At 43.4% G+C, this 72,089-nt stretch overlaps 1 protein-coding gene across 1 annotated transcript; it reads left to right on the top strand.

The window, feature by feature from the left end:
- Positions 1–23,836: 23,836 nt before the first annotated feature.
- On the top strand, positions 23,837–71,645 carry PAH (phenylalanine hydroxylase). Its single transcript, XM_077832770.1, has 13 exons — positions 23,837–23,908; positions 24,981–25,088; positions 41,929–42,112; positions 51,790–51,878; positions 53,983–54,050; positions 57,057–57,253; positions 57,780–57,915; positions 60,458–60,527; positions 63,956–64,012; positions 65,558–65,653; positions 67,301–67,434; positions 70,810–70,925; positions 71,602–71,645. Exons 1-13 carry the CDS (start codon positions 23,837–23,839, stop codon positions 71,643–71,645), a joined length of 1,371 nt encoding a protein of 456 aa, XP_077688896.1.
- The last annotated feature ends 444 nt before the right edge of the window (positions 71,646–72,089 follow it).

The raw sequence follows: 72,089 nt of genomic DNA, 5'->3' as shown, positions 1-72,089 counted from the left end.
GTTATTCTAAGATACCCCTCTGAACCAGGGTGTTTGCCGGTGGGAACCAGCCAGGGAAGGAGCATTAGCTCTGTCCAGCAAGGAGAGCACCTGAAAAATTACTCCCCAATAGTTACCGTATTGAAACTCCCATTGAAGTCAATGGGAGTTTTGATACTGACTTCATTGATAGCCAGAACACTGTTAATCATAGAAATAAGACATGGAAAAAAGTCATTAAATAATCCAATCCATTTTCCCTTCCAGTGCAGGATTGTTCTCTACCATAGATTATCTATTGTTTTGTCCAGCCGAGTTTTAAAAGTGCCAGGCATTTGTGTTGATGGTGGGACATTTTCATATAAGATTTATTTTTAAAAATCAGTTTATGAATCAGACTAATCAATTTGTGAAAAATATATGCTAAAGAGCTTTCCTCATTCTGCTGGCAATGTTTGGCTAAATAATAAATATAAGTAGCAATACTATGCTTTTCACTCAGATAGCATCTTTCCTTTGCAGATCTCAAAGTGTTTTGCAAGCTTCATAATACTTCTGTGAAGTAGCTATAACGTTACCAGTTTGAGAAGTAGATAAGGAGACTTGTCCAGACAGAGTCAGTGGCCAGGAAGAAAATCCTAGGCCTGTCCTACACAGGGGAAATGTCCCCCAAGATTGTAATTGGTTTTTAAAATGGTTCAGCTAACCCTCTTCTGAAACCAGTTGGAGACATAGCCTAGACCTGCTTTTAGCAGCCTGAATTGGTTTTAGTTGATCCAATTTCAAAACCACATGGTTCAGATTACCTGGAGCCCGGTCTGCTCTGTGGCTCCAATTGGATTTTAAATTGCTTTAAGCTGATGGAGATAGTTCAACTGACATTTCTTCAGTGTAGGCCAGGTTCCTGTATCTTATCTCCTTGTTCCCTGCCCTCAACCACTAGAGCACACTCTGACTTGGATGGGTTGAAAGTATAGAAGAGCATAACCCCAGTCTAGTGGTTTTCTGGTAGGATACTGCTACTGCAGTGGAGACTGGTTTGCTTTTGGTTCAGGCTCAGACTCCAAATAAAAAGTGTTGCCTGCAGTTTGGACGTTTCACTGGAGGCATTCATATGTTTATGAAGACATGGCCTGCCACTGATTTAACTGAAAATACCCAGCTAAACAGAAATCACTATGGATATTATTGAAAAAGCTGGGTCTTTAATGGTCCTGAATTCTGATCCACCTATGACTCTTGCCACCTGTCCCAGACAGCATGAGGATAATGGCTTCATGGCTTTTCTTGGACAAATTAGTCAGTGCCTTTGTGCCTACTAGATGTTTCCATGAAGTTATTGGTTTAGTTTCCTCCAGGTTTTAGGTTTTTAATCTCTGCTCTCTCAAAATAATGGCCCCTCTATGTTATGTCTTCACCTCTCTTTGTAAAAAGAAAAGGAGTACTTGTGGGACCTTAGAGACTAACCAATTTATTTGAGCATAAATAAATTGGTTAGTCTCTGAGGTGCCACAAGTACTCCTTTTCGCGAATACAGACTAACACGGCTGTTACTCTGAAACCTCTCTTTGTAAATAGTCTACTTATTTTATGTGTGAAACTCTGATTGTACATCTGCTGCAAAAGCAAGCACTGGATATAGATGAAGGGATTTTTTTTCTCCAGTCCCTTACACCGGTTTACCTTAGCGTGACTCCACTAAAGTCAATGGGTGAAATTCTGTCTCCATTGAAGTCAGTGGCAAAACTCCCATTGACTTCAGTGAGGTCAGGATATCAGCCAATACCTTTACACCCACACTAAAGCCAGTTATCTGAATGGAGGAAATGGCTCAAAAAGTTGAACTGAAAATAAGTATAGCTCTATTGTTTGAAAGACTCTGATGCACTCTGACAGGCTTTTTATTAAAAACAAAACAAAACTAAAACTAAAAATTCAGCTCAGCTTCATGTACTTTTTATTTATACTTTCCCGTTGTTGCTGCTGAACAATTTATGGGTAAACATGGACATTTTCACACTGGATTAGACTAGTCCAGTATCCTGCCTCAAATAGAGATAAACATCACATGCTTCAGAGAAAGGTACAAAAAGCCCTATAATGGGACTATTATGTAAAAATCTGCCCATGGGGAAAGTTCTTCTGAAACCCTTGGTTAGCTTATGCCAAAAAGCAGGAGGGTTGATATCCTTTATTTTTTTTATCATTACGTGAGCGTTCATATTGTCTATATAAATCAGTGGTTTTTAAAATTTGTTAATTTGCGAACTCCTAAAAATTTTTGAATGGAGGTGAAGACCCCTTTGGAAATGACTCCATGGGATCAGTGTGTAAGCTCTTCATGTCTTCCCTAAATGGGGCTGTTAGGCATTACCATGGTTACATCAATAAATAATTATTAATAGTAATAAATAATGAATGCTATCTCGTGACAGTAAATTCCACATGTTAATTATGTATAGTGTAATAATCCTTTGATCAGTTCTGAATTTATTGCCTTAAATTTCATTGTATGTCCCTTTGCCCTTATGAGAAAGATAAAGAGGTCTGCCCAAAAGATCTCCTGTATGTCATATTAATTATTTTATGTATCTTGGTCATGTATACTCTTATTAATCTTTTCTCTGATTAGTCTTAATCTTTCATCCTCTCCACATATGGAAGATGAAATAGGGTAACCAGACCTGGACCCATTGTTCAAGCAGAGGATATACAAATGACCTATACAATGGCATTATATTCTTTTGGTTTTAATTTTCTGTGTAATTAGAAACTTTTCTCTTCAGTAATTAGCTTTCCAGTTGATTCATTCAATGATGTCATAATCCAATGTTCCTGATATCAGAATTCAGTACAAGGAAAGAAGTCCTGACATCAGGAGCCCTGTATTGTGCCATTACAGAAGGAAGAGAACTCTGGTTGTGAAAGAGAGAGCTTCCACTTACACACACACTTTTTGGAAAGTAGCAATAACAGGACAGGAAATAGAGGAAAAAACAAAATGACAGTTTAATAGAGGTTCAATGAAATATATATTCCTTAAATGTGTATTATCAACTTATTTAGAGGCTATAAACTATAACGAAAATAAAGGATAACCCTATTGTCTTCTCACTATAGCTTAATGATAAGAGCAGCCACATACCTACTTGTTAGCCCAAAAAGTGATTCTTTTGGAGTGGATCATTGTAAAAGGTAGCATGGAAGATGTTAACGACCAATAAACATCACAATGTATAATCGTGAACCTATTCAGAAATGGACGGGGCACGAATGCTTAGGTCCCATCTTACACGAGTCTCAGAGAGAGAGAGAGAAGGTCGTCAAATTAGCTGTATTAAAAAGATGCAGATCATAAATGCAACCCTTGTAGCTTTTGTCCCGCTTTAGACCAGTCCTGACTGGGAGGCGGAAGTGGAGGTAAATGCATATTGTCAGAGTATTTTATCTCGACACAGATGAAGGCAGCTAGAAATCCTAGTGGTTGAACTAGTGAGGCAATATAGACGGATAAACAGGTGTGCAGCAATAGACTCTGGGAGCTGGAGTTCTATTCCTGACATACTCTGTTAACATAAGGTAAACATGGGGGGGGGGGGTGTTGGTGTTACCGATATTGCTTTCCCAGGCTGCATGTTTACAGTGCCAGGTTAACATAACTACCTGTTTCCTAAATAAATAAATGATACAAAGTCGTCTTGAAGCAGCAGAAGGAAAAAAACCCCGTTACTCCAGTGTTTATGGTTTTGAAAGGTGACCCAGTGGGCCTTACTCAATTCTTTCTTCACTTTACGTTTTGCCTGGGATAGGACTGCAGGCGTCAGTGTTGCAGTGCAATGACATCTAGGAGCATGTTTCGCGGTATCATTTTCAGTTCACCTAGTTATATTAGACCCCGGGCCCTTTTCGTGTCTCCTTGCTATTCAGAGAGATGATGGAATGTGCTGATTGCCCTACCGTATCTCCAGGTAGTGGGGGGGGGGAGGGAAATAACCCTCAAAAAGCAGTCCCAAATTTGTGCCAGGGCTGTCCCAGCACCTCTAGATGTGGCAATTCCTAGCCCCACACCTCTGGGTTGGCTGCATCAGTTATGAATGTAAAGACATTTCCTGAGCCCTGGCACCTATTGCAATGGCTTGAGCCCTTACATCTCTTTCCGTACAAATGAAGCACTATCAAAAACCTTGTTGAAATATTGCAAGCTAGCTCCCGGGTATCCGACTAACTTGATGGTAAAAACGTAATACTAATAAGGCGCAGCCTCTTCTGTAAGCCTCAGAATTAGAGCCCCACCCGTCAGTTTTATAAGGATGGGAAAGTACCTGGAAAAGATGGGTAGTGCACGAGATACTGTTGAAGAGCTCCAGTGGAAAGCCCACTGTTTCCATCTTGACAAGGGTTGTGGTGTACGCAGTTAATAGCACACCTGACCCACAAAACAAACTTGCGCTTGCCACGAGAGAGTGGGAAAAGGTCTTGATCAGAACACATCTCGTGACTACACCAGTCCCGGGCTGTCTCTATGGAAAAAAACCAAAACAAAACCCGACTTTTAAAATACTATGTCCAACATTGGGCCGTATAATAGTCTATTGTCTACTTCCCAATCAAGTCACTTACCAGCGTAAGGTATCTATTGATGCTGGATGTATAGATAATGAATATTTGTTGCAAGGTGTCCCCCGCCCCGTTATGCAGTCGCCCCGCACCTGCAGTTAAGAGTTCTTAGAGTTCTTATTTCTCACATAATGATAAATATCCCTTTCACTGGTTTTTTTAAAAAATCTTGAACTGTCATTATTTTATTGTTGCGTGCTTTTTTCTTTTTCTTTTTCTTTCTTTCTTTTTTTTTTTTTTGTAAATTACAGCTACACTCAGGAGTTCTTTTGAAGCCCCCCTCCCTCTTTACTTTTCTAAGCTTTTTTTAAAAAGGCCCATTTACGTTATGATTAAATACAGTCTTGGATAAGCATAACGAAAGTCGTTAATCTATATAGATCTTCAAAGAATCAATATATTCCGAACTTTTGTAGGATTTGTTACACTCCATTTTGTTACAGTAGGCTAGCTCGTCTGGGTCTGGGCACATGTGTTCCTCCCCCTCCCCCAAAGAGTGAAAATAAAGTAAAAGGTCTTTCATGGTAAACAAAACCAGCTTATTCTCCACATAGAACACATGAATAGCTGGAAAAAAACTTACAATAAATGGTGCATTTTTTTCTCTGCTGGGTATAGCATTCAAGATCAGTCCAGTATTCAAGAAGCAGTCCATTTTTTGCTCAGCAAGAGAGTTTAGAAAAGAAGCGTGGGGTCTATTCAAGGATCTTTTCCCCCTTCACAATTGCTGGGCTTTATGAAACCTATCTTCCATGCCTTGTCAGAGTATTTCTGGGGACCAATTAGTGCTTTGTTGCAAGGCTTCTTTGCTGAATCTTTGAGCAGCAAGAAAAAGCTCTCTTGAGTCTCCCCTTATTTTGACTATTTCAGTCATTACTCAGTGTAATAATTAATATGACAACTGGACGCTGAAGTTTGTATAGAAACACCTCGGCTGCAGGAGAGAGCGTGCAGTGGGTGGTAACAAGCTACAGATCAGACCGAGAAGCCACACACACAAAAAGAGAAAAGAAAGAAAGAAAGAAAGAAAGAAAGAAAGAAAGAAAGAAAGAAAGAAAGAAAGAAAGAAAGAAAGAAAGAAAGAAAGAAAGAAAGAAAGAAAGAAAGAAAGAAAAATAAATAGTTGGCACAACCCGAAGAAACATAAAACAGACTGGAAAGAAAAAACACAATTAGGAGGAGGGGGGACACAGAGAGGTTAACTTATTTTGAAACAGTTTTCTGGATCAGACACTATGTGCATCTAATTTCCAAATATTGTTAGTCTCATCACACAGAAAAGAGAGATTTCTTATGATCGGTCATGTTTAAGGCTATTTCTATACACCTTGGAGGTGTCCTTTAGTAACAGTTTAACCCTATGGAAGGAGGTTTGCTGGCTTTGAGTGTTGAAGAACTGGCCATTCCAAACCACGTTAGAGACTAATACCCCATACTGCAAGTCTGAAGAGTCCTCTCCTGTAAAATCTGCCAGAAAAGGAATAAAGTGTGTGCACTCTGCTCGCTGAAAGTAAAGACCAACAAGGATGTTTGCGTCTAGGGACGTTACTGGGATCTTCCAGGAATATTTACTGGAATGGCCCCCTTCTCGACTTTACAGACATTTCTTGGGCTGCCAATTAAAAAAAGTCTCCGTGTTTCTCGAACCATTAGGGCATAATAAATAATTAGAGGTTTTAAGCATATTAGATACAGCTCATGCTAATGAACTACGTCGGATCTCATACTAACCTGAAGTGACAGTTTGCATATAAGGCGGGGGGGGGGGGGACACTACCAAGTTTTTCGAGTCTTCCCTCCTGTGAAAGCACAAGCGCTATGGATGTCTACACTGCAGTTTTGCAACCCCCCTCCCTTTTAATTTCCGCACACTTTGGGGTGGTTTTAGTTCATAAACCCCTGTTATTATATCACAAACATCCAGCTTTCCCCTCCCCCCCATCACCGTTTGTGGTCTGTAAGGAGATGAAGGGCAAGGCCGCTCACTGAAGGCACCGAGGTGAGGATGAGACATATTAGATATTATTGCCCGTGCGTTTTCCTTTCTCCTGGCTTGAAAATATTGCAACGTCTTCTTGATCCGTCAGTTCCCAGGCTGCGGTGCAGAGTCACGCTTGAAGTCACTGGCACAAAACAGCTGGGGGTGGGGGGGTGTCTATATTCAGCCCCTGATTTGGTTGCCCCCACCGCACACACTCACACACACACACACTCGATCCACATTTCCGAGGACATGGAAAAGGATAGGGGCAGTTTGCCGAATTAGCTGAGGTCAGTCGTGTGTCTCCATTGTGTGGCCACGTGTCCCGTGTCCATCAGGAGCTCCCGAAGCCCAGCGCAGCCCGACTCCCGGCAGCACGGAACGGGAGCATCAATCAATCCCCCAGGTTCTCCCTGTTATTCCCCAGATGTCAGCGACTGATGCGGAAATATTGACTCTCCCTGCAGGTTGGAAGCAACTGTGTACAAACTAACACTTAACCTCTGTACCTTGGGCTGAGTTCAGTCCAGCTGAGAGCTCGTTAACCCTTCAGTATGTGAAGGTCACGCTATACTCTCTTTCAGCAGGATGTAGGTGAATAGTGGGTGGAAAGGGTTTATTCCAAGATACAGGATTCGATTTGGTCTCAACCTGTACTCAGGTAAAACTGCCCTTGAAGTCAGGGGTAGGAGTTTTGCCCGGCCCCACTGTATGTATGTGTGCAAAATGGTTTGTGATGATGGCCTATTATACATTCATATGGAATAGGAGTTATATTGCCACCCTTAACCTTAGATATAACGGGCCAACTCCATGCCCATCTATGGCACCGTCCCAGCAATCAGTAATGATGTTAATTATGAGGAATAAATAATACATTTGCCCCTTGAGTGGGTCCGTTGAAGCCAGTGGACTTGCACCAATCACTTTGGCTCACTGGTTCTAATTCACTTTTAAAAGGCTGATTCTTTAGTTAAAACGAAGCCCTATGCAAGCTAGAAGGAGGAAGGCAGACAGGTTCCTTTAGCTCCCAGGGTACTGTGGTTGTCCAGGAGAGGGCATCGTCTCCGCATTTCAGATGTGCCGAGAGAACTTGTGTTTTATAACTTCCTCAATAGCTAATGATCTTTGCCTCCTCTGAGCATTGCATTGATTCTCCTTCTCAGTCAGGTTGTTAAAAACGATTACATCTCTTTAAAAGAGAGTCATCAGTAAGTGGCAAAGACAGAATAATTTGTGTATTGACTAAATACCTGGAGAGAGACAGCGCTAAGACGTTGCTATGCTCCAATCTCTCCTTTTATTGACTCAATTAACTAGAGTGGAGAGAGAGGCAGGTGCTGATCCAGGTGCAGAGGAACTGAAATTCCCTGTAGTAACTGCTAACCTTCCATTGATTAATTGTGTTGCTGGAGTTTGAGCCCCCACCTTCTCTCCAGTTGTAATGATTTCTAAATCTTGCATAAAAAATACAAATATGCAAAGTCAGTGATCTTATGAGGCCAGAGCGCCACCTATCGACCAGCTGTAGCATTGTGAGAGGTAAAAAGGTACGTTGACACAGAGATATATTCAGGCACTGCTTTTGCAGAGGGCTTATCTTGGGACTGAAATTTGATTCAGATACATTATATGTATTTCTTTAGTGTTTACTTAGTTTAACTCTAGCACCTTTAAATACTTGGTTTGGCTTGTTCCATCACATAGTGACGGTAGCAGAGGATGGGACAGTCAAATGCATGATGAAACAGTCTTTAGCTACACTAAATCGGCAAGGAGTTTTCAAGTAAAGACAGACAGATGATTTGCCTTGGGGAATTAGGGGAGTCCGAACATTTTGGAGGGGAGTCAGCTAAGGAAAGGGGTGGAGTAGTTCTGTGAAGGATGGCAGGAATTCAGCTGAGCCTTCTCAGAGAACAGCAGGAAGATAGTTCTGTTACATCTCCAAGAAAGGGAATTAGTTTTCTTGGAAGATATTTTAATTTATCTTAATGGAACTTTTCAGAATTTTTTTGCCACTAGGGGAATCTCCCTCTCCTTCCCACTGATTCTTCAAACTGTCTGGGATGTGCTGAATAGGCAAGAAAAGGGGTAGACTCTTGGAGAATATTATGGAACAGTACAGATTTTGATAGATATATCCCAGGTCCTACAAGTTGATGTGATTCCTAGGTAAATTCATGCCTCCGCAAAGGCACTAGGAGGGATCTTTATCCCAAGATAAGGGGGGAGTCTGAAATCCACTACTGGCAAGGGGACCCCCCCCCCCCCACACACACACTTGATACCTATTACCTGTTTTCTCCTAGAAATTGTTTTTTGCAACCATATCACCTTTAGAGGTCCTGGCTGACTTAGCAGACAGATAGATCCAGAGGGCTTGTGGCAACAGGCTGATGATACTAATATTATGATTTATATTATGGTAGCTACTAAAGACCCCAAAAGACACAGAGGCCATTTTATTCTAGGTAATAATAATAAATAATAATTAATATCTAGTTTTTATACAGTGCTTTTCATCAGTTGATCTCAAAGTGTTTTACAAGGGAGGTCAGTATCATTTTCACCACATGGTATATATACATATGCAGCATCTCTGTTTCAAAGAGCTTAGGGTATTCATATACAAAATAGACAAAGAGTGGGAGGGGTTACAAAAGTAATTACAAAGATTCTGCATGAATGATTTTTAGCCTTGCCACTGCTGTATGGGTAGCATAAGAGGAAGGCCTCAGAAAGAAGAAAAGATAGGAGAAGAGAATAGAAGTAGGACAAGACTGAAGGCATATGGGAACACAAAAGAGAAGGAAAGGGACAGGACAAAAGAAGGGGAAGAATCATAGGTGGCTGGTGAAAATATTCTATTTTGGGGCTGAGCCTGCCCCTCACTCACCCTACACTGGTGGCTTGTGCCCCATGGGCCAGGACTGACTCCTTGCTTGGGCCTGTTGGCTCTCACGGCCTCAGAAGATGCGCGCATCCATGCACAATCAGATACTTACATCCTTGACACTCCCCCTTCCTCCCTCTGGCACCACTGGAGGTGGTTCCTCAGGATACACCTTTCTCTGGGACCCCTTCTTCTCCAAAACCCCTCAGGATCTCCCTCTTCCCCAGGATTCCCCTTCTTCCCCCCACTATCTCCCCAAGATCTTTCCCCTTCCATGGGACTCCCCTTCTCCCCAATCCGCTCAGGATACCCCCTCCCCGGGACTCTCCGTCCTCTAAATCACCTCAGGATCCTCCTCCCCCCTCCCAGGATACCCCTTTTCTTCCCTGACAATCCCTTAAGCATTCCCCCTTCAATGGGATTCCCCTTCTCCCCCCCACCCCCAATCCCCTCAGGATCTTCCTCTTTCCGTGGGAATCCCCTTCCCCCACAATTTCCTGAGGATCCATCCTCCTCTGGGACTCCCTTTCTCTCCCCCACAATCCCCTTAGGATACCCGCTCTGCCAGGACTCTTCCTTTCCCTCCACAATCACCTCAGGATCCCTCCTCCCCAGGGCTTCCTCTTCTCCCCTGACAATCCCCTCAGGATCCTCCGGGATATGTCTTTACCCCCACCATCTCAGGATTTCCCCTGTGCCTGTGCTGACCACAGCTGTGGTGGTATCACATGGTGAGAGGGGCACTCTATTTAACCCCGATCCTGCAGGTTGCAGCACATTGGTGGAGTCTCACTGCCTTCATTGAGGCTCTTTTTGGGTGCATGGGCATGTAACAAATTGCAGAATCAGGACCTCAGATCATTTAGGTATATAGGTCAAAATCAACATCATCAAAATGCACCTGAATATTGCTCCTGTTTTCTTGTGTAGGGCCCTGGCTCTGCAGCATTCCCTCATCCCCCATTCTCGTCCTTTCCCAGATTGGTCTTGTGCTGTTCTATGCAGATCCCATTACCAGTCTCAGCCCTCCTCCATGATTCTCTTGTCATATTGACCCATCTCACATAGCCCCTTCTCAGTACTGCAACACCCTAGCACTCTGATACTCCTGTGCTCCTCACGTCAGCTTTCGCAGTTCCCTTCCTACATCCTCTCCTTGTGGCTTTTCTCTATGTTCAAGTATCTCCCTAGACACACTTGCTTACTAAAGTAGATCCAACTGTAAACAGAAAATGCTGTAAATCCCGTATAATGTCAAATAGTGTCTAATGCTCACACAAGCCATGGAACATCAATGTACCGATCAGAAACTGCTTAACAAAAGATGAAGCCCTTTGCACAACTAAAATGAAAATAGCATACAATATTAACCAAAAGGAAAGGATCTTAAACCATGCCATCTGTCCATGTCGGTCACAGATAGATACCATATGCTGGAGTGACTATATGCTAAAGGACACTCCTGTAGAGGCTTGAATTCTGCTGCTCTCACTGCACACATGTGAATTGTTTGAGACTCTGGTGCCAGAATTTGACAGGGGGTGGAGAGGGGCGTGTAGGGAAGACGCCCCCTCTAACCACACACAGCTGGAGAAGGAGAGGGAGGAGGACAGCGTGAGGAAGGGTTGGACCTGCCTTTCATGCTGAACTTTAAATACCTTTGCACAGCACAGATCTGTCAAACCTAGTAAGGTCAGAAGGCTTTCTCTACAGAGAGAAGAGTGCATTGCAGCCTGAGTATTACTAGCTTTAAAGCCTGGACACAGAGGTTTGCAAAATGAATGTAGACCCTTTTCAGGTAAGTAGTATGGCATATGCAGGTGTATGTGGTATGGCAGGCGAAATGATACTGCTCTTTGGGGAGGACGGATGGCTTTTGCTCCTCTGATCTTGTACTGTGTTTGTGAGACACAGCACATTATTATCCACTTCTGGTATGTGAGGAAACCAGCAGTTGTGGTGCTTAGTCGGCTCCCTCCTTGACAGTGAATGCACTTTTCTGTTGTAAATTATATTTATATGTGTGCAGTAGTAACAAAAATTAAACAGTAAACCAGAGATGGAGACACGTTATAGCAACATCATAAGACCACTGCTAATGTATTTTTGTGTATATATGGCAGATAGAATAAAAAAAGAAGTGACCAGAAAGATATTGGAGATTTCAAAATATGTGTTAGAAGAAGACAGTGCCTATTATGATAGCCAGTTTCTTTACTGGTTTTGAGGGATTATTTTGTTAAATGCTGGGTTTTTATTGTCTCTTGTTACTTTTTTTTTTTAAAGTTCTGATTGCTCTGGCTATTTTGAATCCATAGCTTCTGAAAGTAGATGACAATCTGCTGAAGTACACGCCATTAAGCTGTGGGCAATATTTTTACTGTAGGAACAAATGAGAAAAGTAGTCCACGATCAGTGGTATAGGTAAATTATTAGGGCCAAATTCTGTACTCATTTGCCCTAGTGCAACTGTATCAAGGTCCGAGTGGAACTGCAAAGAAAATGAGAAGGTATAGCAATTTAAGAATGGAAATTCACAGAAGATCAAGGGTAAAATTTTCGATAGTACCAAAGTGACCTAGAAGTCTAACTCCCATTTTTCAAAAGTGATTGAGGAGCATAAGTGTGTATCTACACTGCAATTAAACACTTCTGGCCAGCCTGTGTCAACTGACTTGGGCTGGCAGGGCTGTAAAATTGCAGTGTAGACATTTGGGCTCGGGCTGGAGCCTAAGCTCTGGGAACCTCTCTGTTTGTGGGGGTCTCAGAACTCAGGCTGCAGCCTGAACTCAAATGTCTACATTGCAAATGTACAGCCCCACAAGCCCAAGTAATCTGAATCGGGCCAGACGCGGGTGTTTAGTTGCAGTGTTGACAACCCTAAGTCTCCTTGAAAGTCAATGGGATTTAGGCTCATAAGTGCCTGGATCACTTTTGAAAAAGAAACTTAGACTCCTAAGTCACTTAGGTGTGTTTGAAAAATTGATCTTGTGTCAGGTTTTGAAGTAGGAGTATATTTCCATTTATAAATATTCCAACTCTGGAGTTTAGTAACATTGGGTGAAATCAATTGTGTTCAGTAGGGCTGGGATTTTACTCTTCATTCTTAATTTAATGAACTCCAAAATATATGATAATGAATGGCAGATTTTGAAATGAGTCATATTTTCCCTCTTAGGTGTGCACTGTGGATCTCCAAATTTTGGAACATCATGTGTGCCTGAAAGGCCAACAGCAGTCTCTATGCAAAACATTCAACCTACTGGTATTACAGTTTCTTGCAAAATACTTGGGTCTAAACAACCCCATTCTGTCTGCATTAGGTGTTTTGGTCCAAAATGGTATTTAAGCCAACCATCTTGTTTTTATTTTAGTGTCTTAAAAGGACAGAATGGGGAGAAAATTGCTGAACTCAATTTATTCCTGAGCTCTTTTGGATTTTCCTTAGTCTCCCCAGATGCAAATTAATTAGGACTGGTTACCTGTGTTTGTTTTGTTTTGTTCTGATATATTTATATAGAGCAATCATATCTCCCCCCCAGCCTGATTTTGGATAGGCTAAACAAGCCAAGTTCTTTGAGTCTCCTTTCATAAGACAGGTTTTCCATTCCCCAGATCATCCTAGTAGCCCGTCTCTGTACCTGTTCCAGTTTGAATTCATCCTTCCTAAACATGGGAGACCAGAACTGCACACAGTATTCCAGGTGAGGTCTCACCAGTGCCTTGTATAACGGTACTAACACCTCCTTATCTCTACAGGAAATACCTCGCCTAATGCATCCCAAGACCGCATTAGCTTTTTTCACAGCCATATCACATTGGCGGCTCACAGTCATCCTGTGATCAACCAATACTCTGAGGTCGTCCTCCTCCTCTGTTACTTCCAAGTGATGCGTCCCCAGTTTATAACAAAAATCCCTAAATGCGTGACCTTGCACTTTTCGCTATTAAATTTCCTCCTATTACTCCGGTTTACAAAGTCATCCAGATCTTCCTGTATGATATCCCATTCCCTTTCTGTATTGGCAATACCTCCTAGCTTCGTGTCATCTGCAAATTTTATTAGCACATTCCCACTTTTTGTGCTGAGGTCAGTAATAAAAAGATTAAATAAGATTGGTCCCAAAACTGATCCCTGAGGAATTCCACTAGTAACCTCCTTCCAGTCTGACAGTTCACCTTTCAGTATGACTGGTTGTAGTCTCCCCTTTAACCAGTTCCTTATCCACCTTTCAATTTTCATATTGATCCCCATCTTTTCCAATTTAGCTGAAAACTCCCCATGTGGAACCGTATCAAATGCCTTACTGAAATTCAGGTAAATTAGATCCACTGCGTTTCCTTTGTCTAAAAAATCTGTTACCTTCTCAAAAGGAGGAGATCAGGTTGGTTTGACACAATCTACCTTTTGTAAAACCATGTTGTATTTTGTCCCAATTACCATTGACCTCAATGTCCTTAACTACTTTCTCCTTCAAAACTTTTTCCAAGACCATGCATACTACAGATGTCAAACTAACTGGCCTGAAGTTTCCTGGATCATGTTTTCCCTCTTTCTTAAAAATAGGAACTATGTTCGCAATTCTCCAGTCATACAATACAGCCCCTGAGTTTACAGATTCATTAAAAATTCTTGCTAATGGGCTTGCAATTTCATGTGCCAGTTCCTTTAATATTCTTGGATGAAGATTATCTGGGCCCCCCGATTTAGTCTCATTAAGCTGTTCGAGTTTGGCTTCTACCTCACATGTGGTAATATCTACCTCCATATCCTCATTCCCATTTGTCATCCTACCATTATCCCTAAGCTCCTCGTTAGCCTCATTAAAGACTGAGGCAAAATATTTGTTTAGATATTGGGTCATGCCTAAATTATCCTTAACCTCCACTCCATCCTCAGTGTTTAGGGGTCCCACTTCTTCTTTCTTTGTTTTCTTCTTATTTATATGGCTATAGAACTTTTTACTATTGGTTTTAATTCCCTTTGCAAGGTCCAACTCTACATGGCTTTTCGCCTTCTCACTTTATCCCTACATGTTCTGACCTCAATAAGGTAGCTTTCCTTGCTGATCTCTGCCATCTTCCACTCCTTGTAGGCTTTCTGCTTTTTCTTAATCACCTCTCTGAGATGCTTACTCATCCAGCTTGGTCTACAACTCCTGCCTATGATTTTTTCCCCTTTCTTGGGATGCAGGCTTCTGATAGCTTCTGCAACCTTGACTTGAAGTAATTCCAGGCCTCCTCCGCCTTTAGCTCTTCAGTCCAATCCACTTCCCTAACTAATTTCCTTCATTTTTTAAAGTTAACTCTTTTGAAATCAAAAACCCTAGCCACAGATCTATTTTTGTTTATCCTTCCATTTAGTTTGAACTGAATGAGCTCATGATCGCTGGAACCAAGATTGTCCCCTACAACCATGTCTTCTATGAAGTCCTCACTACTCATCAAAACCAAATCTAAAATGGCATCCCCTCTTGTTGGTTCAGCAACTACTTGATGAAGGAATCCATCAGCTATCGCATCCAGGAAAATCTGAGCCCTATTGTTATTACTAGCACTTGTCCTCCAGTCTATATCTGTGAAGTTAAAGTCTCCCATGATCACACAATTCCCACTAGTATTTACTTCATTAAAAACATTAAAGTCATAGTTTGGGGCTAACTGCACTTCTGACCCCTCCTCAATCTCCTTAAAGGCACCTCTCTGTGGGTGGAGACTTCTTCCCCCTTCCTCTTGGCTGGATGTGTAGGTTTGCAGACCTCTGCAGTTCATTGTGATTATCCCAGCAGGTCAGATAACAGGCCAACATCTGCACTTTGCCCTTCTCTGCACCTGTTCTAGCCTGAATTCATCTCACGTGAACTTGGTTGACCAGAATTATATATAATATTCCAGATGAGGTCTCACCAGTGCCTTCTACAACAGCATTTTTTGAGTCTTCTCATATATGAACACTTAAAAATACAAATTATACTCTATTTATAGAAGTTGTATTTAAGTGTGCAATTTCTTCAAAACGCAACTCCTCCTGTCTTAAATCTTGGCTCACCCATCCTGTTCCCAGTGTTGCCTCTCTGCTCCTCTTCCTCCCCTCTCTCCATCCCCTTTACTCTCCTCTGTTTGTTTGGCTGCTGCACAAATTCTGCCCCTCCGTCCTCTCCAATTTGCCTCCTTCCCCTCCCCTACCCCGGTACCCTCGTTTTCAACAAGTAGCAAATTCTGAAGACCGTTAAGGGCAAAATGAGCACAAGAGATTCAGAAGATGTCACTGAGATGCTCAAACTGCTTGAGAAGTGACATGCTCAGAAACAGCAAGGTAGGTAATTCTGCTGGGTTAGCCAATGTAGTTAATTTTGACACAACAGCTCCCTTGTAATTCTCTTCTTCAGGCTGTCTCCCCTCTCTCTCTTGGAGTCACTTAACAATGGAGTTTGATTAAGTTAAGAAGGTAGCTACTTGATGACTGAGACTCCTCTGGCTAATCTGCTGCTCCCTTGAATACCTGTTTCCTTAAAAGAGCCATGTCCTAGACAGCAGCTGACTGGTCCAGCCTTCACTACCCCTAAAAGGGCACAGACGGCCCTGTTCACAGTATACTCCTTCCTACAAGCTCATGTACCACCAGTGTTACATAAACCACAGTTTGGGAACCACTGGTCTATTGCAACATGTCTGAGGCATAAAGAACTGCACATCGCAAAACAATGTTACCAATTTCCAAGAGTAGAAAAGCCTCTGTTCCTGTTTTGTTTTAAAAATGACTCGATTCAACACATTAAAGTTAAGGGCCAAACGGAATTTATTAGGGTTTGAGTACATGGTTAAAGTCACGTGATCTAAAAAGATCAGTTTTTATAGTTACTGTGCAGGTTTTGCACCTCTGATTATATACCATGCCAACTCACAGCTTCCTCCTTTGTCAGACATATTAATCTGAGCTATTATGGAGCTCTGTACAGGGTTCTAAATATTATTTTAATTGCACTGTTGCCTGGATTTGAATATGTTTTAGAACACAGCTTTTTAAAGTTAAATGCCCTCTCCACTTGCCTGACGTCTGTGTAATAGATTTGTTTTTTCCCCCAAAAAAATGACTTGCATACAGAACATCAAACTCATCTGGTGCTAATATTTTAGAATTGTTTCTCATTGGTTAAAATTTTTCCTCATTAAATCGTGCAGACTATTGACCTTTTTCTTACACAAGTGCTTCTTGTGTGAATGGCTTTCATTAGTCTGCTGCCATACTGTCTACTACTGCTGTTTCCCTCAGGCTTCACAAGCTAAGTAGAGTTGGAATGGGGAGGTATTCATATGAGAAGCCTCCAGAAAACAAACATGTTGTGGGAAGTGGTGTTGATGATTCAATAGATGGCAATCTTTCCTCTACGCTGCAGTCTTTTAGCCTTTGTCTCTACACAAGGGTTTTACCCACCCCTTCCCAAACCATGTAGACCCCTCAATCACGTGCTTATTTGTGCTTTGATCCCATGCTTCTTTGCGCAACTGGGGAGATGAGTTAAAGTTGGAACAGTTTGCACTGGTACTGCTATTTTTCACATCCCATCCTAAACTATTACTTAATGTTGTTTGTATGCTATGAAACAGCTGCTGGTTTACCCTGTCAAAGTCAGATTCAGGACTCACATAATTTGTCAGACCACTCTGTTTATTAGCAAAGCACTTTGCTAATGACCCAGATGTGAGTCCCTCTCTGAGGCTCAAGATAGCTTATTTATACAGCTAAGCCAAAGCCAATTTAACATAAGAGACAAAAGAAAGCAGAAACTGACAAATATACATACATATCTTATTTGCATACTAACGTTTACCAATCTCCTAGCTCAGTAGGAGCTCTAAGTTAATTAGTTTGAGGACCCATTGTCTCGCACTCCTTAATGTTTCTCTTCCTGACAACTATATTTCAACAAACCCTTCAAGTAGCATTTCTTTAATGAATTATAATTTCAATATAATTCATTCTACTTTCACAATCCCTCCTTTTGGTCAAGCTACGCAATGACCAACAATGACGGGGTTCCACATATCGATCGTTCTTTATCTCTTTGTTCATCAGTGATATTTGAAATCGTCAAATTAGCACTCTGGTTTGGGGCAGCTATCTGTGTAGCATGCCTGACACAATTTTGGATACAACAGGAAAGTAACTGAAAACATACAAAAATTATTAGGATTCCAAACAGGAGAGTTAGGGCTCCCTAAAACAACCAGTTTCCTATGCCAGAGAAATTGAAAAGGTTACTTAGCCACTTCCATAAAGAACTTGGCTCTTCGTGGGGAAGATATGCGATTTGTTCTAAGTGGCTAGCACGAGCTATTACCTCATTGGTGTTGTCTGGTGTATACACACAGCAGTCTTTTCCAATGAGAGCACAAGTCCCTCCTTTTGCCACCAGCACTTTGTCCAATGCCTGACAGTTTTGGAGGGCCATCTGTCAGATTGCCCCTGATTCTTTGGCTAGGGCTCTTAAACTTTCTCCGGTTTCATTTGCCATTATTTCAACTACTGCTTGTAACCTTAGGACCCTTTTTGCATGATGTATTACTCCCCCTAATGATATTAAGGAACTGCCAATGGCCTCTTTCCAGGTTAAGGGGCTTATGTTATTTACATACCATTGGGCATCTGTTAAGTCCCTTCTTTTACGCCTGAAATTGCGGAGGCGTTCTCGAGGGAAGGTTCCTAGCACTCGGAATTGTGGGAAGAGTCGGGCGGGATAACAGATTCCTGGCCAATTAGCTGGTAGTGCAGTATAAGCTCTGGTCCCACACACCCAGTGATGGCCTATTAAGGCCGGGAAGGGTCGGTTGCACCCATTTGTCATATAGGTGTTTGCAAAGGAGGAGTAGTGTCCCCCAAAGGGTACAGGGTAATTCTCCTCACGAGGAGTGGCGTTATTTGCATGACATTGAAAGATTGTATTGTGTTCACTAAGGTTACTGTAGGGGGAACATGAGATTGATTTCTCTGTTTGATCCCAGGTTGAGAAAAAATTCATATCTCCATACCCGGCCCGCCACTTTTTAGTTTTGTTTGAATAATCCCATACACCATTGGCCACAATATGCTGAAGGCAACGGCTTTTCCCCAGATCCAGCCCTGTCCCATTACACACCCAACACCAATGACCTTTTCCCTCCACCACACTTATCCATTTAGATGCATTTATTCCCACTGCTTCCCAAGTGTCATTGCTGTTCCATATTTTGTTAAACGGACGAGGCCCTCCAGCGAGGTCTGAGGACTTGAGTGGGATAGCCAGGACAGGAAAACCAGTTTGAGAGTGGGCTGGGATGTGGCTGCAGACCCAGCAATTAGAAATATTAAGGGTCTGAGCTATCCACACCTGCTGCTGGATAAAAGAATTGTCATCGTGGTCTCCCCAGACCGTAAGATACCAGCAGCCGAGGAACAGGCAGAGGCGCATGTTGGAGGCAAGGCTCTTCTGGTTCTGACAACCTCAACTGAGGGAACCGCAGTCCCGGTTTTACGCCCACCAAGTGCTAGGCTCGCTACTGCTTTTTTTTTTTTTTTTTGTTCGTCGTCTGCTTCTGGCAACTCTTACGAGAGCGTAGATTGTAAGGTATTGCAGACTGTTCCTCTACGTCTTCTTTTGGAGTCAAAATTGACTCTGCGTTGTCCTGAGGTGGTGGTTGGTTCTCTGGGGGTGGTGCCTTCTTACACTGTGAAGCATGTATCCACGCTGCGATGCCAGATAGTTTAACAGCCGTCTGTGTAGTAAGCAGTACCTGATGAGGACCCTTCCACCAGGGCTCCACGGCGTGCTTTCGATGATGGCGCCGTACGTAGACCCAGTCACCTGGCTCTAGGTTGTGGCAAGCATCGGAGGTGGGTTCCGTGGGCCAGGCGACTCGAACCTGTGAATGGAAGTGACTTACAGCTTGCATTAGTCCCTTGCAATACTGAAGGAGCGCACTGTGAGTCAAATCTGGAACGGGAGTAATGGTAGTCATAGCTCGCATAGGGCGTCCCATAACAATTTCAAAAGGGACTTAATTTATGACTTTGGGATGGAGTGGATCTCATGTCCATAAGGGCTACTGGCCAGCTTAATCCTGTAGAGTCACAAATTTTAGCAAGCTTATTCTTAAGTACACCATTTGGTCTTTCAACTACACCTGCATTCTGTGGGTGGTAGGGACAGTGCAACAGGTGTTTGATATGCAATATACGGTCCAGGTGTTGAACAAGTTGTCCAGTAAAACGTGTACCCCGATCACTGGACAGAGTAGCAGGAATTCCCTTGGCAGGCATAATATGATTTAACAAACATTTGGCAACAGACCGTGAGTCAGCCTTGCGACAAGGAGAGGCTTCAATCCAACCAGAGGATAAACATACCATAACCAATATAAATTCATATTGTTGACACTTAGGCATTTTGTGCAAGAACGGTGCTTGAGGCCTGAGAGAGAGAACCCCTGGGCCACTTTTACAGGTTTACCAATATTATGGCTTTGGCAAATGGTACAGGCTGCACAGTGGCGGGCTGTAAAAGAGCTAAAATGGAGGGGCCCACCATCCTGTCTTTGTTACAGCAGAGACCATCCCCTCCTTTCCTACATGCGAAACACTGTGTAGCAGGGCGGCCAGAGATGGGTAGAGTGAAAAGGGAGCTATAAAGGTGCCAGTAGGCGAGTGCCAAAAGGAATCGGGATGTAGAGAGCAACCTTGGGCAACCCAGGATTCTCTCTCAGTTTCTGGGGCAGAGTCTTGGAGCAGGGTGAGGTCAGTGAGGGACCAGAAGGGTAAGAGGAGAGCGGAGAACAAGGGACTAGGCGTGCTGCAGCAGCCATAGCACGCGGGCAGGGGGGTAAGCCTTGGGCAACAGGGTCTAAAGTGGCAGAGAAATAAGCCACTGGGCGGTTCTTTTCTCCGTGCATCTGAGTGAGAACTCCAAGTGCACACCCAGATTGTTCGTGGCAGAAAAGGGTAAAAGGCTTAGAATAGTCAGGCAGCCCTAAGGCAGGGGCAGAAGCCAAACCCTGTTTGAGGGAAACAAAGGCAGAATTGGCCTCAGGGCCACGGCATGGGGTCAGGCACAGAGAATCGAGTGAGTTCCTGGAGAGGTTTTGCAAGGGAGGCATATTGGGGAATCCATTGTCTGCAAAATCCAGCCATGCCTAAAAACTTCCGGACCTGGCATGGGGAGCGGGATCGGGGAAAGCTAAGGATAGCTTGGACGCGGGTGGGAGAAAGTGCACAGGAACCCTGGGAGAGGAGAAAGCCAAGGTATGTGACAGAAGCTTGACAGAGTTGTAGTTTAGAGTGAGAAGCTTTGTGACCCTTATTTGCTAGGGCAGTAAGGAGCACTAAAGAGTCAGTTTCAGAGGCAGACAATGAAGGGGAACAGAGGAGTAGATCAGCTACATATTGGACTAGTGTGGACCTGGACGGAAAAACAAGGTCAGCAAGGTCTCGGGCTAATGCTTGGGAAAATATGATGGGCTTTCACTATACCCCTGGGGCAGTGTGGTCCATGTGTACTGTTGCCCCTTGTAAGAAAAGGCAAACAGGAACTGGGAGTCAGGGTGAACCTGGACAGAAAAGAAAGCAGAGCACAAACCAACAACAGTAAAATGAGCTGCATCTGGTGGGATAGAAGCCAGAATCTTTGAGAGAGGCAAGTTTTGATTCTGTCCACCTATGATTTGCCTCTTCCCACCACTGCATGAAACAATCAACCTCTCTCCTTTTGCCAATTTAGTTTTAGGTTGGCCGAGTTTGTCTTTTAAGACGTCTACTCGGTCTTTGTCCCAAGACCCTAACAGTGGCCACTGAATTTTGGGATTCTCCTGAGTTAGCCTTTTGCATTCCCATACACCTCTTTCCCCCCCGCCCCTCCCAGGTCAGCCTTGTGAAGCCATCCCCCACACATGTCATGAGGTTTTCTGTTCATTAAAACACAAAAATGCTAGCAACAAGACAAACACCACAGACAAACAACACAAAACATAGATCCATGGTATTCTGAGTTTTTCTTCTGCTGGCGCCAGCTTGCTTGTAAAGTCTAAAAACAAAAGAAACAATTTCCACCCCCCTGGTGGGGACAGATTATTGCTTAATAATAATACCACTTTCTTTTACAAAATTCCTTGCTAATTGCAGGAAAAACAGAAGAATTACCTCCAGACTGCACTTATTTTGTTCTATAGTCAGGCTGTTCTATAGTCAGGCTAGTGAATTACCCCACTCACTGATCATTTATGAAATTCATGAGGTGGTGTACCTCAGTTTCCCCTCTTGTGCAACAGACCATGTCTGCAATAGTTTCTCTGCTGTACCAAGCTATAAGTTTATTCTCAGGTAATAGCTGAGACACAGCTTCAGACTTTAGCACTATACACACACACAAAATTCTCTTTTGCCTAACATCCCTTGCACTGTGATTACTCTTTTACACAACTGTACCCCGATTACACTTCCATCTTGTACAACTAGACACAACCAGGAGCAGCCAAGTTAAGTTCCAATAGAAACCCCTTACATCTTTTAGTGATTTTGATTACATTACCCAATAGTCAAACAATTTTGATCAGATTCTCTCTCTGCCTGCTGCAGTCCCTTATAGACCATTTCTGTGGGAAAAGGGCCCATTTTCCCTCAGAATAGCTGTAAAGGCTTCTGGGGACAGAAGCGTAGTGGTGGTAGTAGCCACTCTACCTGACCCCCTTAGCCTAGACCATTCTTCCAGAAATTTACAGGAGTCCGGACTCTTCCTAAAATACATAAACTGAGCCGGCGTTCCTTTAGGGAACTGTCCCGACTTAGAAGTCTGGTTACCCATACAGGAGGACTTTACAGACCAATCACACAAGAAGGAAAGTCGGGTTCGTCAGAGCGATGCCCGGTGCAACACAAAAAGGAGCCCACAGGCTACTGCCTCAATCGCCCTTGCTTTCACACCAAGGGTTTTACCCAAGGCGCGGTGCGGCTGCGATTGTGCATATTTCACTCACTCAGACCGTGGGGACAGGAACCTTTTGGTCAGCCGATCCCCGGACGGAGACAGCGCCCAGACTCAAACACAGCACAGGGAGGACGGATAGACACAGAGACAAGACAGTCCTCAGTCTGGTCAAAACACAGAAATAATTACCTGACCAGATTCCTGATGTCGGATCCCTACCAGAACAGAGTAGGAACCAACAGGTTCGATGGCGTAGACTTCACTGTGGTCATGCACCCTTCCGTTCTGGCGGAGGACCGCTCGGGCCAAATGCCCAGGTGCCGGCTTGCCACAGCCGTCCTAAGAACAGTCAGGAGTCACACGGCCCCAGTGAAGATGGTTGCCATCTCGGTGGAACCTCCAAATTGTCAAAGTCAGATTCAGGACTCACATAATTTGTCAGACCACTCTGTTTATTAGCAAAGCGCTTTGCTAATGCACCCAGATGTAAGCCCCTCTCTGAGGCTCAAGATAGCTTATTTATACAGCTAAGCCAAAGCCAATTTAACATAAGAGACAAAAGAAAGCAGAAACTGACAAATATACATACATATCTTATTTGCATACTAACGTTTACCAATCTCCTAGCTCAGTAGGAGCTCTAAGTTAATTAGTTTGAGGACCCATTGTCTCGCACTCCTTAATGTTTCTCTTCCTGACAACTATATTTCAACAAACCCTTCAAGTAGCATTTCTTTAATGAATTATAATTTCAATATAATTCATTCTACTTTCACACCCCCTAATGGCATGGTGAAGTGACCTCTCTATATCCCTTACCTACCATGCAATAGTGTTGTAATCTATAGTTAGTTAATGATTGTACGGTGTTTTGAAACCCACGGCTGAAAGGTGCTATATTTGTATTACTGTAGCACCTAGCAGCCCCAGTCCTGGACCAGGACCCCACTGTGCTAGGCACCGTACAAACACAGAACAAAAAGACAGTCCCTGCTCCAAATAGCTTATAATCTATACCAGCCCTACGCCCTCTGGAGACTCTCCATACTGGGAGAATCCTCTTTGTGCTATTTGAGCATCCCAAAGGGAGTGACACCTGGCAGAAAATGTTCCCTCAGCCTCTGGTGATCAGTGCACAGTCTAACACAAGTACAAAAGCTGGTCTGGAGAAGTAACAATTTATTTTTAAAATGAACATTGTTCTGTGTATCACTGCGCCAGAAAATGTTGTCCCTCAATGAGTCCTTCCCTTTTGACTTCAGGGGCAGTACTGGGGGTACAAGGAAAGCCAGATTCCCTTGCTGAACCAAAGGCTGCAGACTCTGCCTTTGCTCTTAGCAAGGCCTCTATCCTGGCGTTGTTTTTGTCTTACACCGAACTCTCAGTGATTTTAGTAGGAGTTCTGCATGAGGAATGCTCTCTGGAGATGACCCCGAAAATACAGTTCTGAAGAATATCTTCGAGAGAAATGGAAAAGATGGTCTAGTGAATTGGGTGCTAGTCTGAGACTTGTGGGTTTATTTTCCTGCTCAGTCACAGATTTCTTGTGTGTGCCCTTGGGCATGTCACTTAGGGTCAGATGTTTCCAAAGGCATTTAGGCACCTAAAGATACAGATAAGCACTTAGTGAGATTTTTTTGAAAGCACCTAACCAAGTTAAGTATCTAACTCCTATTGATTTAAATACCTTTTGAGGATCTGGGCCTCTGTGCTTCAGTTCCCTCTGTGTAAAACAGGGATAATATTACTTTCCTACCTCAGAGGCGTTTTGTGAGGACAAATACATTAAAGATTGTGAGGTGCAATCTCACCATGGTAATGCAGGCAGAGCACGCCTTAGCTAGTGCATGGCAGAAATTGTGCTTAATTGTTTGAGGAAGAAAACGTAATACGTTTTGAATGAATATAAACGCAAGCATATCTTACCGTCCGTCACTAGTCATTCAGCCTTTCATTGACTTTTTACATTTGCTGCACTGTGTCTTTAATTTTGGTACCACCCTGAGCGAAAGTCATCCCTGAAGTGCTATTTTGAGGGTGTAAGTGGTGCCTAGACCTTGTGATGGCTCTCTGCACCGCATATGCATGTATGTATGTAGTTCTGCTGAATCCTAAGGCAATGATTTAATGAAAGGAAAATCTAAAAGAAAGTCTTTTTTCACAATATATAAGATAAATGAATGTTAAATCCTCAAGTGTGCATGAAGTGAGCTTGGTGTGTCTGAGAGGTGAAGCTGGATATTGTTGGGGGCTTAGTGACACCAACCATGACACATTCTTGCACGGGTGGCTCATCCCCAGCATACATCAGAGTAGCCATAATACTTTTCTAAGCTACACCAGCAGAAGCAGCTCCCTATGCTAACCCAGGATGGCAAGAGTACACTTCGGCTGTGCCTTGGCGTGCTCCCTGTGCTGGGGCAATGCTCAGATGTCTGTTTAAGGCAGCAGTAAGTCCACTTTGAGTGGCTGGAGGAGGGCAAAGGGGACTTACTGCAGAGCAGAATAGGGCCCTACCTGTATAGCTGAATTTAAAAGAGTTTGTTTTATCTTTCAGGAGACTATGTACATTGAAGAAAACCCCTATAAGAATGATATGATCTCTTTGATTGTCTCTCTGAAAGAAAAGGTTGGGGCTTTGGCTAAAGCTCTGCGCATATTTGAGGTAAATATTTTGCTTTTCTCTGTGTCTTTAAAATATCAGGACTTCCAGTGCTACCCCCCTGTTTTCAAATGATCCTGGGCTGGGGGGTGTTTCTTTTCTGGGGTCTAATTTTCCTTGATTACTTTCAGCTGAGAGATGACTTTTTTAAAAAAAGCCCCTCAAAACCAACTCTTCAGTCACTTGTGCAAGGGTTAAAAAAAAATCTGAATTTTTCCCATTCTCAAAAAACGATTTAGCGAACAAAATGTACCTGAGAAGTAGTTGCATTTGACTAGCTTGTGGAGTGTGCCTGTGGATGTGTCCCTATATTTCATACCTATGAATGTATAGAGATTATAATCAGGCCTGATTCTTCACTTCCTTGCACCCTGTGTAGTCACTGACACTTGTACAAAGTGAGTACATACTCTGTGTAAAATGCGATTGGATCAGAATGGCAGCGTTTTACATCCACTTTGCAGAGGTGCTTAGCACTACACAAGATGTGAGGCAGTTGAGAATCAGGCCCAGGATATGGGCTCCTGTGGGAAGAAAGGAGCTGCATTGCTGTTTAAAACGTCATCCATGCACACACATTTCCCCAAATGTCATGGATAATGTTTAAAAAAAGCTCATGAAATTCGTGACACCTTTGACAGCCTTAGTTGTGACACACAGGGCTGTGAACATAATTCCAAGCAAATCCACTGGTTTCTTAGGTTTTTAGAACTTTAATATTAATCAATTGTTTCTTTGCGCAATTATTTAGGCAGATTACTGTAATGAACTGCAGACTACATATTTTCTATTAGAAAATTGAATTGACTAGTAAATGAAAGGCATAGTACAAATGGAAACAAAATGTCCCAGGACATCTTCAATTCATTAAATGGAAGGGGAGTACATAACTATCAGAGCTAGTGTCAGCCTGTGAATTGCAGTATGGCCCTTTGACAGTATTTCCACTTTTTAGCGACATGCACGTCCTGAGGGGTTGTTTACACATACAGTTGTTTCTCATTAACTAACTCCATGTGTGGATATTTACACAGAGATACAGTGACTCTGCGCTGCTCCCAGGTGCCTGTCTCGGCACATTTGCCATGCTCCTATTGATCCCATCCATATTCCTGTCCTGTGGTAAGAATAGGAACAAGAGAATGATCGGCATGATCTTATATGAGCAAAGACTTATGAATCTGGAGGGGGATGAGGCTATACTCAGCACTCTCCCTGTGACACCACCCCCAGCCCCCCGCCCTCTTCCCACCACGGCCATGACCATGGAACACCAGAGAGGCAGAGTCTGGACAGAGGGAATTCGACAGATGGGGGGCATGATGACATTTACACTCAGCCTACCCAGCCCTCACTTTCAATAGGAGTTCAGCCAAAGGAGCAGGTTTTCCATTTTTTTTTTCACCCCTTCCACTGCATGAAGCAGAGGGGATGAAAATGGCTTTAGTGTTCAGGTTAGAAACAGCTTTGTTGGTCACATCTTTTTCACTCAATTGAGGGTGTACAGGGGACATTTTTTTTCTTACTGGGGGAGCCTGTCTGCAGGCACCATGTCTGGCTTGGTGGTATTCCTTGGGCCCTTCTCAAAGGAGACTGCACATGAAAGAAATCTATGGATTTCTGGTTGTCTATGGGCATGTTTAAGCCTCCTTAATCTGTTCAAAACCATGCCACATTTGTGCATGAAATAGGGGGTGGGGAAAGCCAACACAAAGGCTACAAAATATGGTTCAAATGAAATTGTTCCTTGGAACTGAGCCTGCATTCTATGAATCTGTTGCCTACTAAAGCTAAGTCTAGTCCCCCACAGAGTTCTTCATATTGTGGTTTGAGGACCAGTGTGATGCATTTGGAGCTGCTCCGTAATAATTTATGACTATTGTGTGTTGGCCTGGCTATTGGCATGTTTTCTGTGTGGCTATATTGGGTTAAATCAACAGGAGAGAGTGTATGGGGAGGGGAGACGGGGGGAAACAAACAGGAAAGGAAAAGAATAGCTCCTGATTACTCCCAAGAGTTTGTGGAGAGTGATAGCTTTGGCATTGACCCTTCTCTATTAGCTGTGGTAATTTTTGACTCCTCTTCAGCCAGCCTACAAAACTAGTTTGGACCAGAACAGCCTGTCACAGGCTGGCTAGCCCCTTTGAGAGGGAGCAGGGTTCAGTGCATCTCTGATTACTGCTGCTCAGCTGGGCTTAAGGGAAGGCACCTGGGGGCTGTAATACTTTGGTCTAATTTTGGTTGTTGAGGTTAGTGTGTGGGTGCTGGTGGCCTGTGATATACATAAGGTCAGACTAGATGATCTTGTGGTCCATTCTGGTCTTAAACTTTGATCCACATGGGCCTTATAAAGGGAAAGACACCAGCAAGGAAAGGGCTGCCTTCAGGCATAACATTAAAGAGATTGATAAGGGAGAAAAAGAAGAGTGAACCCGGCAAGAGGTAGCCAGAGTCCTGGGCTAGAGAAACTTGTCTCCAGGCGAGTTCTGAGAAGGCAGCATCTGGGGACAGGTGGCAGGATGTATAATATTAAAAACACAGTTCTTAATATTAATCCTAGAAAGTCATAGAATTGTAGGGCTAGAAGCGCCTGGAGAGATCATCTAGTCCCTTTCCTCTGCACTGAGACAGACAGGACGAAATAAACCTAGACCATTCCAGACAGGTGTTTTGTCTAACCTGTTCTTAACCTCCAATGGTGGAGATTGCACAACCTCCCTTGGTAACCTGTTGCAGTGCTTATCTATCCTTCTGCAGTTTTTCCTAATAGCTAACCTAAGTCTTCCTTGCTACAGATAAAGCTAATTATTTCTTTGCCTGCTTTCAATGGACATGGAGAACTGATCACCATCCTCTTTACAACAGCCCTTAAAATGTTGGAAGATTATCAGATCCCCACTCAAGACAAATAAAACTGGGCACGTTGAAACCTTTCTTCATAGGTCAGGTTTTCTCAACCTTTTATCATTTCTGTTGCTTTCCTCTGGATTCTTTCCAATTCGTTCACATTTTGTAAACTGTGGTGCCCCGAGCTGGAGACAGTAGTCCAGCTGAGGCCTCACCAGTGTTGTGTGGAGCAGAAGAACTACCTCCTGTGTTCTACACATGACATACCTGTTAATATACACCTGAACATTAACCTATTTTGCAACTGCTTCACATTGTTGGCTCATATTCAATGTGTGATCCATTATAACCCCCAGATCCTTTTCTGCAGTACAACTAGCTAAGCAGTTATTTCCCATTTTGTAGTTTGTGCTTTTGAATTTTTTTCCCCTCCTAAGTGCAGTAATTTACACTTGTCTTTAGTGAATGTCATCTTGTTGATTTCAGACCAATTCTCCCGTTTATCCAGGTTACTTTGGAGTCTAATTCTGTCCTCCTGAAGTGCTTGCAACCCCTCCCAGTTGATGTCATCCACAAATTGTATGAGTATACTCCCTAATGAAAATATTGACTAGTACTGGACCCAGGACAGATCCCTGCAGGACCCAACTAGATATGTCCTCCCAGTTTGACAGCAAACCATTAATAACTATTCTTTGATTATGGTTTTTCAACCAGTTGGGCACCCACTTTACCGTAATTTCATCCAACCACATGTCCCTGGTTTAGAGAAGAAGCTTGTCTCCAGGGAGAAGGAGCACTCAGCATCTGGGGAAAGGTGGCAGGGAACATAATATGCTGAGACAAGACATTTGTCCTCCAGAAGAAGAACCTGGCGAGAGATCACCTGGCCACAAAGGTGGTGGGGGAAGTGGGATATTTAATCATTGAGCAGTATGGTTTAAAACCATTCAATGAAGAAGAGCCCAGGAATAGGTGAACTGGAAGAACTGTAAGGAGAGAGAGAGAGAGCGCGCTATTGTTGCTTGACATAAATAGGGTAAATCTCTCTGTTTTGGGGGGGAATGATAATGTAACCTTTTATTAATAAACAAGGCTGGCATGGGCACAAACACAGGTAAGCCTGTTGTAATTCTTATATGGAGTCTGTAGTTCCATGGCCACCACTTGCCTCTACTTCCCTTTCATTAGGGCCTTTAAGAATTCACAAAGTTGCTAGTCACCTTCTCAGCCCCAAATTCTTTAATTCTCTCTCCACCAAGCTGGCAACAAAGCTTGTCAAAACAGAACAAAGTCCCAAAACAATCCTCAATTCCAGAGCCATGCAATCGCCTCTCTTAGGCTTCCATAGCTTACTGGCAGGCCTCCTACCTCTGGTAGTCTCAGATACTCTCAGTCACACTCTTCCCTTGCCCCTTCCTGCTGCCTTTTATATTTTAATGACCTGATTTCTCTCAGGTGGCATTCATCTTTTAATCAGGGCTGGCTTGGCCCCAGGTTTTCTAGCCCACAGGGCAAGCCACCCTGTTACAGAGTCCCTAATGGGGAGGAGAGGAGGAAGGGACACTGCAGAGCCATGCTTTGCCAGAAGGATGAATGGTAGGGTAGGCCTGTCCTATTACAGCCACGAGCATAGGATACCAAAAGGTCTTTGGCATGTTTAAAAAGGAACATTGTGTCAAGAAAGGGGAAAGTTGTTTGTGGGAACCAGACTGCAACCCAGGCACCTGCTGGAGGTGTCAGCGGAATTAGGCCTGCTTAGGTTACTGGCAGGGGGCAGTAAGCCATTGTGTAACACAAGCATTAGTGTAGATGTTTGTTTTAAAATCAGTTTTCTCAAAAAGCTTTGTTCCTACAGTTAAACAAATGACATTTTGGTTTTAAGAAGGTGGCTTAGTCACTATATACCCCGCTGGTCACGGAATCCTGAAGGGAAGAGTTGCAGAGGCCAATCCTATTCGAACCTGCTTGGTAAGCATGGTTGATACACAGGGAACTGAAGCCCATGGCCCGGTCTAGGAATGGGAATATTGCAGAATTCCACCCTAGGGGAGGTAAGGGCATGAGGCCGGACACCTGAGGGGGTGCACTCAGAGCAACCCAAAAGGGGATAGAGGTGCAGCTAGCCCTGCAACGGTGACACCAAATTTAAGGGAATCTCAATGTCCTTCTGGGGTCCACTGTATTTATTGTATGCAAAGAGCCCTCAAGGTCATGTCTGTGACTGAGGGATGTCCATATGCACTGTTGTGTAATTTTGTGCTTTGAAACTGAGCTCTTGTTTTAGTACAATTCCCACTTGTATCCAGAAGTGGTATCTTTTGATATCCTGTGTTCATGCACTGCACCCCTCCCATTAATAGGAATTGATATTTTATCTGTTAGAATGTTACCACCAGATTTGAATAATTTCTATGTAACTGCTTCTATGCATCTGACTGCTTTAAATTCAAACCAGGTTTGGGTAGATCTGTTTTTTGTCTTATGTTTATTCCTGATTTATATTCTTTCAATCAGTTTTCAGAGCCAGGTCTGTGACTCTGAGAAGTGCAATCAGCCAACGTGGATAACCATTCTGGTCCCCAACAAAGGATGGGGTGCATGAGCAGGGTGACCATGTATCCCTTTAAACTGGGAATCTCTTGGTTTTCAGCAACAGGCATAGAGCCATGTTTTTAGAAGTGCTGAGCATGCTCAGCTGGGACCAGATTTTCCAAGAGAGTTCGCTCCCATTTAGGCAGCAAAATAAATGGCCACATTTTCAGAAGACCTCAGGACATGGAGTGCAAATTGAGATGCTGAGCTCTCTTGAATATCTAGCCCTAGTGTTTTGTCCATGCTTTATAAGTTGTGGGACAAAACGTCCAGGCCAGATGGAACACTAGAATGGTGCCCTGAAGGAGTCATCAACCAGCTGAGCTGATGAACCAGGCAGCAGGCTGGCTGAGTGCATTTGTTCCTCAAGCATCACTCAGTACCCAGTCCTGCCACCATTTGCTACCCAGCTCTACTTCCACCCCCAGAAGGTGGTTTGAGCATTGGCCTGCTAAACCCAGGGTTGTGAGTTCAATCCTTGAGGGGGCCATTTGGGATCTGGGGCAAAAATTGGGGATTGGTCCTGCTTTGAGCAGGGGGTTGGACTAGATGACCTCCTGAGGTCCCTTCCAACCCTGGGATTCTATGAAGGTTTTCCAGTGAGCCCCCCAACCCATCCTCCCCTGCAGGGTGAGCCAAATCCTCATGGAGTCAGAGGCTCATTCTTAAATTGAACTGTGAATCCAGCTCCACCATTATAAGCAAGTGGTTACAAACCTAACCTGAGCCAGATTCGATGTATCCACTATCCCTGCCCCAGAGGCGAGTACCAGACTATATGGCAATCCATTTGGGAGATGAAAGGAAGCCTCTTTCCCTGTCCTTATTTACTACAGTCCAAATCTAGTCCCCATTAAAGTAAAAGGGAGTATTTCCCTTAACTTCAGTAAGCAGTGGATTGGTGATGACATTATGCCTGTGAGAACTGTTATTCGCCAAAATGTTTGTGGAAAGAGAAGTGCTGCAAATGTGTATCTGTGCACAAATATGCATGCAAATCTTAAGGAACTGATATGGCTCCCATTAGTGTAACATCAGAGCACCTCACAATCTTTAATGTCCTCACAACTCTGCTGTAAGTTAGGGAAGTACTAGTCTCTTTATTTTCCAGAAGGGGAAAAGAATTGAGGCACAGAAAGACTGACTAAGTGACTTGCCCAAGATCACATAAGAAATCTCTGGAACTGAACAGAGTCCAGATTTCCTGTGTCCTAGGCTAGCCTCCTAACCATTGGACCATTCCTCTTCTGTGACACCCATGTGTCTGTTCTCAAGTACTCATGTCTCTCTCTCTCTCTCTCTCTCTCTCTCTCTCGGAAGTTGGGATCTGAAAGCTCTTTGTGGGTTTGGGAGTAAACCAGTCAGGTAGCAGAAGCAGTACCTTGTGACTAAGGTGACCAATCACATACCATCAATAGCTGCTGGTTCTGCCAGCCTTAGTCATGGTGAAAAGTATTCATCCTGTCTTACTGATCTTAATGGGACTATGTAGAAAGCAAGGTACTGCCCCTTGTAAGTAAGGGTGGCAGAATCTGCTTTTATGCTGTAAAGAAACATGTAGGAAGTCACTAGTGGCTTTGACCACAAGAATGATTTTACAGTGTGGTAGACTGTGGTATAAATATATATATATATATATATATCCCTGTGCAGAAAATCATGGATGAATTAAATCAGGGGTGAAAGTAAGTTAGAGGACTTACCGGTACACCGGAGTCCTGAGCAGGGTGCGTGGCCTCAACCGGAAGAGGCAGGGCCTTAAATCCCCGGGCCCTTTAAATCTTGATTTAAAGGGCCTGGGGCTCCAGCTGCGGTAGTGGTGGCTGGGAGCCCAGGGCCCTTTAAATCACCCCCGACCTACCAGCTGCAGAGGCGGCTGGGAGCCCCGGGGCTCGGGGGCGATTTAAAGGGCCCAGGGCTCCAGCTGCCGCTACCGCAGCAGAGCCCCAGGCCCTTTAAATTACTGAGGAGCCCTGGGGGCTCCCGGCTGCCACCACTACCCCCAGGCTCTGGGCTCTGGCAGAGCTTTAAAGGGCCTGGGGCTCCGCTGTGGTAGCAACTGTCGGAGCCCCGAGCCCTTTAAATCCCCACCTGAGCCCTGCTGCCAAAGCCCTGGGGTAGCGGTGGCCGGGCTCCACCGGGCATTTAAAGGGCCCCGGGGCTCCAGCCACCGCTACTGCCCCAGCCCTTTAAATGCCCGCCAGAGCCCCACTGCTGCTACCCCAGGCTTTGGCAGCAGGGCTCAGGTAGGGATTTAAAGGGCCCCGGGAGGGTAGCGGGGCCTGGAGCTCCAGGGCCGTTTAAATCCCAGCCTGAGCCCTGCTGCCTGAGCCCTGGGGTAGCGGTGGTGGGGCTCTGGTGGGGATTTAAAGGGCCCCGGAGCTCCAGCCGCTGCTACTGCCCCGGGGCCCTTTTAATCCCACGCCAGAGCCCTGCCGCCGCTACCCTAGGGCTTTAAATTGTCCTCTCGGAAAGCCGGTCCTGGTACAGTGCACCAGCTCTTACTAGTATGCCGTACCGGGGCCTACCAGCTTACTTTCACCTCTGAATTAAATACTGGCCATGTGAAATAAGGAAAATCCTGCCCAGAGCCAGATGGATTAAAATGTTTACTAGTAAAAAAAAAAAATAGGGTGGAATAATATTGTAATGCTGACAGACCTGGTCATCGTCGGGTTTGAACCTGGGGTCACTGGAACTTAGTGCATGAGCCTCTACTGCATAAGCTAAAAGCCATATGACTGTTAGCTAAGGCTGTAGAGCAGACTCATTAATCTCTCTCTCTCTCTCTCTCTCTCTCAGTGGTCTTGACACAACACCACCCCCAAGAGGTGTGTGGGTTACAGTATGATGCAAACTGTTACCTCACGTTCAAATAGAAATCACCCTGCTTTTGTTGAGTAATGTTCTTTTCACATAGCAGAATTTCACCCTCAGGATCAGGTTCTGATCGCTTTGCTTGCACAGTGCAGCACATTTGATTTACATGGCTGTTCTCATGCAGTAGGTTGTTGCATCATGTGAGTAAAGATACTGGAACCTGGCCCAGAGGTAAATGGTAACACTGAGTCAGACCCTTTGCCTTCTGAGCCAACAAAGATGACTCTGGTAATTTTTTTTCTGTTTAGGGAGTTAACTGTGTGGTCAACAAACAATGACCACTTTGAAGTTTATCTCTTTGACCATCGTGAATGTACTGGGCTTTTGCTGAATTTTGGATTGTTTCCAAAACAAGAGGAAAAGCATACAGGTTACGCAGGCATGGGCACATTTTGCAAAGCAATCTGTCCCTAGAATTTAACTCAGTACGTTAGTGGGATAAATGGGACCTCTCCCACTTCAGCGCACATACAACTCCCAGTATACCTATTTCCACTACAACAAGCACCAGCTATCAACCCTTCCTTTGCTGCTCTGATCTAGACACTGCAGAGGGGTCATTTCGTAGCATTTAACTTCAAGACAGAAAGCACTGTGACATACTGAGTTAATGCTAACGAGAGCTGTGCAAATTATTGTGTTTATCCCCCCCAAAAAACAAAAATAAAAGGCATTTCTCGGTGGTACAAAAGATGAAAAAAATTATTAGTTTCAGGTCAGATGAAATGTTTCATTTCAATGTTGAGCATTTTGAATGCTTTTTCATTTTATTAAAAGCAAAGGACAATTAGAAATACCATTCACAAAACCACAAGAGGAGGTAGGCTCAGTTGTGACCTTGCCCTTGGTCCTGCGCAAGGGGCAGTGGCTAGCTCCTTTCTCTCAGGAGCAGACAAGGGAAACAGACTGTGACTCAAAGTAACTATCTGGTTCCTGGTTCTGCCGTGCTCCAGGAGAGGAGAAATCTGTACTAGCCTTGCACCAAAGGCAGATTACTTCCCAGGGCATGTTGGCTCAGTTTAACTGGCTGCCACACGAAAATGGGCAGGGCGATTGGGAGAAGGGGCAGAGCCCTGTGTGCTTTGTACAAAGCTGCATGATTCATGGCTGTTTAATTTGTATTTAATACATTCAGCAAACTCTGATCTCATGGGCTTTGGCACTTAGACACTGCTGTGATGAGTGCCTGAGGACAGAGGGTCTCAGAATGGTTGTCACAACTCCCCAGAAGTGTCAGGAGGTTGTGACCACTCTGCCCTTTCCCCACTGCTGAATGGAAGGGTTCCTGACTAGATATCAGCTAGACAAGAGGGGTGTCATGGAGGGGTGAGGGTGGGGTCCCAGTAGGGGAAAGGGGGTTGCAGTATGGAGACAATTGATAATCCCTGCCTTAAACAAACAGAGCCTAAACGAACTCTCCCTGACCAAAATGAAAGTCTCTGCATTGACTTTGAGGAAGCTATTCAAAGGCACAAATGGCAATTAGGCTCCTAACTCTCATTGACTCTCAATGGGAATCAACTGCTTAACTGTCATGTGTGCTTTTTGAAAACCTTCCCTTTTAATAGGACTTGAATGTAGCCCACAGCTAGTCAGGGTTAAAAACTGCAGCACGTCATTTTACATGCTCTTTCTTACCAGCTTTATATAAATGTTCCCTCTGGGAGTATTTACTCAGTGTCTGAGTGAAAATTCAGTAGTTATGCAACCACCTTGTAGGAACGTCATGATGGGTCTGAGGTCGTTTAGTGACAAGGGCCATGGAAACAAGCTACAGATGGATGTTGATAGCTGTTCTTGGTTTTTAAGAATCGAGTACAGGGGCGTGTGGTAGCTCACAGAGGGAAGACACAAATGCGCTGTTGGAAACAGTAGCCTAGAACTAACGCTCCCCCTTAAGGCTTCCTAATAGAGTTGTGAAAAACATGTGTGAAAATGGAACCTCTCCAATGAAGGATGGGCCAACGTCTACCACCAGTGACACCTGCGGTATTGCCAACTCCAGTCATTCAAAAAGCATGAGACTGATTCCCCCTCCCCCAAAAAAATCCTGACTTTGTCTTAAAAATCATGAGACTTTTAAAAATCATGTTTTCAGGCTTTTTTCTGCAACCATGAAGGCTAGATGCTTACTCCCCCCCCCCCCGCACCCCCCCGTAAGGAAGGTAAAATTTTAAGCTCCAGGAGTGAGGCCTTTAAGCAAAACAATAACTGTGGTGAGACTCAGGCTAAAATCATGGGAACTGGCAACCCCACTGAAGACTGGAGGGTTACATAGCGCAAAGTGAGAGCTATCATTGACCCTAATGGTGAAATCTGTTATAACTGGTTACTACATGATAATGCTGAACTTATAAATGGCAAGTGTTGTGCCTTTAAATAAATGCAAGGCAGACAGCTATACGCTTACAAGCATCTCTGCAACGGAGCAACTCTGACAGGGGACTGACTCATGTGCTGAAGCCCCTTTCAGTTGGCCAAATAATCATAAAGGAGCCATAAATCCCACGTCTGGAAGACCCCCATGCAGCAGGTTTTCCACAGCAGGCTGAAGGCAGGAGGAGGGCCTGCTGAGGTAGGAGGGGGACTGGCCAGGGTGTGCCCACCCCTGGGGGATTCTGCACAGCCGCAATCGGAGAGAGGAGCAATTGCAGCAAGGGCACAAGTTAGTCTGAACCATGTGCTGAATTGGCCCCTGTTGTTCCTGAATAGGGGAGATGCAAGATGTCCCCTCTCTGTCCCTGTGGTACCAAGATGTCCCCTCTCTGTCCCTGGCACAAGGGTGAATCTGAGCCAGGGGCATTAGGCGTTAAGGTGTGAACTACAGTATTGTCAACCCCGAACGTTCAAAAATCATGACTTGGGCCCCAAAATCATGAGATTGGCTTAAAAATAATGAGGGTGGTTTTTGTTTGTTTTTTTAAAGAAATAATACACCCGAGGAGGAGTATTTTTTATTTGCCTTCTGGTTTCTGAGCTTTTAGAGGATACTCATGTCAAGTTTACAAGCTTTTGTCTGCAACCAGGAGGGCTAAAAACAACTTTTTTAAAAAACCACTAACCCCCAAATTCTCCTTTTGGCTCCAGGAGCTGGAGCTTTAAGTAAAACATCAAATATCATGAGACTAACAATAAAATTGCAAGAACTGGCAACACAGACTACGTCCTACTGAGTTCTGACTCATATAAAATATAATTACAATACCATCAGGAGACACCAGGTGGGGAAGTTGTACCAAAATGAAGTTGGGTGCTGAATAGAAACTCAAGTAACAGAGCTGCTGTAAATATTTTGAAGTGAAAGTGTTTATTACCAACACAAAACATCATTCTGCAAAACTACCAATTGGGAGGGGTCAATTTCTGTGACTGAACTTCTGTTTCTAAAACAACAGTGATTGTAACTTACATTTATATGGCTCCAAAAGAATCCCAAAGCACTCTTTACAAAATGGCAAACATATATATCTATATAATACACACATGATTTTCTTTGCCCATTGCTGAGACACGGGCACCTCTTGAGTGAAAGTCAAAAATTGTTTGTGAGTACATAACACTACATCCTCGAGTCTGTTGTTTTGCATTATATAAGATTTTAGGACAGGAAGTGAAGAATGCCCTTCTCAGAGCTGAAGGAAGCATGTCTCTTTCACCAACAGAAGTTGGTCCAGTCAACGATATTACCTCACCCAACTCTTCTTACTCAAACCTGGGGCCAACATGGCTACAACAACTATGCAAGCAACTGTCTTATAAGAACAGTTTTTCTGTATTGTGTTCCTCTGAGCAAACTACTGATTGTAAGAGAAATGGACATAAGAAATACAGATCAGTTTTGTTTACAATGTACTCAGTAACAGATGTTTTTGTAGTTAAGAGCACTGGTTTTAATAGAAATGAAAATAAAATGTGAACAGCTAATTGTGTGTGTATATATTGCTAAGGATAGGCAAAGTTACATAATTCATGATGGGATATATACAGTTCAAAAGCTACACCTTCAATCATTGTTTTTTTCAGATGATAGTTTGAAATAAAGGTATTGCTTTCTGACATCAGATTGTAATTCAGGGTGAATTTTGACCCTGAGTAATTTAAGCACCATGGGCCTTTAATGCATCAGAATTTCAGATCACTTGGACCGCATTCTGCCCCAGAGTCTCTGCTATGTCCAGTGTCTGCTGAGCATGAAGCAGACTGGTGGAGAGTGGGCTACCAGACAGCTGGCTGCCCCTCTGTGTTTCTGAGGTTGGTTCATGGCTGGCCCTGTACAGATTAGGGCATTGTAGAGCCTGATTTAAACTCTGCCAGGCAAGCATAATTACTGTCCCCCCCCCTTCCCATCTGTTCCTGACATACAGTCTTTACAGAGGTGATGGGAGTGGAGAAGGAGCTGCCTGTGCCAGATTTATACAAGCTAAGGACTGAAGAATTATCAGATGGCCAAATGTGACCAATTTCTGGCCTCTACTCCTGGATCAGTGTAGAAGTGCAGAGAAGGGGGAGAGAACCTGGTCTCACTTATGTTGATGCAAATTCAGAATAGCTTCTCTGATTTCAGTGGAGTTATTCCAGAATTACATTGGTGTAAAGGAGGTGGAAATTTGATTTGGTGAGTATACGTCCTCTTTTAGTCTGACCAAAAGAAACCCGCATGAGCCTCTTCTGCCTCCCTGGTGAACTAGAAACAATCTGCTGTACAACACGATAGCAGATCAATAGGGATTTCCTCTGTATTTGTGCATTAGTGGTACAGCTGGATGAGTAGAACTTGAGAGGACAGGCTACTACAATAAGCAAAATAGCTCCTTTTGCTTTTTACATCAGGCCAGAATGCACTGGCACCAGTGTGGGTGGATAAAACAGGGAGAAGGTATAAAACAGCCCTCCCACCCTAGTCCTGCATCTTGGCACTGGGTCCCTTTGGGTTTCAAGACCCTGCACCCCAGGCTCAAGACTTTTCAAGGGGAGTGAGGCCAGTGTAGCAGGGCTGACCTGTCACTAGAGTGGCACGCGTGCTGGCTGCCTGCTCCATTGTTTGTTCTCCCAGGGCTCCTGGACAAAGCATTGCTATGTGGCCCCTGTTGTATTCATTTAGATGGAACATATGGGCCAAAGGTGTTAACGCAACACAGTCACTGTCTAACATTAAACAATTTTAACAAGGTTCAGGGTTTGGTATGCAGCGACGTCAGCCTGCTTAGCACCATGGCAAAGCCACCATTAAACATCCTTTTTAACCTTTTATTAACAATATAGAAAAGAAGGGAAAAGAGTTAAAGCGTTTGAAATGTAAAGCATTAAGTAAGGCTTGTTCCCTTTCCTTTTTTAGAAGGAACACCCCGCCCCGCCCACCCCTCGGTTTGACAGTCTCTTAAATGGTATCAAAGCTGGTAATGACTGTCCTTTTAGGGGGAAAGAGAAGTTAGTTGACGTGAGCTGAAGCTGCTGCTGTTTTTAAAGTCTGATCCCGTTTCATCTCAAGTGTCGTTTGGGATTCAGCTGGAGTTGGTACGGGTGGTGATGTCATCTGGGTCTCCCTCTCTGGCCCGGTTTGCTCAGGACATCTCTCAGGACCAGGATGATGAAGATCCTGAGTCCCAGAAACAGTGGGAGAGGCAGCCATGATCATGAAGCTTACTCGTTGCATTCATCTGTTCTGTTCTTTTCCCTCAAAGTCTCTTTCTATAAGGACCCACAAAGGGAATGGAGGGTGGAATAGCCCATCCCTTCATTTTTTTTGTACACCAATCAGGCCTAATATCTGACACACCAGTTTTGGTTCATTAATTTCCAGTTCCACATCTTCTATTTTTACCAAGCATGATTTTAACATAGTCCTTGAGTTATAGCAGGAGGCCTTTTTATTGGACTAATTCAGTTTTTCGTCTCCCTTTTGCACCTATTTTCATCAACATTTATTACTATAGGTTGTTGTGACATTTTATGAACTTTTACATACTTTTTACAGTTGAGCCTACAACGAGGGTAAATTTGTAGTCCCAATTATTACAATACTCCTCTGTCCCTCCCTCCTGCCAATCAGTACAGGCTGTGGGCTTCATTCTCCACTCCCTTGTTCTTTTTTTTGTTATTTATTATGGTAGTATCTAGGACCACCCCCCCCAGACATGGACCTATTGAGCTAGGTGCTGTACAATCTCAGAACAATAAATCTTTGTGCAATCGTTTGCTCCTGTGCACAGTGAACGTAAAATGTTACTCTCAGTGTGAATAGAGCATTCTGGTTTGGTGGCATTTTACTGCCATTTTGCACAGTTGTCTGGGCAATGGAGAATAAGGCCTAAGGGTCCAGATTCTGCCCCTGGTGTAAACCCTCATTTGCTGCATTGACCTCATTGGCATTATTGTGGATTTACCATGGCCCAGCTGACAGCAGAGTATAGCCCACTGTCTCTGGTCTCTGTCAAAAAATATATCTAGTGGCAAGTAATTTTAACTTCTAAGTCTTGAGCACTGTAATGATCTCTTACCATCTAGCTAAAAAGCAAATACAAAGTAAGGTCTGTGTGCTACACAGAATTTTATGGCTCTAAAACAAATTGTCCCTGGGGCTTAGCACAGTTAAACGCATTCTCTGCATTCAGACAGCACAACTGGGGAGTATCTTTCATGAGCAGCCGTTGGTGAATGTGCTTTTGAACTTTTCAACTTACTGTACTGGTATTTAGCAAAACAACTTAAGGTAATCAGTGGCTTTCAACCCTCCAGACACAGAAGAGTGCCCTGCATGCTTCTTCCTACCAGATTCTGAACTGCCTTTTGTAGCAAGGTATTTCTGTGTTGTTGATGGCCAGCTGCCTCGCTGCACTATGCAGCACAAAGGGGAGCAAAGGAGAGCAAAACCAAGGAGCAGACAGGCCCAAACCTGAATTTTCTCTGTCTTCATGGGTCTCAGCTTCCTTTTGGGAAGCAGAATTTCATTATGGGCCTCACCCTATAGCAACAATGGCTGCAGTGGGAATATGCCTGAATAAGGAATGCAGGCCTAGATCCTACTTTTCGAGCTGGTTGACATTTTTTGTTCAAGGGTTTTCTCAAGTAAACATGGGGTTTTTTTTGTTGTTTTGGTTTTTTGGTAAATCAAAATTTCCTTGGGAGAAACTCTGCTTTTGACTACGTTTTTCTGGTTTTTCTCAAGAAACCAAACCCTGCACATTCTGGGTTTTTGATGAAAACCAGAAGAATTTTGGAGAAAAATGTGATCCACAACAAAAACTGTCTTCAAACTTTTTTCCATGGGAGAGAAAACATTTTCTGACCAGCTCTACCTAAGATTCAGCCCCCTCTAAGAGAGAGACAACAGTCCTGCTCACTGGACAGAGATACTGAAACACTGTGAAGTGTTTCAAAAACACTTTGGAATGTGTATCTTGGATGTTATTAATCAGATATTGTATCTATTTAGCTTGTTAGGTCAGTGGTTCCTGATGTGCAGTTTTTTGTTGGTGTTCCCCTAGTGTCGGATTGGCAAATAGGGGCCCTTTCCTCTGCTGTTTCCTATGACAGTTGCTGTCTCTTCGCCTTTGTTTCGCTCTTGTCCTAGTCGGTTTCCATTTTCTCTTTTCCTTCTCATCTGTTTTTTCTTCTGTGATTTTTTTTTTAATTTATGTATTTTTAGTGGGAGTGGCTTCCTATTCTTTTATTCTTTCCTGTTCTCTCTTGACTTTTGTTACCCCTTCCAGTTTCCCCATTCACCTGAATGCTACATGCTGCCCTGGGTGGCTTGCAGTGGCATTTTGGAGCCATGCCACATGTGCTTCCAGGGCTGAGCTGAGTGTTGCTGGAGCAGAGATACTTGAGCTTGTGGCAGATGGCACTTGAGCTGCTCCCCTGGCTGGCTGCAATGCAGGAGCAAAGAGAGTAGGTAGGCAGGTTTAAACGAATTGTCCATTGCTTATCCCTGCAGTCACAGCAATAAACTGGCAGTAGGGTATGAGGCAAGGAAACTGCATGCACAGAGCGAGGGCATATAATGGCTTTTCATTTTCAGCCCCTTGAGATTTGGATCACAAGATGCCCCGCTTCTGGCTTTTCCAACCCTCATTTCATTGTAATTGCAAATAACTTCAATGTATTTGTTTATTCTCACTTCTTTATTCTTCATGGAAAGAATTCTTGAATCCTGTGTTGATTCTGAGTAAATGCTCTTCTCCGCATAGGCATATTCAGAGCCTCCGTGCAGCTTTTGTTCCTGGTGTACCGGGAGTGAAATTCACCTCTGTAGAAAGCCTATGCATCACTTAAATCCAACTTAAGCCCTATTTTGAGGGACTTAGTTGTGCGCAGGCCCTGCATTGACTCTGCACGGGTGGGTGGGGGGGATTTCAGTGTATAGAGGTGAAATTCACCCCTATACAACTGCTCCATCTGCTGGAGATTATTGTGGTGTAGAGGGCCTTGTGTGGACCATTCACCAACAGGTGAATTTCAGCATGCTGTGATTCCACCTATAGCATATAGTATCAACATTCAACCTATTATCCTTTTCTCATAGGAAAAAAGTATAAACCTGATCCACATTGAGTCCAGACCTTCCCGAGTCAACAAAGATGAATATGAATTCTTCATAAACCTGGATAGCAGGAATATTCCTCTTCTCACGGATATCATCGCAACTTTGAGAAATGAAATTGGAGCAACAGTTCATGAGCTTTCACGTAAAAAGAAGAAAGATGCTGGTAAGAAAATATTGACTGTGATAATATTGACGATAAAATTGTGTGTTATCTGCCTAAACCACTCGGCCTTTTTGAACTACTTTTATTCCCTTCAGTAAAGCAGTTTTCTGGTTGACCTCTGTACCTGTGTTTCCCTTTCCATCCTTTATCTGTCTTGTCTATTTGGAGTGTAAGCTCTTTGGGACAAGCTCTTGATTATACTAGGTGTTGTACATACCCATACACTCTATGTGCATATGCAGTACCTAGTATGCTCAACCTTGATTCTGGCTGAGGTCTCTTGGATCTTTTGGAATATGAATACATAATCACCTAGCGGTTTTCAATATTCTGTTTGCTGGCACTCACTGATACTTAGTTAGCAGGGCTGTAGTAACTGGTTAATGTAACTACGGTAGTTATATGTAGTCAGGTGAATGGTTATTAAGGGGCCAGCCTTGCAAACACTTATCCTCAGTGGGGCTACTTACTGATTAAAGCATTTTTATAGTCCTGTCTCCCATTCCAAAAAGTTGTAGGCATGTTCATTTTCTGCAAATGAACAGTGCCCCTGCTGTTCCAAAAGGCTGTATTTTCATACACAGCTTTCAGCAATCTACCAAATTCATCTAGTGTTGCCTTTTGCTCACACACGCAAACAATATGAAGGAACCGCACGGCACAGGTGCATTCCAAATGACTGCGTTGGCTAAAGATGCACAAACATGCCAAGCCTAGCTACATGCACACTGCCACTGTGACTGATTTCCGGGGGCTCCTAGAACACAGCGAACGCCACTGGAGGGCTCACAAACTATTTAAAGGGGTATTACTCTATTCCTATAAACATGACCTACATTCAAACTTGTTTTTTTTAATGGTGGCCCGTGCTTGACATGCACAATGTCTTTAGTCTTGTCAACCTCCAGCAAGTTACGTAAAACCCAGATTCAGCAAGTTACTTAAGCATATACCTAACTTTCAGCATGTGAGTAATTCTACTGGAATCTATGGGACTATTCATGTGTTTAAAATGAATTATGTGCTTAAGTGCTTTGCTGGAGCAATGCCAGAATGCTCAGCACCTAACTGAATCAAGCCCTTAATGTGCATTTTTGGTAATGAATGCTATCTAGAGAAAGATTCTCTTTCACCTTCCTAAGGAGGGCTGGCTCCTCTAAGTCACTAAGGCGGGCTTTAGAACAGTGGCCTAGAGACATTTGCAACTGCCTGCCCTTTATGCTCCCTGGATGAAGAACTCGCATCACTTTTCAAAGCTGCCTTGTCTTGATCACCCTTACAGGGAAGCAGTCAGGTGAAGACAGGCAGTGCAGTGAAATAAGATAATGCAGATTGTTTGAATCCACAATACAAAGTGAGCGGAGCCCTTCTTAGTCACCCTTCATAGTAAGGATCCACATAGAAGTGGTTTATAAAGAGTTAATTATCGTAAGAGGTGTTATGATTATCAGCATCTTACAGATATGAGTAGTTTGATGAGTTATAGATGGGTTATAAACCCATCAGCAGAAAGTATGACAGATGGTTATAAGCTACCAGTTGACCCACTGGACTCTCTAACAATTGACTTACCAGTTCTTAAAACATCTGCTGGTCATTTATGAACTCTTTGTTAAATGGACCCTTCATGCAAAGTGTGACCATATTCTCAATTGTGTTTAATGCATAAAAGTTGCTGATAAAGGACCAAGTAACAAAATAACGAATGAAGTGTTGATTGTCCTGGCTAACTCCAACACCCCCCATCACCACCCCCAAAACACCCTTAAATCTTGGTTAATAACAACGAACCAAATCCTGCAGCCCTTACTAAGGACTAAGGCCAATGAGGCACAGTCCAGCACTATGCTTGGTGTGAAGCAATGTAACCCATGGGCAAGTAGAGGGAGAAATTCTGCTTCAAGGAAGTAGATTTCTTCTCTGATTTCCCTGGCAGGGATCTATTACTGTGCCCCTTCAGAGAGTGGAAATCATTCCAACATCTCTTCCACACTGGTCCTTCTCTACAGGCTGATCAGCCTCCAATCTCTCTCCATCTCCTGCTGGAGCACTGTGCACCCCTTGGTGGATGGAGGGAGCAGGCTGTATCCTCCTTCAAGCTCAGGGGCAGCAGCTTTATCTGACCCTTATGCAGGTTGGCTGATGGGTGGGAAGAGGAGAGGAAGCCTTCTTCTGCATCTCCTCCCCCACAGTGCACCCATGTAAGAGTCAGGCACAGTCTTCCCCCTCATAGGCATAATCTTGCCGCCATAATCTCACTCAAATCTTTTGTGTCCAATCGCCCCCCTCCCCCCACCCATGAAATCAGGGAGAGTTTTTTCTACCCATTTCAGTGGGCGCAAGCTCAACCCATCCTCACGCAGGCAAAACTCCCAGCAATGTTGATGGTAGTTTTGCCTTTTTAGGGAAGTAGGGCATGATCCTGGGAGGTGCTGAGTATCGTCCGTTCTTATTAAAATCAGTGAGAGTTGAGAGTGCTCAGCACCTCACAGGATTGGGGCCTGGATAAAGATGTGGCCCAGAAGATTCATATAAAGAAACCACAACACCCACTTTTATTAATACCTAAATACCTCTTCAGATACCAGACGTGATTTTAATAGGATTTAAGCTAGGATTGTCTTCAAATGCTTTTGGTCTGGCTCTTCCTCTTCCTTCCTTGGAACAACATAAAAGGGCATTAATATCTGCCCGAGATGAATCCTGGTAATCCTTTTACCATTTCCTTTGTGCCTGACCCATGACATTACATTTGGGGGAAAGAAGCCTCCAGCAAATACTCTCTGGGGTCAGTTCTCTCCATTCAAGTGACAAGAGACAAAGGGTTATGCCTGGACAGGGAGCTATAAGCACTACTGTTGGGATTCCCTCCAAGTCCTCTTTCCACTCGGCTTCCCAAGAACTCAGTTCGACTCCCGCCTTTGTCACTCGGGTATCTTTACTGGGCACACAGCAGTGCCATGCTGAGCTGATCAGTCTCAAATGCAGGGGGGATGGATGCAGGGTACGTCACAGCTCCAAAGTTACACAGAAACCTCCTCCCTTTGTATACATTACACATCTCATTGCATTTATTATATGTTGCAGCACACATTTTTGGATCGATCTGGTTACTTTGCAGGAACCAATCCCTTATCTAGTTCATAGTAAACAGTCCTCTGTGTATTTCCCCTCTTAGTTGTCTGGGACATTCTGTCTTCTTAGCCTACTGACCTATTTACTTACTTTATTTAGCACAAACATTCTGTTTTCAACCTAATGATTCATTTCCTTCCCTAATTTTCTCTTCCAAAAAGAAAAAAGAGGCCTCCCTCCAGGAGTTAATTACTCCAGCCAGACCTCAGCTACACCTGCTATCACAGATATTCTCTCTTTGTCACACGTCATTTTTCTGAATTTATATTTTCAGAAGAAAGCTACAGACCCTGGCAAGTTTTTGCTGAGCAGCAGTGATTAAAGGTTTTGTAGGCACTGATTCAAGCAGAGGGTAGAGCTCAAAACGTTAACAACAACAAAAAGACCACAGGAGAAATCATGGCTCCCTTGAAGTCAGTGGCAAAAATCCTATTGATTTTATCAAGGCTAGGATTTCACTTCATGTTTCCAAGTTCATCAAAAGGTCTTCTTGAGCCAGATTAATCTCTATTGACTTCAGAGCAGCAGAGATTAATTCGATCCCTTCTGATTGAAGGAATGACTGTTTTTGTTTGTTAGTGGAAACAATTTATCATCAGAGAGAGAAAAGATCAAATTAATCATTTTATTTTTATTTCTTCTGTTCTTGATTCCCTTTTCACTTTCAATACTTGCCATTAGTGGAAGGGCCCACCATGAGCTTAAATCTCAGAAGGGTTGTGTCCTAAAAGTCAGATTAAGGCAGAGGTGCTGGAACAATTCGTATAGTGGGGTGCTGAGAGCCATTGAACTGAACTGTATCTGATGGAAACCACTTCAGGCCAGAGGGTGTAGTAGCACCCCTAGCTCCAGCACCTGTGGACTAAGGCTGATTAGAGAGCAAAGCATACGCGGGTTCAGAGTGAAATGAGAGACCACGCTGCAGACATAATGACTGAATTTGTCCCTTAAACAAATATATGACAGTGTTAATAAATAACAAGCATTGCCATGACAATGTCTACATTGACTTGCCCTTTAAAATCATCCCTGATAGATCTTAACATTGGAATCTTGACATCAGAATCTGCTGATGTTCTTTTTTGAAAAAATAAAACTAAACAAAATATCACCTTTCTTTCCCTCTTCCCGCCACCACACCCACACCCACCCACCCACACACACATGCAAGCCGACCTCCCCTATGTTGTATGCGGACACAGGCCTTTTTCATTGCCAAGTAAAGGCCAGGAAAATCTTCTCCTTGTGAGACATATCTGTGTCAAGAAAGAAGCAATTTACTTAATAGAGGGCAATAGCGCCAATTCCTTATCCACCATCTACATCTACAAATGTGATTGATTTTTCCTTGCTAAAGATTATGGGTTCAGTTCAGCTGTGCACTTCACATGAATTCAGTGCAGGGCCACAGGGGTAGCAAAGGTGATTTTGAAGTATTTCCCTATGTTGCTTCTTGGTGACCAGTGCGCCATCTAGGGTAGTGAAATCCTCTTTCCTCAACTGATCTAATTATGACAGTCTGGGCTTTTTTCAGCTTGCGCTTAAATAGTTTTTGTTCATTTTGCCTGACATTTGTTGAGTGCCTCTAGGACTTGGTCCAGTATAGCCCCTGAGCACACGAAGAGAAGGAAGAACCACAAGAATGATTTAAGGATTGGAAAACATGCTGTACAGCGAGTGCACGATCTATTTAGGCCAGGTCTACACTTAAAAATTAAATCAACCTAGCTATATCACTCAGGGCTGTGAAAAATTTCGTGCCCTGAGCACCATAATTAGGTCAACCTAACTCCCGGTATAGACATGGCTAGGTTGATGGAGGGATTCTTGTGTCAACATAGCTACTGCCTCTCAGTATTTATTATGTTGGAGTGAATTAAAAGCTCCTTTTGTCAATGTACGAAGCATCCACTGGCTGTAGTGTAGAGATACCCATAGTGTATTGAAGAAAAGGCTAAGAGGTGAATTGAGCATAGTTTGTAAGTACAGGAAGAAGACCTTGGATAGTAGAGGGGTCTTTAATCGAGCAGATGAAGGCATAACAAGATTGAATGGCTAGAAGTTGAAGCTAGGTGAATTCAAACTAGAAATAAGATCACATTTTGAACAGTGAGAATGTGTAGTGGATTGACAATCACTTGAAATCTTTACATCAAGACGAGATATCGTTCTAAAAAAGTAAGTTCTAGTTCAACCACAGGTTACTGGGATTGATACAGGAATCACTGGGTGAAATTCTATGGTCTGTGCTATGCCAGAGGTCAGACTAGATGGTCACAATGGTCCCTTCTGGCCTGAAAATGTACGAATCCGGTGCTTAACTTGAAGCAAGTCTTGAGTGCTTTACTGGTCTGGGGCTTTAGTGTACTGATGATTTTTCATTTGGGCTCAGTTATCATTTTTACTTTCTTTTTTCCCCAAGCTCTCTGAATTGTACGACAAAAGATATTATATTTTCCCCTGTTCAAGCAATGAATAAAAGATTTAGATCAATAATATAACTGTAGCTCAGCAAATGCTAGCAAAATGTCATTATTCTGAAGGTAACTTTAGCTCTTCACATGAGTGATGCGCTGAAGTGTTTCATCTGGCCAAATGCCTTTTGTGGAATTAGAGTTATTCGTTGCGAAAACACAGTGCATCTCTTCATGACTCTTTTGGGAAACAAGTTGAGTATTTGCAGACCCCTAGGAGCCCAGGAATAAAAGAATTAAATATTAGTCTATTTCGGGGTGTGTGTGTGAGGGGGAAACAGAGACAATTTATTGCATTTCTGAGACTGGCTGGAGGCTGAGGTTCTGTAAGAGCCTTGTTTGCTAAACCCTGGGGCAGGCCAAAGCATTTGGATCTGTTTAAAAAGGGCCAAACCTGTGCCTCGAACAGCTATAAATTTAATAGACCTGCCTTTGACCCTCCTCACAATGGTCAGAATGTAGGAGCTCTGCAGAAACTCCTAACGGCTTCCGTTTTGTTGCCCCACATATAAATAGCTTATTAGCATCCTATTACGCATTTGACCCCATGTTAATTTGGTCACCACTTGGGTGTCCAGTACATGCCCATAAATGCTGCTGTTTCCCTTACAGACAAATCAATATTTATTACTGATCAGCCCATGTTCTCTCTTGAAGTCTTCACAGAGGCTCCCTGTTGCAACAGCTTGCTCTGGCAATTCATTAACCACAGTGCAGACAGCCAGCATGTCTGGTTTGCTAGCCCCCACAAAAACATGTCAGCAAACAAAATATTTGACAAATTCATTGAGAGCCTAATTTGATTTGATATTTTTAAACTGTTGCTAGCATTGTTGGGGAAGGTCTTTCTGAACTGCATTGCCGGACAATATACCCCAGCAGCTCTCTCACATCTCTAACTGCTCTGATTCCTACTGTATGTATAGGGCAGAGGGGCTAAATCCCATGCTGTGCTCAGCATCCTCAATTCCCATTGACTTGGGTGCTGAGAATACTAAGCTCTTGACAGAAGACTCACAGGGCCCTCTTCAGCCTTCTGCTGCAGCCCCTTTGTACCAGTGAGGTTGGTGCAAATGGACCATAGGGCAGGTATAAAGCCTCCCTCATCAGGGATTTCCCTTACTACAGAGCCACTCCACCAGCTCTGAGCTGAATCCACATGAGCCCCAGGCACAGAGGGTGTTCGGCGGTGGGATGCAGGGGGACAGACACAGGAGGTGAGGTGAAGTGAGGCCAGAGGAGAGAGGGGAGTAGTTGAAGGTGGTGTGATTAGGGTGGACTTGTGTCCTGGTGATTCTGGGTCCCTGCAAGAGCCCCTTGGGGGCCACTAATGCAAAGGTACAAGTTTGGGGAGTCCTGAGGGCTGCTCTAATCTTCACAACGCTCCATATTGGTCACCAGCAGCCCACATAAGAGAGAAACAAACCACCTCCCTTCTGTTCCTAGGCTGGTGCCAGCCCAGGAATGAATCTGCCCCACAGTTTGTAAGTCACCAGTTTGTCAAAAACTTTGGTAATAAAAGTTTATTGGATACTATTTTTTGTCTAATTCATCCACACTTGGAACAGCAATTACTTGAACCCAAACCTTTCTAGTTCAGAGGAATACCTGTTCCTCTCCAAAATCCCTAACAGACCATCGTCTCAGAGCTGCACACACTGAAATCCATCACAGGGCATAGCAGGCTTCACAGTTACTACTGGGCTTTCTGCTGTGTTCAGATCTGATGGATTTTAGAGCTTCCCTGGGAATGGCAATATGTGGTGGCAATAATTAATAATATACATGTAGCTTCATGGTAGCACTTTTCCTCCCAAAATCTCAAAGCACTTTACAGAGTGTTGTCACCCCCATTTTTTACAGATGGGGAAACTGAGGCAGGGCATGGTGATGTGATTCACACAAAAGGTCACTGGCAGAGCTGGGAACAGAACCCAGGTTTCCTGACTATAAAGCCAGTAGCTTAGTTGCCAAGGCAATCAATGTAGAAGATAATGGCATCCTCCAGGATTGTTGTAGTAGGTTTGCCTTCTTTTAGTGTGTCGGCTGACAGGGACTTTTGTATCAAGTAAAACCGTTATTTCATAACAAAGTCCCATTTGCTTACTTAATCGGAGGGGGTGCAAATTACTGACAGAAAGTAGTTGAATATTTCTAGAGAAACAATGGAGCTATGGCTAAAAAACAAATACATTCAGTCGGGCAAGATTTTGATGCTACTGCTGCTGCCATCTAGTGGCTAACTTCTTAGATCTGCTTAAAGTTGGTAGCATGGGGCTCCAAAGACCATTTCTTTCTGCAGTACAAAGCCACATTCACTTTCATTAAAGGGAAAAAATCAAAACACTGCACTAAAAAGAGCCTGTTTTGATGTGTAGAAACTGTTTGCGGCAGGAATTCTAAAAGCACAAAGACAGTAGCACAACCCTCACATTAGTGTGCATAACACTGCCCTGGCACAGATGGACATGTCACGGAAGCATGCCACCTTGTAGTCATAAATGCAGCCTGCTTTTCTGGGGCCTATGTGAAATGAGCTAGTGGTCTGACTCCAATTCCGATGTGCAGGTGTCCGCATTACTTAAACCCTACCCCATAAATGCCTTCTTTATTGTGAGTCTCAGCAGAGAGACCAAGGACTGAATAGGCCTGGAGACGGAATGATCCTCTCATCCCTTAGGTGGTCCATGCGGCTCAGGGTTGGGGAACATCCGCAGGGCACTGTGGGAGGGATTGCGCTGCAGCTGGCTGTGCACCCTGGAGGATTTATACAGGACTTCCCTTTCCAGAGCTGTTGGTGCAGAGCTTTTCTGGCAGCTGAGATTAACTAAAAACCAAAATGTTAAACAAAATAAAATTGATTCACTCAGCAGCAGTGTCCTCCTTAGGGCAGAAAGCAGGGCATGGGAAGCATTTTAAGGCACTCACTTGGATAAATGATGCACCTTTATGAAAGAGGCTAAATTCATATAAGTCACGGTGCAGTTCAGCTGGTAGAGAGAACACTGAGAGCTCTTGGGCTTGAACCCTCCACTTTAAACTCCCGGGCCCTCTGGGATGAGTGACCCCCCATTGATATCAGTGGCAGTTACTTGTATCCTGCATGAAGAGAATAAGGTACACGAATGCAGAGTGCGAGCTCCATGTGCCTTCCAAGCTAAAGGCAGTGCTGTTTTCACCACAAGAGCTGTAATGACCCCCTCTCCTATTATAGTTATTGCTCTCAAGAGATTTGGGTGCCATTTTTCTATCTCTGATACAAATAAAAAGAAATGGAGCCTGATTCTCTATTGCCCTGCATCTCATGTAGTTCTCATGCTCATGCAGTGTGAGTACAAGCTGGATGCAAAAGACTCTGAAATCAATGTTGGTAGCGTTTTACACCTACTGTGCACTGATGCAAAAGCATTTGAAAGTAGCGGGGCAATGGACAAACAGACCTGTTCCTGCTGTTTGAAATGACACCTTGTGAGTTATTGCAATGTCCATTAATTGATACAACACTAATCAGATGTACTAGAGTGCTGTTTAATTTGTATACTCCTTCACAGCTTAAACCAGCTGAAGTGGCAGAGATTAGGAATTGGATGAGACTTTCATGGAGCCGATTATTCCATATCTACCTCTTGCAGGGTTTCTTCCCCCCTTCCCCTGAAGCAGCTGACTCTGGCTACTGTCAGAGACAGGATACTAGACTAGATGGAACTTGAGTCTGATCCAGTCTGGTAATTCCTATGTTCTGATGATTTGAGAAATATCAATAATAAAACAATAAATAATAACCATCACAAGCAAACAATGCCAAAAGCTGGATTTACTCCAGCTGCTTTGCATTGCTCTAACAATGCAAAACAGCCATAAACCTAATTTAACTGGCTCATGAAGCTGGGTTTATTGTTGCATTGCTTCACTAGTGCAATGCAACACTTCCGAAAAGTACCAGTGAATCTAGCCAGTGTTTATCCTACTTTATATTTATATCAAAGAAATGGAAAGAGTTAGATGAGATTCCCCAAAATAAGCTAAACTGAAAAGAGGCTCATTTGTATTTTCTTTTCTGTTTTGTAGTGCCGTGGTTCCCGAGAACTATCCAGGAGCTTGACAGATTTGCCAATCAGATCCTAAGTTATGGAGCTGAACTGGATGCAGACCACCCTGTAAGAAACAAGTCCTACCTTTAAACAAAGAACAACTTTATAGTATTGGGATTCTCATGTCCACATGTTCTATACCAGGGTAACTCTAGTGGTCCAGGGAGGCACAAAGGCAGTTCCCATAACTAGGGTTGTTTGAGAGCTGGTCCCTGACATAAATTAGATCAGTCTGGAGGCTGCTCTAACTTATGCAAATACCAGCAGCTCCAAGCATTATGGCAGCTGGGGCTCTCCAGAGCCCCCAGTCATCACAGGCACACTCACTTTCTCCCAACTACACATATGCAAAGGATTCTGGGATGTGGTATCTTGACGAACAATTTTTTGGCCATGTTGTACTTCATGGACCACAGAAAGTTGACACTCCCCATATTCCAGTATGGGGATATGATGAGCTTTTTTTCCTTTTATAATGAATGTATAGTTGATTGACACCTGCATATTATTTGTTGCATGCCGATATGGCATTTATGATGCAAGGCACAGTAAAAGAAGTGGTCCCTGCTCCAAGGGGCTTGCAATTTAAATAATGAAAGCACATTTGTTTGTGCTAGTCAGCACATGAATCCTTAAGTGTTTTAAAGACTTTTCTAGATGCAAATATACTTTCCATTCCCACCCCCTCCCAAAGAACAACTTATTTCCATGTCAAAACATACCAAGGTACATGCAGCACAGCAGGAATTGCAGCTATTAGTGGAATTGAGGCGGGGTGATTAGTCATTCCCTACCTATTGCTTAATTCAAAGTGCGCTGTGTATCACGTACAATGATTCATGATATTCAGTGTGGCCACATGAAAACCAGAAGGAAAGAAGATGCAATTACTTCAGCAAACTGAATCAAGAGCCTTCTCATTTGTTGCACTGGGAGATGAGCATGTCGTAAAACAATGTTGCTCTTGAAAGCAAAAAAAAAGAAATAAAACTCCGGTATTAAAGTGAATGAAACCGCTCAGTTCTAGCTGGCAGAACTCCTTAGCTAGTGGTCAGTTTCCTCTATGTTCTCATAAAATCAAAGCACAACGAGGCATATGGTATAGTAAGAAAGGATAGTAGAATTTAGGATGCAGCTAGGAGGAAAAACTAGGAGTCACTCAATTGCTATCGTTTAGCTAGACGTGGGAGCTAAAAATAGGATAAATGTTCTATTATGCCATTCTATTCTATAACGAATAACTTTTCAGATCACCTGGTCCCTTTTGGTATATGAGCACACTTTGGTCTAATACAACTGTGTTGGATACCTGGTTGTTTCACAGTTGTCCCCAGATCCTGTTTCATCTTGTACTGTGCTGGGGTTAACCAAATGACCATTATTATTTGTATATTGGAGTAATACTTAGAGGTCTCAACTGAAACAGGGGTCCCATTGTGCTAAACACTGTACATACACATAGTGCGAGACAGGCCCTGCCCTGAAGAGCTCACATTCTAAATAGACAAGACAGACAAAGACGGGAGTATGTAGCATTGTAGCTGTGTCAGTCCCAGGATATGAGAGAGACAAGGGGGTGAGGGAATCCCTTTTATTGAACCAACTTTGGTTGGTGGGAGAGACAAGCTTTGAGCTCTCACAGAGCTCTTCTTCAGGTGAGGCCTAATCCTCACTGGCGAGATGAACCTTGTGAGAAATAAATGTATAAGAGGTGAGATTTTTAGCTTGAATGTGTGGGGGAGCCATGCGTCCGAGTGCACACCCCCTGTGTGGTAATAAGTGAAGTTCTTCTCTTTGTGAGCCCCCTGCTTGGCAGCATGCAGAGAACTGGAGGAGGCGGGACGTGAGTAAGGCTGGGAAATTGCTGCTAAATGGATCCTCTTGTCTCTCTCCCACGCACCCTCTGGTGGGAGGGTGGAAACAGCCTGCATATGCTGTTTCAGCAAAGCCGTCATTCAGCCTGGGAAGAAGCAGTCTTCCTTGCTTGCTCTTGTGCACTTGGTGTCCACACTGGGGGCTGGGATCTCGATTTTAGCCTAAGATCGCTTTTCTGCTCCCTCTGAATTCAGTGTCAAAGCTCCCAGGGTCTTCAGGGGGAGCAGGATTAAGGCCTGAACCCTGCATTGTTCCCACTAAGCAAGAGGAGTACATTTTAATTGTTTCCTCCTAGGGTTTCAAAGATCCTGTTTACCGGGCCCGGAGAAAGGAGTTTGCTGACATCGCCTACAACTACAGACAGTGAGTGTGCACCACACGGGCAGGAGAGACACCAGTCACACAAGTGAATGCTTCCCACCCTGTCACTGGCCTTTCGTCACCGCAACAACAAATTCTTGTCAGGGATTTCCTTTTTGCTGTTGGCTCCTTCTTTCTTGGCGTGTGTTTAAATCTTCCTGTAAATGCATTTATCCAAAATTACAGCAAAACAAAAGTAAATTGCTCAAGGCGGACATTCAAATGAGAACATGTCCCCTCACCACACTCCAGCACCAAGCTTTGTTGTCTAATTGTACAACAGTATCACATGCTACTACAAAGACCTGAGCACTGAATAATGCAGCTTCTGGTATTCTCCATATTAAACAGTGGAGAGGGGGAGAGTGTATATATTTTACATTAAAGGAGCTGCACACACTATTAAAATAATGAATAACTTATGGTCCTCTTGTTAATCCAGTGCTTGTTACTCTACTTTTATCATGTCTGATCCAGCTGCATTGAGCAATTTAGGTTCTCATTTCACAAGCAAAATAAACAAATCCAGCAGATCCACTTCCCCAGGATAGACTTCATTTTGTTTTCTGCTTTTTATTTCTTTTTCTGTTCACGGTCAAATCTGAATGACAATAGGAACTAAAACTCTCCCCCAAAGTCATTCACGCTTTTATATTATACCTAGTGGGCCCAACCCTTGCAGTCAATGGTAAGGCTCTCTTTGACTTCAAAGGATTAGACCACGTGTTTCATGATTTTTAAACCATTATTATTATTATTATTTTATTGTATTAATTTCACTTAGGGTCCCACTGTGCAGGCTGTTGTACAAACACAGAACAGAAAGACAGTCCCTGCCCCAAAGCGCTTACAATCTAAGTTACAAAACAAAAGATGCAACCTCTCTGTTTAATTACTTGAAAGGAGTCAAAGAAATCAGAGAGGAACCTGCTTGCTGGCTAGAAAGTTTGGGTAAGCCTATATGGCCAGGTTCTGATCTTAGTTACAGAGATACATGCCCACTTACAGGAATATGTGGAATTGTAGCCTTTGTAACTGAGAGCAGAATTTGTCCCTTACTTTGCAGACTTCAGCCAAATTTTATATAAAAATGATAGAACAAGTATCAAAAATAGCTATTACCAAACCTGAAACAAGTTTGGAGGATGAGACCCCACAGTATTACTAAGATGTGTCCATATCGGGAGACAGACCAGGCTGGGATTTTATGCGTTTACTTCGTATTCTATCAGGAGTTCTTGAGCTCCATGCTTTTAAATAATAGAATAATAATAGAACAGTGACAAGATGGCAAAGAAATTTGGCTTTTTTTGGATTCTTCACAAAGAAGAAGGGACACTGTGTAGACCCCTCTGGACCTACCCTGGGCCAGCCAGCCAGCCACCCAGTAACCGCACGCTCAGACCCTGAGCCCTGCAGAGATGCCCTGTTGCAGGTTCAGCAGAGGAGTGAGAAACAGTGCTATGAAGGCAGCTGAGTTCCCATCTGTGTAAAAAGGGGCAGATCCAGGCACAGAAGGTCCCCTGTGAACTTGGAGCTTGTTGGGGTTGATGGGAAGGTTGATGGGCCTTTAAAGGGTAACTATAAAATCCAGGTGCCATTACCTCTAAAAATCAGCTACACGAAGTGGGACAGCCATGTAATGAACGGATTCACGCTCTCTTGTCCTCTTTTCCTTTGATCTCTTCCCCCCCTCCCCAGCCTGTTGCTTTCCCCTGGCGTGTCTTTTCTGCCCATATCTGCTGCTTGTTTGACTTTCTCCTCTCCTTTGCTCCTTTTTCTTTTTTCATTTTATTCTTATCCTTCCCCAGCGTGAATTCCTACTTCCCTGCCTTCCCTCTCCCTTGCTTTTGGCTCCCTTTTCTCTTGCTTCCTTCCCTAGTCCCTGCCCTATTGATCTCTGGGACCTTTTGATTGATATCTGAAAGTGCGCTAAGCCTCTGCTTCCTTCTCCAGCCCTGTGAAGGTGGCCCAAAGATTAATTAGGAACAATGAGTGCTGTAGGAACAGCAGTGGTCCCCCAGCAATCTTAATAATTCAAGAGCATGTTTAAAGCTCCATAGATCAAGGGGGACTGATGCACACAGGCAGAAAATTACAGAGTTACTGGGGAGCTGCCCCCAGGCCGAAGTTAAAATGAGAGAGTGGGAGGCGGTGGGGTATCACTGGAGTTTAACAATGAATCTCGGGGCTTGGAAAGCCCTCGCATTATTCCAGTAGTATTAAGTTGCTTAAACTCTTTGATTTTAAAAGCTGGGGGATTCACCTATGGCCCTTTTCTTTATTGCTAAGGAATCTTCCTCCCCACGATTAATTCCAAGGCAATAGGGCCAAATTCATGGTTCATGGTGCCTAACTCTTGTTAACATCAGCATGAGCTCCATGAACATGTGATTGAGGCAGAATTTGACCCAGGGGTTATTCATTTTTTTAAATCAAATTTACCAAAATCTGCATTTAGTGATGATTAGGAACATCTCCAAGATACTTAAACCAGTAAGAGCTGTGCATCTTCAGAACTGATGTTTTCCTGACCACAGTAGGAACGTCAGAACAAATCAATAGACATGAAATGCAACAACCTTCCGCACATCAATAAAGGAAAATCAATGAAAGACAGCAGCCAGTGAATTTTGCTAGCAGATCAGCAGCAGCAGCAAAATAAACACAGTTTATTTTTGCGACACTGGAACCAAAAGGCTGCAACTGAGATCAGGCCCCCATTGTGCCAGGCAGTGAACAAACACAGGGGAAGAGACAACCTCTGCCCTTAAGAGTGTACGATCTAAATGACAGCGTAGCTCAACTGAATTCAGTAGAGTTATTCCATCACATTGTTTTCTCTCTTGCTGTATATGAGAAGAGGGATTTTCGTCACTCGCACCAACTCCTGTCCAGCTCCAGGTGGGAATACAAGCACAGATGTCGGTGACACAACACACTTCTTTATATTGCTGGTTTAAGGTGTATCCATTTCACTGTGGATTAAAAATGCTCTTTGCTTTACAGTGGGCAGCCTATTCCTAAAGTGACTTACACAGAGGAAGAAAAGAAAACGTGGGGCATAGTCTTCAGGGAGCTGAAGACTCTCTATCCAACTCACGCTTGCTATGAACACAACCACGTGTTTCCGCTACTGGAAAAATACTGTGGCTACCAGGAGGATAATATTCCACAACTTGAAGACGTTTCAAGATTCTTGCAAAGTATGTTTGTGTTAAAATAGCCCAATAGGGAAGAAGGATGGTCCAGCTGTTAGGATGTTAGTCTGAGACTTGAGAGCCCTAGGTTAAATTTCCTGCTCTGCCACAGACTTTGTGTGACCTTAGGAAAATCATTTAGTTACTCTCTGCCTCAGGGCCTCACCTGTGAAATAGAATCATAGAATCATAGAATATCAGGGTTGGAAGGGACCTCAGGAGGTCAGCTAGTCCAACCCCCTGCTCAAAGCAGGACCATATAGGGATAATAGAGTAGGGATAAAAGAACTCCCCTACCTTACAGGCATGTGACGAGGATGAATTTATTAAAGACTGTGAGGCACAGAGATACTGTGATGACGGTGTCCATGTAAGTTCCTTAGGCAGGGAGGGAGTTCTCCACTATTTGGTACCCAAGCTTATAATTAAGAGAGAAAACTGATGCAAAGCTCTGTCCAGTTCCCAGGACCCAAGGAGAGGCATAAACCAAGTCCAATGGACTTTTTTAAATGGACCCTTTTTCTCCCTAAAGCCTGCACTGGATTCCGCTTACGCCCTGTGGCTGGCCTGCTGTCTTCTCGGGATTTCCTGGCTGGTTTGGCATTTAGAGTGTTTCACTCTACACAGTACATCCGCCATGGATCTAAACCAATGTACACACCAGAACCGTAAGTACTTTGGCACTGAAGGTAAACAGGGCTGCATAAACTGCAGAGGTTAACTATGCAGTTGGGTTAGTAAATAATAACTGCAGTTAATACTAATGTTAATAATTAGGGCCCTACCAAATTCACAGTCCATTTTGGTCAATTTCATGGTCATAGGATTTTAAAAATCATAAGTGTCATGGTTGCAGCTATTTAAATCTGAAACTCCACAGTGTTGTAATTGTAGGGGTCCTGATCCTAAAAGGAGTTGTAGGGGGGGTTGCGGTACGGCTACCCTTACTTCTGTGCTGCTACTGCCTCTGCCTTCAGAGCTGGGCGCCTGGCCAACAACCACTGCTCTCCAGCCACCCAGCTCTGAAGGCAGCGCTAAAGTCAGGGTGGCAAAACCGTGACCCCTGCAACTCCCTTTTGGGCCAGGACCCCCAATTTGAGAAACGCTGGTCTCCCCTATGAAATCTGTAGAGTATAGGGTAAAAGCACACAAAAGACAAAACAAAAAAAAAAAACCAAATTCATGGCCCGTGACGCGTTTTTCATGGCCATGAATTTGGTAGGGCCCTATTAATAACATACCATCCTCATGGCAAAGCATGACCCTGTGCCATATTGAGGTATCCACGTTATATTGTTGCTCTCAGCTGAACATTTTAGAAGGGATTAGCGAGAGAGTGTAGCTCTGTCTCTGCAAGCTGTCCCCTCCTCTGCTAGCCCTTCTTGAACTGAACAGCATCACTAACTGACTATCAGAGATCTCTTATTCTTCCTTCTTGCCACATTTACATTCCTTTATGCCTTTCTCACCTCCTTTCATCTCCATCTTTAATTCTCTCTCTCTCCATTTTTCCTTTGGTCTTGCTAACTCTACCTTGTGTTTATTTTCTTTCTCTTTTTCTTTAAAAAAAAATCTGGGTTTTTTTCTGTTTCTCCTTTCCCCTTTATTTCTTTACTTCCTACTCCTCTCTTCACTTCCTCCTTTCCCTCAATTTTTTCCTCACCTCATTCTTCTTTCTTCCCTCTCTCATTTCTTCTCAGTCTAGGTTAAATTTGTCTCCTTCCCTTGCACAAAACCAGAGTTCAACCATTTTGTGCAGTGGGTGTTATCCTCCCACACAACCCCACCTGCAAATTGAAGGCAACTTCACAGTCCCTCAAGAGCCATTACTTCAGTCCCGGCTCTGCAATAGTGGATGTGAACCCTGTTCTCTCCTTTCACATGGGCTTGGGGCCACTGACGCCTCATAACTCAGACTCACTGGCCACCTCCCTGTCCCTAGCCTGTACTACTCCACTTCCCTCCATGATGATCTATGTGGAGCCCTGCTCTGCTATGCACAATTTACCGTGTTCCCCTGCATGTCCATTCAGAGTTGTACAGAGAGTCTTCCACAGCCCCTGTGCTGCCTGGAGAATCTCCTCCTCCTCCCTCTTTCCTTCTTCCTTCCTATTCTACTTTTCTCTCCCACCCAATCCTTTCTGCCAGGGATATGGCAAAGCTGCACACCCCCACACCACTTCCTCTCTGCCTTTTCAACTACCAGGAACCCCTAGTCCCGCTCTCCCTGAAACACGTGCTCTGGCCATCTGGGAGCTTTAAGCACAAGAATTGCAGCTTTGGCAAACCGCCACATGTGTAGGAGTGTGAAGGGAAGTCTGCCAGCGGGAGGCTGCAGCAGCGCAAGAAGTGAGTGGCACAGGTCAAAGCAGGCTTGGCCAGGCAGATTCCAAAGTGCATCCCCTCAACAGCCCGGTCAGCTTGCTTCCTGTGAGGCCACATGATAAACTAAAGCTGTCCCCTACTTCCATGGCTGAAAAGTCCATGTGAGGGTAAAAACTCCAACACAGCATCTCCTCCCGCAGGGAGAATTCCCTCTGGATTGCAGGGGCCCAGGGTGGTGCAGGAAGGTATAGTTTACACCTACAGGTGTTGGCTTCAGGAACTTGGCCCAGGAATTCAAAGAGAGTTATGTTCATCCTGTGCAAAGGGCTGGCATAAAGCCTCTGCACTTATTTTGTGGGATTTAAGTGGTGCATAGGTCTTGAGCTGCTTCTCTGTGCAGGGCTGAATATACAAGGTATATTTTACTTACGGCCAAGATTTGCTTTACTGTTCCCTTCTTCAGCTGTTAGCAGTGATTATTGTTAAAAAAATGAAAAGGGAGAATGGTCCAGTGGCTAGGGCACTAGCCTAGGATTTGGGAGATCTGCTCCCAATTCCCTGCTTGACCACAAAGTGCCTGTGTGACCTTGGGCAAATCACTTAGTTTCCCCAGGCCTTAGCGCCTCTTCTGTGAAATATGGGAAATAGTACTTCCCTTCCTCACACGGCTGTTGTGAGCATAAATTTGTTATAAATTGTGAGAGACCCAGATAGCACAGTAGTGTGGGCTCCAGAAGTACCTGAGATAGAAATTCCTTTCCCTCTGGATCTTGGGCATTTCTCTCTAATATGATTTCTTCTCTGTACACATGGAGAGACTCTGACACTAGTGTGTCTACACTTTTTTTTTAAATAAAGTTAATTCATACAGCTTATTTTCTCTAGTGATGTTTGCCATGAGCTCCTAGGACATGTACCTCTGTTTGCTGACATTAGCTTTGCTCAGTTTTCCCAGGTAAGTGCATACATTACTCTATCATTGTAGCTTACAATGCCAGAAACTGGATAATTCAGAAAGTTAGTAAAGGGTTACGGAGCTTTCAACTTCTAACTTATTGTTTCAAATCTAGTTGAGGTCAGGTGAGTCAGTTTCCCATGTAGAAACAAATATTTATTGTCTGTCTGCTGTTCAGCAATTTATGTGAAAAGGTCTAGTTCTTTATGGACAGGTAAACATAATATTAATTGGCAGCTGCATTGGCAGATTCAACAAAGTTGCTAAGAACTGAATGGGCATAGAAAATGCACTCCCCTGTCTCCCAGAAGTGATCCCTTCAGTCAGAGTTGAAGCACATAGGCTTATCTGTGATGCAAAGTATGTAATGTGATTTAAAATTTTGCTTTACATACATTTAAGTAGGACCTGTTTTATTTATTGTTTAAAAAATTAGACTTAGTTCACGCAAAAAACCCTAGTGTATACAAAATATAGATTTCATTGTTGTGTAGTTTTGGTTTTTGAATCCATATCCCTTGTAACAGGCTGATAGTGTTCGCCTAACACCCTCTTAGCAGGTGTTAATCCTGCTTAGAAAGGGTTAAATGGTATCTGAGTCAGATGACTTGTTACCCCACTCTGATATACAGGAGTTGGAGTGACTTGGGCGTCAGAGTAGCTGAGGTGAGGTAAGATTGGAACCCTCAGAGCCATCAAACCTGGTGGAGAAAATTTGAGCTGCTACTTTGTATTGTATGTTGTTAATTTTTAATTTCTCTGTTAATCACACCAAACCTCAGGAAGGGACTGAGCTTTTGGCTATATCTTCACTGCAACAAGGGGTGTGTTTGTACATCAAGATAACTAAGTCAGTGTAAATCCTAGCTGAAACAAGGCACAGATAGTCTTTACCTTGGTGTAGTAAGTGGAGGTCAACCCTGTTACCCCTAAGTCCCCCAACCCCCACATGTGCACACACTCCCACAGCCCTGGGGTTTACCTTGACTAGCTACATCGAGGCAAAAGCAGCCTCTGCCTTGTCTCCTGCTAGGATTTTACATCAAGATAGCCCTCTTTTTTTGCAGTGAGGACATAGCCTTTGACTCTGCAGCATGCAGTCTGTGTTTTAGAGCAAGTTAGCTATACACATTCTTGAGTTGGGCTTGTATTTTTTTCTGCACTTTGGGTATTTTACACCCATGTGGATGTCTCTGTGGTTCAAACTCACAGTTAGCTCCTGAGATAAGAGTAGGTTCTTTTCACACTGTGTCCCTAGCATCTGGAACCATTTCATATGAGCTTATGGGGAAGCGCTTTTTAGGTGACAAATCTGTGGAACTGTCCCAGATTGAGGTGTCATTAGAGGAGGTTCTGGAACAAATTGATAAGCTAAACGGTAATAGGTCACCAGAACGAGATGGTATTCACCGAAGAGTTCTGAAGGAACTCAAATGTGAAATTGCAGAACTACTAACTGTAGTTTGTGACCTATCATTTAAATCAGCTTCTGTACCAAATGACTGGAGGATAGCTAATGTGACGCCAATTTTTAAAAATGGCTCCAGAGGTGACCCTGACAATTACAGGCCAGTAAGCCTGACTTTAGTACCGGGCAAACTGGTTGAAACTATAGTAAAGAACAACATTGTCAGACAGCTGGATGAACATAATTTGTTGTGGAAGAGTCAGTATGGTTTTTGTAAAGGGAAATCATGCCTCACCAATCTACTAGAATTCTTTGAGGGGGTCAACAAGCATGTGGACAAAGGAGATCCAGTGGATATAATGTATTTAGATTTCCAGAAAGCCTTTGACAAGGTCCCTCACTGAAGGCTCTTAAGCAAAATAAGCAGTCATGGGATAAGAGGGAAGGTCCTCTCATGGATTGGTAACTGGTTAAAAGATAGGAAAGAAAGGGTAGGAATAAATGGTCAGTTTTTTCAGAATGGAGAGAGATAAATAGTGGTATCCCCCAGGGCTCTGTTCTTGGCCCAGTCCTATTTAGCATATTCATAAGTGATCTGGAAAAAGGGGTAAACACTGAGGTGACAAAATTTGCAGATGATACAAAACTACTCAAGATAGTTAAGTTCCAGGCAGACTGCAAAGAGCTACAAAATGATCTGTCAAAACTGGGTGACTGGGCAACAACATGGCAGATGAAATTCAATGTTGATAAATGCAAAGTAACACACATTGGAAAACATAATCCCAGCTATACATATGAAATGAGGGGTCTACGTTAGCTGTTACTACTCAAGAAAGAGATCTGGGAGTCATTGTGGATAGTTCTCTGAAAACATCCACACAATGTGCAGTGGCAGTCAAAAAAGTGAACAGAATATTGGGCATCATTAAGAAAGGGATGGATAGTAAGACAGAAAATATCATATTGCCTCTATATAAATCCATGGTATGCCCGCATCTTGAATACTGCGTGCAGATGTGGTTGCCCCATCTCAAAAGAGATATATTGGAATTGGAAAAGGTTCAGAAAAGGGCAACAAAAATGATTAGGGGTATGGAATGGCTGCCGTGTAAGGAGAGATTAATAAGACTGGGACTTTTCAGCTTGGAAAAGAGATGACAAAGTGGGGATATGATAAAGGTCTATAAAATCATGACGGGCTTGGGGAAAGTAGATAAGGAAGTGTTATTTACTCCTTCTCATAACACAAGAACTAGGGGCCACCAAATGAAATTAATAGGCAGCAGGTTTAAAACAAACAAAAGGAATTCTTTTTTCACACAACGCAAAGTCAACCTGTGGAACTCCTTGCCAGAGGATGTCGTGAAGGCCAAGTCTATAACAGGTTTAAAAAAAGAACAAGATAAGTTCATGGAGGATAGGTCCATCAATGGTTATTAGCCAGGATGGGCAGGGATGGTGTCCCTAGCCTCTGTTTGCCAAAAGCTGGGAATGGGCGACAGGGGATGAATCACTTGATGATTACCTGTTCTGTTCATTCCCTCTGGGGCACCTGGCATTGGCCACTGTCAGAAGACAGGATACTGGGCTAGATGGACCTTTGGTCTGACCCAGTATGGCCGTTCTTATGTTCTTATGTTCACTTTCCACCAGGGTCCACCAGAACAATGATAAATATTTAAAGTATCTGCTTTGTGGTTGACTTATCATCTTTTTATTGTAAGATTCTGCTGGTTGCTTACTGTTGGCCTGATCCAAAGCCTATTGAAGTCAGTGGAAATGGGCTACATGCCAGGTCCAATGGGTCACACCATGCAAATGAAATTTAGACAGAGACCCTCATTAACTTCGATAGGGACTTCTGGTTAACAATTGCTGGTGCACTAGGGTAAGGTGCCCTGTTAACATTTGTGTGTGGTGGTGCTAGATGGTAATTAAAAAGTGAACAATGAAATAAGGCATATTAGAAGCAATGTTTGCACTAAACAGCTTGAAGAACAATGATTTATTATTGCAGGAAATTGGACTTGCATCCTTGGGAGCGCCGGATGAATACATTGAGAAACTTGCTACGGTAATTTAATACATTAGGATGGGATTTTGCAAAGCTCTCAGGCCCAGATCTTCAGAAGTTATTTAGGCACCTGATTCCCATGGACTTCAATGGGTGAAGTGCCTCAATACCTTTTGAAGATCTGGGGTGGAGGGCTGGCCTAATTCTGCTTCCACTGAAGTCAGTGGTGGAATTCCCACTGACTTTAATGGAAGCAAAATTAGGCCAATTATAAGCACTTTGGAAAATCCCACCGGTAAACAATTGCCTTAATGGATAATAAGAAAGCTTATCCTATCAGAGCCTTATTGACTTGACAGTTGTGATTAAACAAGAAAAGCCAGAGTATAGTTGCTCTAGCTGGACCCTTTCTGGTAAGGAGATACTGCAGTTACTTCATTTCTCCTGCAAATGTGCAGGAGGAGACAGCTTTGACAGCTGTTCTACTGGCCAAGGACTCTGCTCTTCCACCCTATGGTACAAATAACTCCCTCTGATGTCAATGGGAGTTACTCATGCCCTACTGTGGGAGAGCTGAGACCCAGAGCTCTATGAATTCCAGCTGAAAGTCAAGCTGTGTTCTTTCTAGCTTAAGCAGCATAAGTAGGTTTGGCAGAATTCCACTTTTATTTGTTTCTTTTATAAATTTGACTGCTAATATTGATATTGATTTTTAAGCATTTTAAACATTTAAATTTTCACAGTTGCACAAAATTCTGTTTTTTAAACTTTTTCATTTTTTGTCTATTTAAATTTTCACAGAAGTGGGAAATAATGGGGGGGACAATTATTTAATGACAGTAGTAAACATTAAGATTGAAAAATGCAAAGTGTTAACATCACATGTCAAAATATACAAAGTAAATATTCTTAAATCAAACTCTAGTAAGTTCTCAGGCAGCATTTTTCTTACTCCACCGATCTGTAAATTTCAATTGTTATCTTTGGAAATATTTTTTCTTTGCCTTGTGCATGTACAGTGAAATTGATGTTTACCAACATTTACTGATAAAAATCTGCTCCTTCCAAGCCGAACCATAAGCAATTGTCAGGGTTCTGCTAACAATTTAGTCTCTTTTGCTCTCCTCTGTCTCTGTAATATCTTGGTGCCCTACATGTGAAACAGGAAACAATTTGTTTCACTAAGGGAACAAAACTCAACATTTGTCAATGATTGACAATCCATATTACAATCCATTTCTCTCTCTGGCTCTGTTCTGCCAACAAATATAAAGGCTGTAAAAAATAACTTATTCTGTCAGGAAAGTAAGCAGATCTGGATACACACATGGCTATTTGGATGGCTTAAGTAGGATGTAAGTGAAACGTAGACCTAGTGCTGACCCTCTTCAAAGGGGTGAATTTCACTGAAAGAAGAGCAGATCTGTTCAGTAAAAACGAACCATTTTAAAACAGTCTTTATTTAAAAACTTTATCTATGTAGCTATGGTTTAAATACTAACTTTATCTAGCAAATGTAAGTTCCAAATACTTAAAAATCAGTGCCTCATGGTCAGATAGTGTTTGCTTAGAGAATCATCTATTTCTGTCTAATATTCATGTTAGGTCTATTGGTTTACGGTGGAATTTGGACTCTGTAAAGAAGGTGATGCAATAAAGGCCTATGGTGCTGGGCTGCTGTCTTCATTTGGAGAGTTGCAGGTTTGTTCCCAATAACGTCATAATAGCTACATGATCCATGGGTTTTTTTGATTACGTGTTTCTTATGTAAATGTTACTGTATCTTCCAGTGCTGTGCATCCAGATTGAATTAAATGGAGTACTATAATTCAATACAGCCAAATGTGAAGCCATACATCTAGAAAGAAAGAACGCAGGCCATACTTACAGGGTGGAGGACTGGGAAATGACTCTGAAAAAGACTGGGGGTCATGGTGGACAATCAGCTGAACATGAGCTCCCAGTGTGATGCTGTGGATGAAAAGGCTAAAGTAATGCTTGGAGTCTTGAATAGGAGTAAGGAGGTTATATTACCTCTGTGTTAGGCACTGGTGCAACTGTTACTGAAATGCTGTATTCAGTTCAATTAAAGAAGGAAGTCAATAAATTGGAGAGGATTCAGAGAAGAGTTATGAGAATGATTAAAGTATTGTAAAATGTCCTTTATAGCAGAGGGTCTCAAAGTGGGGGACAGGATCCCCAGGGGGGCATGGAGAAATGTCTGGGAGTGCAGCAGGGTCTGGGCCACCCCACATGGGAGGGTGTACCACTCAGCCCCTCCCCGCCCCCAGCTCTCCTCTGGTCCCACCTTCAGCCACATCCCTGGCTCCCGGCTCTGCACTTGGCCCCATCCCCAAACTTGCTATGGTTGTGCTCCCAGCCCCGTGCCAGCCCCCAGTGTGAGCTGTTGGCCCCGGCTCCATTCCCGGTCTGGGGCCAAGGCTGGGGGCAAGGGGAGTAGAGCTGCACCTAGCCATGGGCCTGGCTGCCAGCCCCCACCGCAGCCAGTCTGCGGCTCTACTCCCACTACCTCCACCAGCCTCAACCCCTGTCCATGGCCCCACTCCCAGCCCCAGACCCACCCCCAGCTTCAGCCCCAGCCTCGGTCCCCTTACCCCATCCGTGTGTCCTCCCTCCTGGAGCCGCTGCCCCGTTCCCTGCCCTGGGGCAGGTGCAGACAGGGGCAAAGGTGGACATGACTCTCAAAAGTTTGGGGACCACAGCTTTATAGTGATAGACTCAAGAAACTCAATCTATTTAGCTTATCAAAGAGACAGTTAAGGGGTGAGTTGACAGTCTTTAAGTATTTATGGGGAGAACAAATATTTGATAGTGGGCTGTTCAATCTAGCAGAGAAAGGTGTAACACGAACCAATGCCTGGACATTGAAGTTAGACAAATTCAGACTGGAATAAGGCACAGAACTGAACAGTGAAGGTAGTTAACCATTGGAACAACTCACCAAGGATAGTGATGGATTCACCATCATTAGCAATTAGTATATCAAGATTGGATGTTTTTGCTAAAAAATCGGCTCTAATTCAAACAGATTTGGGGAAGTTCCATGGCCTGTGTTAAACAGGAGGGCTGGCCTTAGAATCTGTGAATCTGTTATATTGCATAGAAGTCGTATTTCATAAATGGATCATTATCTTCATTTAGGGCCTGTTCTGCCTCACTTTGAACTCAATGGTCAAATTCCTTTTGACTTCAACGGGAGGAAGAGCAGGTCCTGAATAACTGAACATGTGCATATCTAAGTAACATTGTCCTCCTTCGTTATTCAAACAAAACCACTTTTTAATGTCACTTTTTAATGGAAAGAAATCTCTCACTCTTTCCATACAGTACTGTTTATCAGATAAACCTGAAATTCAATCCCTTAACCTGGAGAAGACTGCAGTCCAGAAATACCCAGTCACTGAGTTCCAGCCTGTTTACTATGTTGCTGAAAGTTTTAAAAATGCCAAGGAAAAAGTAAGGTAAAATAATCATTTCTCCATTATAGGCAATATCTTACACACACACATACCTCCCTGAGGCCTTTATGGACCCCTGCAGCTGAGGAGCATGTTCTCTGAAGTCTTGAAGTTTAAGACTTCTGGTCTGGCTTTTAAAAGCTTCTTTCAGCTTTTGCTCTGCATAAGAGGACTGTTTGAATGTGTTCTGTAGTCAGCTTGATAGCCCTGAAGGCTGAAGTCTTCAGTTTTTCTCAGAAGAGTGTGACGTAGGCAGTGATGCTACTCTACCAATCACATCCTGGGAAAATCCCTTCTAGGGATGAGAGAATAGTTCAGTCTCAATGCCCTGTCAAGCCTTGGCTTCTTGTAGTTGAGGCTAACAACAAAATCCCTGGGCCATGTTCTCCTTTCACAACAGCTATTCTTTTCTGGTTCTGCTCAGTAGCTTCATCTGCTGCTCAAATCTTTTCCCCTTTTATTCCACAATGGAAACCCTTAATAATAAAAATAACGATTATTGTTTATTATTTATCTTACGCCTCATGTATATATTTCAAACTTGGGCTTTACACCGAAATAAGATAATTGCCTATTTCCTTCATGGGACTGTGTCACATCTGGGGTACAATCCAGACCAGAGAGAGATTGTGTCACTGCCTGCCCTGTAACCATGGGTGCCTTACAATACTTTAGTGTTATAGCTTCAAAAGTAGGCCACTTACAAACAGCCTGCCAGCATGAAGGTCTCACCCAGAGTGTGTGTGTGCATAGCTACAGCCTTGATCCAACAGCTCTGACCCCAGCAACCTGTCAGCAACACCCCAGTCACACTGTGGCTTCCGCCAGTCTGGGTTACTACTTTCAGGGTGACCCCAACACACTCCCAGTTCCAAATTTTCCCAAAAGCATGTATTCTGCACTGTCCAGCCCTCTCCTGGACAGTTCAGATATTAAAGGTCCATTGCCCCTGTAAAGGGTCAGTATTCAACAGTTTGCTACTTTAACTGGAGTTACCAAACAGTTCAATTTAAAGACAGCACTTAATTGGTTCAGATTAAAAATAAAACAAGTTTATTAACAAAACAAGATAGGATTTTAAGTGAATTCAAGTATCAAGTACTATGGTTAGAAGAGAAATAAAAATAAAACTCTTTCTTAGTAGCTAAAACTTAATAAGCTACACTTCATTCAAAGTAAAATCCTCACACACATTTCCAGCAATATGGATGACCAAAATCTCAGGTCGGAATCTCCCCTCAGTGTCAATGGTCTGGTTCTTTTGTCATCTTAGGTGAGAAAGAGAGAGATACCTTGGGGTTTTCTGTCCCTTTCTTTCATAGTCCAGTTAACCTTTTGAAGTGGATTCTTCTGAGAGTTACTCCTCAAGGCAAAGTTTATTCAAACAGTAAAAAAGGTGACATTAAGTCTGGTGGTGAAGGAGGCTCCATGTACTTTCTTCTCAAACGTGTTTGCTGAAATGCTAATTTGCTTTGTTGCCTGCCATCTCCTCCCCCTGCTGTGTTGAGGACCTTATTTAATACTTATATGTATTACTGAGGTAAACACACATTTCTTTTATTCAGTATACTTCTGCCTGGGCAGAGCTGTGTGTTTTAGAACATGTGCCAATAATTTTATTCAGGGGAATTTCATAACTTTACATATCATGTTGCTACATGCCTTTTCCCCATGATATTATTGATCAGTGAGTTCTTAGTTTTCAAATGATACCTCACAAGGCATATTTTGTACAAAAATAATTAGAACAGTGTGAATACAAGGGAGACTGTGGTCACAGACTGCCTTTGTTTTTTTAGTCAACATTCTGTGTCTGAGCTAAGGTTTCCTACTTCTAGTGAAGCCCGTGGGCCTCTTACTGAGATCTGGAAGGAACATTCTTTTTCCTAGAATGTTGACACTTGCCCAGAAGGACCTGGACTGATACCACAAACCTTTGTCTTATAGACCACTGACTAGCCATCACACAATAATACATTTAGGCCACGGTTCTGTGCAGAGCTCCACATGAACACAGGGGGGCAACCCATAAAGACTTTGGGTGGGATTGTGGCTTCAGTCACTACTAACGTGGCCTGAATTCAATCTGGAGTTTCTTCTTCTTTTGTATGGCTTGGATAGGTAGCAATGACTACAAATTTATATCTAGATTTGATTGCCAATACATTGCCACAGCAATGAGCTGGTGAATGTCCTTCAGACCCCCTGGGGACACTCAGATATGACATGCTCCATTGTTTGTGCCTGTTTACCACAGCCGCATGCAGGTGTTTGCCTCTGGAGTTGGGTTGCCTGGACATTGTGGAAGCCACGGCCCAAAGAGTGGAGCTGGCCACCTGGAAAGGATAGAGGAAAACACCTATGCCCAGAAATATGCATGGCTGAACATAATCATCAACAAATTTTATGTCAATATTCAACTATGAGCCATAACTGTGTGCATTTGTGGGGGGTGGGAATGAAGGACTTTATTTATAGAATAAATTTGATAGAATAAATTTACACAGGAGTTGCTGCTGTAGAATTTGGTCCAGGTTTACCACAGAGTACATGAGGCCCTTGGTCTTGGTAGCCTATTACCTAGCCCTTGAGTCTCCCATTCTTTGTCTCTCAAACTTTTTGAAGTAACAGAGCTGTAGGTAACTTGAGAAGCACAGCCATTTTCCAAGGCAAGTTATTAATCTGGTATAACTTCAGTGAGAGAGCTTTGGCAAATGACAGGTGTTCTGCCACAATTATTGGACCAGATCTTCAGCTCCAGTATATAAGTGCCAGACCAAGAGGCTGTAAAGCAACCCTAATCCCACAGCTGAGGACTCCCCTGGCAAGGCTGAGAAAAAAGTGTGGCCAGAATGAAACTGCGCTCCAGTGATCTCTGACCGGCTTTCCAGCACCTTGGAGGCTGCTACCAACTATCAGAAGTTAGACAAGCTCTGAGATTGCTCTAATGCATGTCAAGCTCTGCAACCCCAAGGACTGCAAAAGTGGATCAGGGAATCACATTCTGCATTAGTAATAGGAAAACGGGGATTTAAAGTCTGGGAAATGCTGACACCTGCTCACTGGGTTAAATCAGCAGCAGCCAGTATTACTCCTATAATAGCATGGTAAATACTGCATAATGGGGTCTGTTTGAAAAAATGAAGGGTGGTTAATAAATGACACACCTATAGGAAAGCCTCCCAGGTCAGCCTCAAGGATATTGCTAAAGCATTGGAGAATACTGTTGCTGCCTAGACACGGAGTAGGTCTTTAGTTACTTTACCACATTGGCTTCCCTATCCTTCACATCAATAAAAGCTCCTCCCAACTCAAAGGAGCAGGTTACTTAAAAAGAAACAGTTGTTTTCATAAAAGTGTTTGTCTTTTCTCCTTCAGGAGATTTGCTTCAACAATCCCTCGACCTTTCTCGGTTCGCTACAATCCATACACCCAGAGAATTGAAGTCTTGGACAATGCAAAGCAGTTGAAGAATTTAGCTGAGTCCATCAGCAGTAAGCAATTGCAGTTTTGTTATATTAGATTCCTCAAAAGCTGGGACTTGAATGGGGAGAAGTGTTTTTCTTCTGTCTCCATTAAAGACCTGATTCTCACTCCAGTGGGAATTTGATCAGGTCCTAAATATTTCCTTTATGGTGTATAAAAACTGCTTCCTAATTTCACCCGTTCCCCCAAAGAAGTTTGCCCACTTTATTGTTTGCTTTTTATATTGGAAATATCACATCTTGATGTTATTCCTTTTGCTGGAGGGCTTTGGCAAAGTTTGGAGGACTGGTTGGTGATAACACAGGAGGATGAAACCAAAGTTGTGGCTCTCTCTGCCCCCAGTGAGGAAAAGGGGATATTCACAGCCTTAGACCATTTGGATTTTCTTTCATCGTTCCAGGATGAGCAGTTCTTTCCAATTGACTGGCTGGACTGCTCAGAGCCAGCATCCCTGTTCTTACACAGCATCTATGGCTGATAAAACTCCAGATATGAGGGCTGATCCTGCTGTCTGTACTCATACAAAACATCCGTTTAAGTTAATGTGCCCAGTCTATCACCCACCTCTTTGGTCTCATTCTTTCAGGGAATGAAAATATGGCTGTGCTGAAGTTCCACTGAAATGTATAGAACAGGCTGTAAGACTAACAGGACAAACACTGATTTTTGCTATTTCATGTGCAGGTGAGATGGGAACTCTTTGCAGTGCCCTCAAGAAGATAGAATGAAGGTTTTCTCAGAGTCCTCTCTTCCAAGAGCAACTTGCTGAAGTGACTATATGCAAATGCCAATAATATTCTAGCTATTTCACATTATCACTCTATTGAATGTGTGAATGTTTATGATATATATATATATATATATATATACACACACATACACATACACATATATATTACTTAATCCCTATAGCTTAGCAACAAAAGGGGCTTCTGTGGGTGACTCTGTGCTCTCTTTGGTTGCATATCATAATTCTGTTTAGAATTCACCCCAGCCCTGGGTGACTGTCCATGGCCTGTACATCTTTTCTGTCTGAATCCTGGAAGCTGGCAGAAGAGGGAATCCTTCTCCATTCACCAGCCTGCAGAGTTACTGCAGCCCTGGTACTGTATTGCCCCCATGTCCCGGTGACAACGTGGCAATGACTAGCAGCAGATTCACCCACCCTGCCA

This window comes from Eretmochelys imbricata, chromosome 1 (assembly GCF_965152235.1).
Source record: "Eretmochelys imbricata isolate rEreImb1 chromosome 1, rEreImb1.hap1, whole genome shotgun sequence".
NCBI lineage: Eukaryota > Metazoa > Chordata > Testudines > Cheloniidae > Eretmochelys > Eretmochelys imbricata.
This window is presented reverse-complemented; position numbering and strand designations above follow the sequence as displayed.

Coding starts and splice junctions, on each gene's coding strand:
- PAH (XM_077832770.1), top strand. CDS start 23,837: ATGCTCTCTGGAGATGACCCCGAAAATACAGTTCTGAAGAATATCTTC. Junction 25,089..41,928: donor AAGCTCTGCGCATATTTGAG/GTAAATATTTTG, acceptor CTTTTCTCATAG/GAAAAAAGTATAAACCTGAT. Junction 60,528..63,955: donor GCTTTGCTCAGTTTTCCCAG/GTAAGTGCATAC, acceptor TTATTATTGCAG/GAAATTGGACTTGCATCCTT.